Source organism: Sturnira hondurensis, unplaced genomic scaffold (assembly GCF_014824575.4).
Source record: "Sturnira hondurensis isolate 20B ecotype Veracruz unplaced genomic scaffold, ASM1482457v3 Scaffold0002633, whole genome shotgun sequence".
NCBI classification, from domain to species: Eukaryota; Metazoa; Chordata; class Mammalia; order Chiroptera; family Phyllostomidae; genus Sturnira; species Sturnira hondurensis.
This window is the reverse complement of record NW_028075264.1, coordinates 976,913-1,044,257: the sequence shown is the minus strand read 5'-3', so window position 1 is coordinate 1,044,257 and position 67,345 is coordinate 976,913. Positions and strand designations below refer to the sequence as shown.

Here is a 67,345-nt window from a genome sequence, read left to right as displayed (position 1 = left end):
GGAATCTGCATGCCCATAAACTCGCTTCGGGAGCTTTAGGAGTCATATTGGGCATGCTCAGGACTTGGGGCGCCTAGCGTGGAGGAACTCTCCAGTCACCCACATCTGCACGTCTGGGCCAGATGTGCATCTGAAGCCTGAGGCGTTGGCGCCGGATTAGAGTTTGACTCCGGTTCCAGGGAGGGCCGCGGCGACGACCACAGTCGCCTTCTCCTTCCCGGCTTCCCAGCGAGAGCCTGACCGTGGGAGATACCAAGTGCAGAGCCAGGGGAGCTGCACCAACTGGAGAAACCGGAGTGTCGAGTTCTCCCAGACCCCCTCCCTGCAACGCCACCCGGGCGGTACACAGGTAGGGGGCGCGCAGAGCAGCACAGAGTGACTGCTAACCTCTAGGTAAAGAAAAGAAAGCGCGAAGACTCGAACCTTCTTTGGGGCAAAGACATATACTGTTGGTTTTCTTGAGTGAAGAAAGCAGGGTGCGTGTGCTTATCTATGTGTGTGCACTTACGTTTATAATTTTTCTCCGCTAGCGCAGGGACAGGGAAGCGAGAGGCTATGGCCGAGCTGAAAGCCCTCTGGGGGTTACAATAAGGCACATTTAGATCCTTGGCGGGCCCTATTACCGAAAAGAGTTTCTCGAGGCGCGGTGGGCGCGCACCAAAGCTTCATGCTGTTCTCCACCCTGGATGGTGGCAGAAGCTAGAGGACGGCTTCCAGGCTGGATGGTCCCTGTGCTCCAGAGCTGGGGGACCGGATTTAGTTTCCGAAAGAGAGGTAGAATAGGGTGACGCCAGGGGGAGATCTCAGAACCTTGTGTTCCTGTCTTCCTGGCTTTTGGTACCGGTATTTGCAAAGAGGGAGCACTGTAAGCCCAGCACACTACCGAGGGTTGGAAATATACCGAGCTGCGCACTCTCGGCGGGGCGGGGGGGGGGGAGAATCGGGGAATCGAGCACGTTTATTCTCATCGTCCCCTTTCCAACACCGCCTTCAGCTTCGGGCAGGAATCGTTTGGATCCCTGCAGCACACCATCACCCCACCACCCACCCCCACCCCACCGCAACAAAGAAACAAAAGATGACAACCCGACTCTAGGGGCATAACAACTGCTTTCAGAACCATCTCTCTTTTGGGCTGTTGAAAAAGCAATAGGGAAGGCGATGGTTGTAAAAAACCTGTGTCTTGCACCATATGTAAATGAACCTTACTAAAGCCCACTACCCTTACCCAAAACAAAACAAAACCTTGTGTTTAGTTTTTAATCCTAAATAAAAGATTCCTTTTTAAGAACCGCCTAGCACCCTGAACTGTGGATGGAAAAGACTTTCAGGATACCCCCTCAATTCCCACCTAAGAGTTCTAGAAGGAGGAAAAAGAAACATCTGGCCAGTCACTTTTACAGTGATTCCAAAACACTGTGAAGTCTAAGGAATTCTGTACCAGTGATTAAAGAAACAGCTCCTCATTAATAAAAAGGGAATTCAGGCGGAATGGGACACGGACAAGCCACAATAGCAGTGGAAATGCAATATAGGATTTAAAACCATGATCATCTCACTCTCACACTTGCTGTCTCTTTGTTACTCTTTTTGAAGACATGGGGAGGAAGGGACAGTTGATGCCTAGGGATTTCATGAAAGGAAACAGCTTCTTTCTCTCCTGGCAATTCAACAGTCCGTTTAATCGTTTTTAAAAAAAGAAAATACTTTCTCCTCTACCTCCTCTTCTTTATATTTTCTCACATTCTTCCCTCTCATTTTCCTCAGTCGTCTTCCACAGCTCCCTGGAGCCCTTAATTCATTTGCTCTGCACCTGTCTCCCTTTAGTTTTCTCAAAAACATTGTTTCCCTTTTTAATTCCAAAATACAAAGGGCTCTGTCACTTTTCTCCTTCACTGAAGGACTGATTTACAGTTTCTGGAGGCCCACAACCTGATGCGGTAGCTGGGTTTCCTAAAGCATTTATTAAACTTTAGAGATTCCCTAGATCGTTTAAGCAACAGGAAATTGCAGCATTCTCAAGTCATTTTGCTCATAGGACCAAGATTTTTATTTCGAAGGTGGATATCAGGGAGAAGGCACACTAAATTGCCAGCTTCAGAATGGCCAGTGTAAAGGAAAATATAACCAATTATAATGGAGCATGCAATCTATATAAGACAGTTGCCTAGTTGCCTAGATTATTCAAAGAATTTACTAGGAATTTTAAGAGATACACCTTTTCGTTAACAAAGACCGCACACATGAACTTGTACACCCTTGTATGTTTATTCCCAGAACTAATGCAATTACAAAAATTCAACCCAGAAAATTATCTCGAAGTGTCTACTATGTTCCAGGAATGTAACAGCACTGGGACTATGTAAAGAAATGGAGGCTTTAAGAATCTAAGAGATTTTCAAATATATGCGGGCATTTCAATAATCAAAGAAGCTTATACTGAGTGATTGTTACTATGTACCTAGAACAATAAAGTCCTATAAAACAGTGTGTAGATATTGTGGCCTTGGTATTTTAAACATATTTGTTGAATCCATAGGCTGTATTCTCTACAAAGAATGAGTAATGGAAAATATCACCTATTTCAATCTTGTTTCTAAGTACTCTCATAAGTAAGAGTATAAGTACAATAATATTAGAAGGCTAAAGTCAATAACAATCACATAAAGAAAATCAATGTGAACTATCTGAAATGAAGGGGTTTTGTTTGTTGCTTGTCTAATGTAAAGATGTTTTCAAAGGCACATTTTCCAAACGTACTTGTTGTGGTAAACCATTATTTCCCATTTCACCTGATAACCATGTCATCCAGAGATCAGCTACCAGAGATTATGAATGGTGCTGGCACCTTACCCTTTGGCTACAATGATTGGAAGGAGGAAAGGTAGCTTAATGAATTTTTACCCTAACAGTTACCATAAACAGATCTGTTAAATTGCAGTCACCAGCTTACCGCTAGGGAGTACCCATATCTGGTCGACTGCGAGCCCCTCTGGGGAAAGCAGCCACATTGGAGGAAGCTCATTTGAGCCTGTATGTGAACAGCTGGTGGCCGGGATCCTGCATCCATCTGCTCAGAACAGAGTCAGGCACATTATTTTTCACATACCCAAGTAAGGCTCAGGAAAGTGACAAGCCAATTAAAGTCTTCTCTCTACCTATTCCTATTTAGTATCCAAAAAGACAAATGGGTCCTGTGGATGTACTTTTCTGACTAGAGTTCCAAGGAGAAGCAAAATTCTTTCTTTTTTAAAACTTTGGGCTTTAGCAAGTTAGTTTGTATTCAACATAGCAAGCCTTGCTAATGGAAGTGTATGTTCAGACAGAATATCCCTCATTGTAAAGGCCCCATCAATGCTACTGCACCTACTCTCAAAATAAATATCTCTCATACAGATTAATCTTAACCTTCAGAAACAAACGGGTCTCAATAGGGTGCAGTGGCACTTCATTTGTGTTACTGCTATATGGGTTAAAATAATTGCCCAAATTTAAACTATAGAAAGTTAAGAGAATGGCAACTTGGTCTTTTAATTTATATGAAATCCACTTATATTTGATATACATACACCTATAAATATGGCAATAACAATAATTTTACCCTCAAAGATAACAGTGATTTCCCTTTCGGATCTGAAAGCTGGCATTATGAGGCTGTTTGTACTTTTATTGGAAATACTTTTAAAAATACAGTATACTTTTGGGCACTTTTTAGCTATCACAGATGAAAAGAGGAAATGTTGATTTCAAAATGTGCCATGATTTCTGTTTGAGAAATGAAATTACACTCCAGAAAAAGAATTTGAAAAGAGTATAGAACAATTAGGATTGTTCTGTTGGCATTTAAATGCACTTGAACTTCTCTCTAAATTCGTGACCTTAACCTTTTAAAGTGAATTATTATCATGATTGACTTACAGGTAACTATTAATTTGTATTGAAATAACTAAAGCATTTAGTGCTTCTGAAACGCATGCTTAATAACAGCCATAAGCAGACTTTTATAGCTACATGCATTAACAATTGCTATTAGATGCTAACAATTTTAGTATAGTGTATTATAAACAGATTTTAAATGTGTTTTATATGAAAATTAGGGACAAGTATGTTATCATTTTCTATGCAACACAATAAACATGAATAATTTCTTCTTAGACTCAGGAAACAGGTCCCCCATATGTATCTTCATTCTGTCATTCATACTTTTGTGAAGCAAAGATTTATAGAAAGCCCACTATGTGTCTACTCAGTGCTAAGTACTGGAAAGAGAGTGATAAACAAAATATACCTGCTCCTGCTTTTGTGGAGATTACAATCCACTGGCAGGATACCAACATAACCAATCCTACAATGACATATATAGTTTTAAACTGGTGAACACTCTGAAGGAAAAGAACATGGTATTGGCAAAAAAAAAAAAATACAGAAGAGATTCCATTTAGATTGGGGTTGGAGTGATTAGGTAGCTTCCCTGAGGCAGTGGCGACTAATCTGAGTCCAAGAGAATGAGTAGTAGTTAGCATCACAGGCCTGTAGAAAAGAAGCAGCTATGGTACAGTATTTACATGAGAAATAGCTTTACAGTGTCAAGACCATCTGGAATGTATTGAGCATAAGTTGTATATTTGGGGTGGTGGTGGTGGTGACATAAGATGAGGCAAAAGAGGCAGAAAGGAGCCAAATTATATAAATATTTAGGGGACTTGATAAGGATTTTACACTGAGGACAATGGGTGTGATATGATCCAATTTACTGTTCGACGGATCTTAACGTGCATCAATCAAATCCTTATACATGGCCAGCCAACTCTCAAATAATAAACTTTTTCTATCCTTATTCTTCTGACCTCTCTGTGGTACCAAGGGTTCCTTAGAAACTTTTAGGGTATCTATATAGTCAAAATTATTTTCATAATACTAAGATATTATTTGCCTTTCGCTCACATTCTCTCACAAATATAACTCAATTATGTAAATGCAAAAGCAGCCATGGCCACTGTGGCTCAGCTAATTTGGGCACTGGCCCACAAACCAAAAGGTCATGGGTTCAATTCCTGGACAAGGCACATGCCTGGGTTGCAGGCTCGATCCCTGGTCTGGGTGTGTACAAAAGACAGCCAATGGATGTTTCTCTTTCACGTCCATATTTTTCTCCCTCTTTCTCCCACCCTTCCCCTCTCTTTAAAAAAAAAGTTTAAAAAATAACTGAAAAATGAGAATTTAATTATGTTTTATTAAGCCAGGCACAAAAAGATAACACTACAATTCTTCTCAATTTTTGTTTGGGAAAATACAGCAGTTTTTCATGTAAATCTTATTTATGTTAACATGTAATGAATGAGTTTACTACCATTACCTTAAGGACATAAATACATAAATTTTTTATTCCTGCCTGTTTTAACATCTGATAAATAAACACCAATGGATTCAATTGCTGTCTTAACCCAGTAACCCACATTTGAAAAAGTATGGATGATCCCCCCCCATTTCCAGGTTTAAATAATTACTTCTAGTTTATATCTTCAAGACCATATCTCCTGTCCCAACATTCCTCCTGGGCTCCATCTTTAACAGCTGCCTGGACATTTCCTCCTTAATATTTTAAAATTACCTCAAACTAAACTTGTTTAAAATGGAACTCATTCCCAACATGCTTTTTCAGTTTTTAATTTTTAATGAACTTGTAAACAGAAAAGCTCCCATTTCAAAATAAAAACAAAATCACAGATCATTTACATGTTTACAAGTATTACACTTATCTAAGCAATATGCATACATGTTTAATTTTAAGATGTTAAGTAAATTTCTGTGACAAATATACTTTTTTCCTAAATACAAAGAACATTAAAGAGTTAATGCAGAGTCCTAAGTATAACCTAGTAGTCACTAAGTTTTTCTTAAGTCTTCACTTTAGATGTTATTTCTAGCACAGGTAAGCAGTCAGAATCTTTCTTTTGTAGCTACTGTACAAGCTGGCTTGCAAACAAGAAGCCAACCATTTTAAGAATGTTTTAAGTGAAGAACTTACAAACCCCAGGGATGTATAAACCCTAAGAATGCACAATTGTGAGCATTTGCAACCATCACAACTGTGGCTGAAGACTGTTCATGCAGTCCTTCTGAAATGACATCTCAAAGCAGTATAGTTCAAAGTAAAAGATTTTAACAACAATAACAAAAAAAAACCAAAGTAATTGCCACAAAGTCTGGTCTACATTTGCAAGGTGAAACAGATTATTTAGAGACTAATTTTAAACATTTAGGTAAAAACAATTTATGAATTCAGAAAATAATTCAATCACATAAAACAGAGTAAAAGACTTTAGCCTCCAAAATAACATATGAACAGTTTATCCACCAATTTGTGCATGTCAACCATTTTGTTAACTTTTCTACTTGAAAAAAAATACAATAGTAAACTGAACACCATGTTTTGCTTTCTCAGTTAATACTCACAATTAGAGGCTACAACTCAGAAACGACATCACCAATGTTGACCAGAGGTAGTTTATTTTGAAGTTAAATTCTTTACACCAAGTAAACAGTTGTCTACATACAATCACTGGCTAGTGTGCATATGAATTCAAAGTTCTAAGTTTCAGGAGAAACAAATGCTGTTCCCAATACTTTTACTGCTTAGGTGCTTGAACACCACTGGTGCCTTGGACACCACCGGCAGCTTGGGCAGGCTGACCCTGCCTACTTAAAAGGGCTGCCTGCTGTGTTGCTCTCTGCTTTAAAACCGTCCAGTCAAATCTGCTGTCACCTTGTTCTTTTTGGGTACGTAAAAGATTAAGAAATAGCTGCCTCAGATATCTGTAATCTGGATTTTCCTCAAAGCCAAGCCCACGACAATATTTTAAGTACATAGCAAATTCTTCAGGAAACCCGCTACATAACTGTTCAACAGGAATGGACATCTTTTTTTCACTAACCTTTTCATATTTTTGTTTCTTTGTGGCAGCCTTGACTCCTTGCCACGGCAGGGTATTTCTATTAAAGTACATCAAAACATACCCTAATGACTCAAGGTCATCTCTGCGACTCTGTTCAATACCAAGATGTGCATTGAGGCTAGCATAATGGATAGTGCCAGTGAGACTTTTTTCTTCTTTGTATGGTATGTGTTGCTTTGTCTTTTTGTCTCTGTATCTTTTGGCCAAACCAAAATCAATAAGAAATACTGTATTACAATAACGCCCAGTACCCATTACAAAGTTATTTGGTTTAATGTCTCTGTGAATAAAATTCTTTGAGTGGACATATTCAAGTCTACTGATCATCTGGTCAGCTAACATAAGTATAGTTTTCATGGTGAAACTTCTTGAACAAAAATTGAAGAGGTCTTCGAGGCTAGGTCCAAGAAGATCCATGACTAGCACATTATAATCTTTTTCCTGACCGTACCACCATATGCGAGGGATGCCAACACCACCACGAAGGATCTTATACAGTTTACTCTCATACAGCAGCTGGGCATGCGTGGCTCTCTGAGATTCTACCTTTACCGCCACTCCCTCGCCATTGGATAAGTTAAGCGCCAGATACACATCCCCAAAGGACCCTGCCCCGATCTTTCGTACCAGTTTATATTTCCCCCCAACGACGACTTCTGGCTTGGGGCTGCTGCTACCACCGGTCGCCATCTTGAGAGATGCGCTAACTCCGGACACCTCTGATAAGACGTAAGTAGGCCTCTGGGCTCGTCCACCGTCAGTTGTCTGTCCACCGTCAGTTGTCTATCGGAGCGACGTCCTGGGAAGAAAGGGACAAAAAACTGAAAACCCTAGGCTCTTGGGGTTAGAAGGTCCAGATTTCGACAGGAAATTTTATTACCTCTCCTCTCGGACAGGCGGCAGTTGGTGAGGGGCTCTCGCTGATTCCAGGTCGTCTACCAGGTCGTCTACCGGAGCGACGCCCTGGGAAGAAAGGGACAAAAAACTGAAAACCCTAGGCTCTTGGGGTTAGACGGTTGAAATTTCAACAGGAAATCTTATTACCTCCGCTCAGACAGACGGCAGTTGGTGAGGGGCTCTCGCTGATACCAGGTGGTCGGTCGGAGCGACGCCCTGAGGAGAAAGGGACAGAAAGCTGAAAATCTAGCCTCTTGGTGTTAGAGGGTCCAGATTCCGACAGAAAACCTTATTACCTCCGCTCAGACAGGCGGCAGTTGGTGAGGGGTTCTCGCCGATACCAGTCTCTGGGCAGGCGCAGCAGCCTCGCTTCCGTTCAGAACTGGGCAAGGGGAACAGTTCGTTATAACGTTGGCACTGTTGCCATGGCTACCGCTGCCCCTGCCCGGAAGTACCCCGTAGCCCCACCCACATGGCCATCTAGTCATAATGGCTCCAGCCAACGGAAAGTCCTCAGTATACATTTCAAATAGGAAAAATGGAAGATTACAAAAACTTAGTATGTTCATAAGCATTGGCTGAAATTAAAGTATTTACAAATAGATTTGTGGAGAAAAGACTAGGAAAAATCACAATATTAATAGTGATTAAGGGGATTTTTTGTGATTTAATTTTGAAAATGTTTGTCTATGCCCTGACTGGTGCGGCTCAATTGATTGAGGGCCGGCCTGCAAACCAAAGGATCCCCAGTTCAATTCTAGTCACCTCACGGCACATGCCTGGGTTGTAGGCCAGGTCCTGAGTTGGGGACACTGGAGAGGCAATTGCACATTGATGTTTCTGTCCCCCTTTCTCCCTCCCTTCTCCTCGCTCTAGAAATAAATAAAATCTTTTAAAATAGAAACACGAGGAGAAAATTATAAAAAATAAATGTTATATATTTTCCATAATAAGTATGTATTAATACATAATCAGAAAGCTATTATTTAAAAAGTAAAACAACTAATTGTTGTTATAAGTCCTATGCCTCTTCTTGCCTTTCATTTTAAAGGTATGATTTTATTCATACCATCATTTGCTTTTAACACATTTTTTTCAGTAATAATTATTTTAATAATGCAGACTGCCCCAGAACCACTTTGTTTTATCACCAAGGGAATTCCAATCACAGAATGGGAATAGGCAGGAGTCACCTCCTGCCACAAAATAGGTTCATCCGTTTGCTAGGACACCTGATGCCGTGTTCAAAGTTCTAAATGCTACCTGCTACTCCATCTCTGTTTGTCTGTCTTGAAATTGTATGCAGTACAGGTTATCCCAATGGCCACCAAATGGACCTGGTTACAATAGTGGCAGTCTACCCTTTTCTTCCAATATTATTACAGATAAAGCCTAGAATATCTTTAATTTATATCACTTCCGCATCTGCCTGGGAGGCCCTTCCTTCTCCATTCTAGCTGTCTTTCCATACTCAGCAGACTCATTTCCATTCCCACCTTTTCTAAGAAGCCCTCCCTGAACTTCCATTCTGAAATGTTGTCTCTCCTCTGAACTGCCAAAGTATTTTTCCTCTCTTGGCCCTTATCCCAGTCCTTTGTATTATAATTATTTATTTAGATGCTGATTTCTCCTATTATACTTTCATTTCTTGAAGGTAGGGATGTCTTTCTGTATATCTTGGTTACACATAATAGACCATGCAAAGATAACTGGGGACAAATTATTAATTTAACAACTGTTTCTAAAACAAAGGATTAAAATGGAAAGAACTGAGAGAAATATATATGTTCTGTTTCATCAAATTTAACTCAAATTATTGTTTTCTGACTGATATAGGAAACTTTCTTTAAAATCTACTGCCTTGATTTAACATGATCCTTAGGCCATGGCTAAGAGGTAATATTGTATTTAAGAGATTTTATGTATTTAGTAAGTTAAGCTTCTTGGATATGATATTAACAATCTATGGCTACATAACAAATTACCTCAAAACATCATAGCTTAAAACAACATTTTGCCATTTCTCACATTTTTGTGGGTGAGATGGGAATTGTTTCTCCTGGTCTTGTCTGAGTTTACTCAAGTAGCTACATCTATGGCAGGTCACCTGGGGCTGGGTTCATCCCACATGGCTTGACATGTCTGGTATCTACACTGGAGTGGCTGAAAAACTGTGTGTCTGGGCCCAGACACTACAGTGGAGTGTCTGGACCTCTCTCCATGTGTTCTCTCTCCAAGAGATTTCATATTTTCTGTGTCAGTTAACTATTGTTGCATGACAGATGACCCTAAAACTTAGTGACTTAACCAACAGCAATTATCTCTCACAATTCTGTGGGTTAACTACAGGCTTGTTCTGCTGGATTTTGACACATGTGTGCAGATACTTTCAGCTGGAGGGCTGGCTGGCCTGAAAGGTACAAGGTAACCTCACTCATATGTTTGGCAATAGGTGCTGAGTGTTGTCCGGATGCCTCAGTTGCCCTTCTACACATGGTCTCTCATTTTCTAATAGACAGCACCAGCTGCCTTGATTGCTGGTATCAGAGCAGCACCTCATGATGGTCAAGGTAGGAGCTACAATGCCTGGAAAGGCCTAGGCTCCAAAACACACATAGTGTTATTTTTGCTTGTTTATTATTCCAAGAAAATCACAGGACCAGAGAAATCACCTCTTGATAAGAGAAACTGCAAAATATTGTGGCCATGCTTTTTTTGTTATTTTTGTTCCATATGCACAAGTTAAGATATGAATTATTATAAATTCAATGTTCTACTGCATTGTGGTATAGTTAAAACTCCAAAGTAGGTGATATAATTTTTCTTTCCTTTTCTTTTTTATTCAGAAGCACTGTCCCATTCTCATTTTAGTTTCCTTTTCTTTTTTGTTACATAGGATATTCATGAATGCATTATTGTAGAATATTTAAGGAATATGATTAATAGCAAACTCTTACACTGTAAGCTTATACCATGTTCCAGACTTCACTTTAAGTGCTTTACATATATTGCTCCATATAACCCTCACAGCAAGTCTTTGAGGTAAGCAATTATATCACCAGCATTTTGTAGATAAAGAAACTGAGACACAGAGAGGTTAAGAAGCTTTCCAAGGTCAAATGGTAAATAGCAGAGCCACTGTGTTCTGTGACCCCACTATGTTCTGTGACCTCAGAGCCTGTGCTTTTAACCACTTGCTGGAGCTGTTTTTAGTCTTGTCCCTACTTTTAGTCTCTCAACAATGTGGTACGTGTTTCTTTAGTTCTACTTCTACACATTTATTATTATTATTATTATTATTATTATTATTATTATATACATTATCATTATTATTTCTGTACACATAGTGTACAGAATATGTTCATATGCATTCTCTTACCTAAATTGGGTCACATTATATGCAAGATTCTGAAACTTGCTTTTTCATTAAAAAATACAGTAGGGTGATATGTCAGTATGTATAGCTCTACCTCATTTTTTAAACAGAGGCATAGCATTCCATTCTGTGGAGATGCTCTAATTTATGTAACTATTTTCTATTCATGGACACTCAGGTAGTTTCCAATTATTTCCTTTTAAAAAGAATGTTGCAATAAACACTCTTGAGTTCATTTTTCAGTATAAATTTTTGTACGTTTGTACAAGAATTTCTTCAGCAAAGACTAGAGTACATTTGGTGAATGAAAGACTGAGTTGTATACTCTCAAATATTCCTTCAAAAAGGCAGGAGTGTGTGAAAGTGTCCATTTTCCCTGAACTCAACAACAGTGTACATCATGAAACAATTTAAATTTAATGGACAAAAATACTTCATTGATGTTTTCATACATATATATCCTAGATTGCTAGTAAGGTAGGATTTTTTTCATATGGTTATTGCTTTAAAAATTTTTGTGAAGTACCTTCTGTCATTTTCTCAATTTTCTAATGGACTGTTTTTTTCCTCATTGATTTGTTAGAATTCTGATATAGTCCAGTCATTACTTTTCTGTGGTATATTTTTGCCGATATCACTTGATGTTGCCAAATTTATCAGTTTTTTTCTTTCATGGAGTCTGGGCTTTGTAGTTTGCTTAGGATGACTTTGCCACCCACGCTTTAAAAAATATCCATTCTTTACCCTGGCCAGGTGGCTCTGTTGGGTCCAGTGTCATCCTGTACACAATAGGGTTGTGAGTTAAATTCCTGGTTAGGTTGCAGGTTCGATCCCCAGTCGGGGCATGTACAGGAGGCAACCAATAGATATTTCTCTCTCTTTCTCTCTTCGTACCCCTCCATCCTTTCTCTTTCTCTAAAATCAATAAACATATCCTCAAATTAGGATAATAAAATAAAATATCTATTCTTCTTTCTATTATTTTCAATGTTTTTAAAACTCATAACTCTGAGGACACCTGGACAACAACTAAGGGGGGTGGAAATGGGAGGGAGGTGGGGAGCACTGGAGGGTGGGCTGGGCTGGGAGTAAAAGACAGAAAACTGTACTTGAACAACAATTAAATAAATTCTAAAAAATCATAACTCTAAAGTTTATTTTTTTATTTTTTAAAACATTTTATTTATTTATTTTTATATAGAGGGGAAGGGAAGGAGAGAGAGTGGGAGAGAAACATCAGTGTGTGGTTGCCTCTCATGTGTCCCCCCACTGGGGACCTGGCCTGCAACCCAGGCATGTGCCTGACTGGGAATTGAACCAGTGACCCTTTGCTTCACAGGCCAGTGCTCAATCCACTGAGCTACACCAGCCAGGGCTAAAGTTTATTTTCATTAATGACATATACTAAGGGAATAGCCTATTTTTTCTCTCCATTTAGTTGACCACTTGTCCCAAACCCTTTTATTGCAAGAGCAGTCTTTCCTCAGTAATCTGAAGTTTATTATAATTCAAATTAACCTACCTTTATACATCTTTTAAAAAATTCTCAATTCTGTTCAACAGATTTGACTGACTTTCTGGAAGTAATGTCATACTATACTCTATATTAACATTATTTTAGCCCTGGCTGTTGTAGCTCAGTGGATTGAGCGCAGGCCTGCAAACCACACAATCGCGGTTCAATTCCCAGTCAGGGCACATGCCTGGGTTGCAGGCCAGGTCCTGGTTCCCGGCAGGGGACTCACGAGAGGCAACCGTACATTGATATTTCTCTCCTTCTCTCCTTCCCTTCCTCTCTAAAGATAAATAAATAAAATCTTTAAAAAATATATTTTAAAAAACATTATTTTATAGTGTTTTGAAATCTCTCCAGTAAGGCTCTCCCTTCCTCTCTCACTCTTCTTTTGTTTTTAACTTTTCTGTGGCTAAAAGTACATATTTGTCATGTTTTTCATGGATAGGAACTTTCAAGAAGATCTTTCTACTATCCACAATTTTTTTATATTCACCACCACCCCTGTCTATCAGGAATTCTGTAGAAAATTGATTGTGAATTTGGGTTATTGTTATATGACAATTAATATTTAGAAACGCATTTTCCACAGGAAAGTTATTTGTAACAAAAAGGAGTAACCTTCTATCAGAGAAGATAATGCATATGAAAAATTCACAGACAAATTAGGTGGTAAGACCCCATGAGGCAGCTGAGGGGGATCAAATCCTTGTCTTGAATGAAAGGCCCAAGAGCTAGGACACATAAACTAAGCTTCTTATTCTCATTGTCCTACTCAACCTTACCTAAATGAATAAATACATATTTTGTTCTTCTTAAAATACATTTTATTGATTATGCCATTACAGTTGTCCCATTACCCCCCTTCATTCCCCTCCACCTTGCACACCACTCCCCCACCATCCCTCCCCTTCCGTTTATGTCCATGTGTCACGAGTTCTTTAGAGTCTATATTTCCCATACTATTTTTGCCCTCCCCCCTGTCTATTTCTACCCACCATCTATACTACTTATTCTCTGTACCTTCTCCCCCCTTCTCCTCCTCCCACTCCCCTGTTGCTAACCCTCCATGTGATCTCCATTTCAATGGCTCCACTCCTGATCTAGCTGTCCTCTTAGTTTGCTTTTGTTTTAGGTATGGTTGTTAATAACTGTGAGTTTGCTGTCCTTTATCTTCTTTTTAACATTTCATATAATAAGGGCTTGGTGATGATGAACTCCTTGAATTTGACCTTATCTGAGAAGCACTTTATCTGTCCTTCCATTCTAAATGAAAACTTTGCTGGATAGAGCAATTTTGGTTGTAGGTCTTTGGATTTCATGACTTGGAATACTTCTTTCCAGCCCCTTCTTGCCTGTAAGGGCTCTTTTGAGAAATCGGCTGACAGTCTGATGGGTACTCCTTTGTAGGTGACTGTCCCCTTATCTCTTGCTGCTTCTAGAAATCTCTCCTTCATTTTCATCTTGGCTAATGTAATTATGATGTGCCTTGGTGTGTTCCTCCTTGGGTCCAACTTCTTTGGGACTTTCTGAGCTTCCTGGATTTCCTGGAAGTCTATTTCCTTTGCCAGATTAGGGAAGTTCTCCATCATTATTTGTTCAAATAAGTTTTCCACTCGTGGCTGTTTCTTTTCCCCTCTGGTACCCCTATAATTCGGATGTTGGAACATTTAAAGATGTCCTGGAGGTTCCTAAGCCTCTCCTCATTTTTTTGAATTCTTGTTTCTTTCTTCTTTTCCGTTTGGTTGTTTCTTTCTTCCTTCTGGTCCATTCCATTGATTTGAGTCCCAGTTTCCTTTCCATCACTGTTGGTTTCCTGTGCATTTTCCTTCAATTAGTTTAGCCTTCATTTGTTCCTCTAATTTGTGGCTAAAATCAACCAATTCTGTGAGCATCCTGGTCACCAGTATTTTGAACTGTGCATCTGAAAGGTTGGCTGTCTCTTGGTCGCTTAGAATGATAGGCTCTGGGGCTTTGAACTGTTCTTCAGCCATAATGTTTTGGCCTGGTCGCACCTGTTATGTATGAGGGGTGGAGCCTTAGGTGTTCACCAGGGCAGAGAGACACACCATTGGGTTGTGACGCTGTACATGGGGGCGGGGTCAGAGAGGGAGAAAAAATGGCGCTTTGCTCCGCTCTGCTCTCTCTCAGATTTCTGTCCCCTCTGCGGCTTCCCACAAATAAACTGGGCCCCTCTGGTGTTGGTTCCCAGGTGTGTGGGCCCGTGTACTCTCCAGGACCCTGTGGGTCTCTCCAACGAACTCTCTGTGGGCCTGGGAGCCTCTCCCGGCCCCTCAACCCTGAGAAAGTCTTTCCAGTTGGTGCTTTCAGGCTCTAATTCCCGTCGCTGAGGCCCTACCCTGAGTGGTCTCACTGTTGGCTCCTTCGCTTGGTTTATCAGTCTGGCTGAAGGATTCGTTGTTGTCGGACTTCTGTACAGTTCAATTTTCTGTTTTGGCTGCATTTTTGTTACTAAACCTTCATTGTCTTTTAACTTAGTTGTGGGAGGGGGCACAGTGTTTCCACCTATGCCTACATCTTGGCCAGAAGTGAATAAATACATATTTTGAATAAACAACCTTGAAGTGAAATTATTCACTGGATAACTTTCACTTTGCCCTCAGTAGGAACTGACTTTGGTATTCACCCTTCTGCCCAGAAGCCCCAAACTACTTGGAACTGTCCTTCCACCTATAAGAGTCTCCTTCCTTTAACAAATGTCAAGTAAACCAACAATAAACAGCTCAATTTATATACATCCCTCCGGTCACAGCAGAAACTTCTAGAAACATGGTGTATAGGAGAAGCTACTAGTTATAACATTATGCAAAGTTGTTCTTTTAAGCATTTACTTTATGCCTCCATTTGTTACACTTGATAGTACCCTATACCATTAACAGGCCATTGGTTAGTGTTTTCAAGTCATACTTTTAAAACCTCAGAATCTCCTTAAACTCAGGAGTAGCTTATTTACGTATAGTCTCTAAAATTGTCCTACAAGCAAAACAAGCATCATCCATCAACTGTTAGTTTTCAATATGCTTGTTTTCTAAGTAATGTAAAGATGTTTCACATTGTTCCTTCACAGGAAGACTGCCAAAATTATTAATATAATTTCTTTAGAGGAAAGGAGAAATTGTTTCCCTGATGTCTTCGTAAAATTTAAATGGAAATGAATGTGATTCGAGTGTTAGTATTCATGGCTGCTAGTTCTTCTCTGTTAATTTACATTTATATTCTTATAGGTTGAGCCTAGGGAAATTTAAAACTCAATTTCATTAATGGTATAACTTCCATAGGAATCTCAATATGCACAGAGTTCCTAGACTGTGGAGTTATTGGATGAGAATATAGCAGCTAAGCATAATTGCTGAGTGGTTATGATACTTAAATATGTATTGTCAATTTTGATTTTTGAAATTCCTCAGGGTCCAAATCCAGTGTCCAAAAAGTGTTAAAAACATGAAACTAATATACTAATGAATTTTAACATCTTTAAAATGGAAACATTACATTTCTGAACTATTGCCCATTGCTGATTAATTATGGTTTAAACTAGATCATGTTTCACATTTGCAACTATTACAATGACATACATGATGTTTGCAATTACTGCAAAACTTGAGGTTTGCAAGTTAATCTCACTAGTTATGGTTTTTTTCATTTAGCTGCTTTTATTGCAAATATGATCACTACTCCCAGTTGGCAAAAGTACTGTGAAATAGGAATTCATGTCCAAACAATAATGGTTTCTCCTGATTTTCACATAGATATCCCCTTTTCTCTTCTTTACAAACTATATGTGGATACACTTTTTAAAATATTATTTAAGGATTATGCTTATAAAGTAAGCTCTTTAGGAAAAAATTCCTGGACATTCCAGAAAGCCTTAATAGAAATAACACTTTCATCTAATTTTTTCTAATCCTCACTTCATTTATTTTGATTAGACCACTCACTAGGTCATGCTGAATTATGTTTTAGAATTACATCCATCCCAAGGAAGTTCCATAGCTCTGAGACTTCAGACTTCTAAGACTCTTGTAACTCTAGACCATGAGAACTTTGAAAGGCTCATTTATCTTACTGCCTTCTCTCATCACATGCAAATTTATTTGTATAAGTTTCAATTAACTTGCAAAATTAGTATAGTAGAAAGAGGGGAAAGAAAAATTAAGAGAGAAGCCCTGGCTGGTGTGGCTCAGTGGGTTGAGCGCTAGCCTACAAACCAAAGGGTTGCTAGTTCGATTCCCAGTGAGGGCACATGCCTGAGTTGCGGGCCAGGTTCCCAGTGTGGGCCATGTGAGAAGCAACCATGCATTGTTGTTTCTCTCCCCCTCTTGCTCCCTCCCTTCCCCTCTGCCTAAAAAAAAATTAAGAGAGAAGAGGAAAGGCAAAACCTCACCTGATTGTGCCAGACTCACTATCTTTTGATTAACTTAAAGCCAACTTATTAGTAACCTAATCACGAGAGCGATATCTCATCATATTTAGATGTTTGATTATATTTAAGAGGAGAGGCTTATACAAAGCCTGTACACCAGAGTGGGGTAACGTTAGGGGCATTATAGAATACTGCCTATGACAAATGTGACTCATAACTAGAATACAAGAGAAACAAAAAATAAGGATTGTAGAATGACACTTCATCAAAATGGACACCCATATGGAAATCAAGAGTCTTAGTATATAAATGTGCTGAGAATATTGTATAAAGTTAAAGGAGAAGAGAGAAATTATGTGATTTTTAAAACATGCATCCACTACCAAAATAGACAGACTATGGTAGGTATCTGTTTTAAAATATCCCAGTTTCTATCGCTTCTCGGCCTTTTGGCTAAGATCAAATGTAGTATCTGTTCTTATCAGTTTAAAATATCCCAGTTTCTACATAGGCAAGATATCATAGGGGCAAGAACTTAACCTATATACATATTTCAGACCTATTTCTGCTAATGGTAGGAACACTTGTGCATTCTTGTCTTAATGTTGCTAACAATTTAATTCCTAACAAGGAAAGAAAGAGAAAGCACCAATGGGACATCCTGCCTTGGACTTTGTATTTACTGACAATGCAGAACTGGCTGAGGAAATGATAGCAAAAGAAGCATTCAGAGAAAATGACCCCTTTTAAAACCCATAACAAAGAAAAAAAACTGTAAACAGTTACGTAATATACCAAGGGCCTCGGGAAAGTAACATTTAAAAACTTGAGACAAAATAAAGGTGAGGGCTAATGAATACCTATTTTTAAAGTCAAGAAGTATGAGAGGTTCTAAGAAGTAGGAGGGAAATGAGTCAAAAATTCTCCTCAGAGAGAATTCCTGGGCCAAACCTTAACAAACCAGACAGAATTAGACAGGTCCAGAATCTGGGTAATGGTAGGTGGTGAATGGAGTGAGATGAGAAGAAAGGGATTCTCTTTCCAAAAGAGAGGGTATGAAGTAAAAACAGAAGAGATCCTAAGAGAGAATTTGGAGGAACATTAATGTGTAAGGGATGGTTAGAGGGCAACAGGAGATAGGAGGAGAACCTAGAGAAAAATGGTGTCATGGGAGCCAAAGTAAATGCTCTTTTTTAAGAATGGCCTGCAGTCTTTGACTGGTAGGTCAAATCAGTGTGACTACTGGATATGCCAAGCAGGAGACATTAAGGACCTTGGTGACAACACTTTACTGGCAGTGGTAGGGCAAGAGCCTGACTGTAGTGTAGGATAGTTTACCAAAAGGAAGCAAGGAGGCAGACATTGAAGCAATGGGTGAATAAACCCTAGATATCATGAGATGCAGTAACAGATGACAAAATACTCTGACCTCAGTCTAATATGTTTTTGTTCGTTTCATTCTAGCTTCTGGATATCCCAGGAAAAGAATATATAAGCTGCTTGGGCTTCTACAAACTAAAGAGTAGATAACTGATCAAGAAATCTGTACATTATAGTCATTGAGTAGGTTAGATAATGGTAAAGCCATCTTTGATGACAAGATATTATATTTTAATAAGAGAATGTTAGAAGTAAAATTTCAGAAGCAGTATGGGAAAGTAGCTAATACTTCCAGGAACACCCTCAACTGTCTTCTCATCCAAAGCAAAGTAACGATTAGCTTTCCTTCCTGGGGAACTTTTTGTAGGGAGCCTCCTTGTCCTTGGAAGAGAGCAAAGGTTTTACTTCATGAAAGGAAAGGTAGATTGTTTGTTGTGAAATACATTGGCGTAGTGAAAAATATTATAAAGGGGGAAGATATTGGAAGATGGAGAGGGGAACCCTATCCCCATTGGAAGAATGGGAGAAAGGGGGAAGTTCAAGGCAATAGAGGCTTGAGAGTTTGAGAAAACATGCAACGAAGAGTGGAGACAAGTTAAGATTGAATGGCTTGCGATTTCTGAATAGAATGTTGGTTTTAGGTTATTTCACTGTGCCTATGTATATGAAAGAGAGGAAAGGGGATAACTAGACTGTCCTTGACATTTGAATACTTGACTTTGAGGTTTTCTCCCCACCGTATTTTGACTGAGAAAGACACAATGAAAACAAAGTCTCACTTTTATTTCACCCTAAGGACTGTGCCTCATGCCAGTACATGGATAAAACTGACAGGGTAGGCTCAAGGCCAACGTAACAGTCAAAAGAAAGTGTGCTGGTCTGACACATGAGATAGAAAAAGGTTTTGGGTGCATGGATGCATCATCAGATACAACACATTCAAATGCCTCTGAATCATGCAATAGTTTTGGTAAAAGACATTCTCTTTTCAAGTTTTTTAAAAACAGGCATAGTGAAATATAAGAGGAAGATGTTTTCCTCACGAGATTTACTTCAGGAAAACAATAGATAATAACTATAGAATTGAGGGAAAGGCTGAAGATATGAAACAGGTGACATCTTTCTCACTTATATAACTAAAAAATTCACCTTGTGATCTCTGTCCAGTAAGAAGTTAGGTACCCACAGTCATGGACAACAGGGTGGGGATTGACTGTGGGAGCGGCAGGGGGAGGGGGCTGGGTGGAAGAAGGCAAAGGGGGGAAATTGGAACCAGTGTAATAGAACAACAATAAAATATTTTTGAAAAAGAAATTACATAGTAAATTAAAAGTTGCATGTTCTTTTTTTTTTTAAGATTTGATTTCTTTTTAGAGAGGCAAGGGAAGGAGAAAGCGAAAGAGAGAAAACACGGGACCAACTGACTGGGCACCAGCCAACTGGGGACCAAACACACAACCCAGGCATGTGCCCTGACTGGGAACCCACTGGTGACCCTTTGCTTTGCAGAACACCACCCAATTAACTGAGCCACACCAGCCAGGGCAAGAGTCACATGTTCTGTGAAAACATTCAATATGAAGCACAGTTAACAGAATCTGTGGTGATTAGCCAAAGGAAGAGAAAGGACACAACTGCTACCTTAAAATATTGTCAGGTGGAGGATAGATCAAGTCTAATTCTGTCCTTTTCAAAAAGTCAACAAGGCCTCTAATAAATGGAAGTATAGACAGTCGACAACAAAAAAAGCTGAAAATTATTACTGTACAATATTGGAAGGGACTACTTTCCAAGCTGCTCATCATGGCACGGTTAAGCAGAGATTCAATGTCTGCCTACCAGATGTAGCAGAGAGGGGAATTCTGCACTGCTCATAAAAGCTCTGGTCAGCAACTCTTAAGAACCCTTCCAACTCCTAGATTCAAAATGATTTGTGAATTTGGGCAGTGCGAGGGGGTGAATCACATAGGCCTTTGTCATTTTGCAAACACTTATACATGTATTGTTATTACTGTTAGCATTATTATTATTTTACTTCTTCTGATATGATATGGTTAGTAACAGAGATACCTCCACCTTCAAAACAGCAATTATGCACATCAGGCAGTGCTGTCAGCTAAAGCCTATATCCCTTTTATGTTTTAGCTGTTCTTTTTTAAGATTTTATTTATTTATTTTTAGAGAAACTAGAAGGGAAGGAGAAAGAGAGGGAGAGAGGGAAACATCAGTGTGTGGTTGCCTCTTATGCACCCCACACTGGGGACCTGGCCTGCAACCCCGGGCACGTGCCCTGACTGGGAATCAAACTGGCAACCTTTTGGTTCGCAAGCCTATGCTCAATCCACTGATTGAGCTACACCAGCCGGGGCCCACCTTTATGTTTTAAGGTTCTTTGATAATAATGTGACACTATAGTCCCCTCCTAACTGGCACCTAGTCTCTTTGACTGATTTCTTTTTAAATAGAAATGACAGATTTGTTCTGATTCCTCAGCCCAAATCCTCCTGTGCCTTCCATATATGTATAAAACTGACTGGGGTTGTTCATCGAGTCTGTTACTTTGTAATAAAGGAAAACTATCAGTTTTATCCACAGGGGTATCAAAAGTTTGACATTTTTAATCCCATTCTCCAGTGCACTAAGCTGGATGCACGCTACCCAATGCAAACTCTAGTTAAACTTTCTGAGTGTATTGTGCATTTGATTAATGGCATGCATGTGTCTTATTAATTGAATTTGGTTGCTACTCTGCAGTCATAAATTTTTTATGATCTTTGACATTTCCCACAAAAAAAGAATATTAAAGTGTTAGACAAACACACAAAGATAGTCTATGTAGAGACAGTATAATGTGGTGGTTAATTGTGTAGGTTCTACAGCTGGACAGACCTAACTTAGGTTTAAATCTCAACTTCATTACTCACTAGCTCTGTGATCTTGGACTAATTATTTAACTGCTCTGAGCCTCAGTGGTCTTACCTATAAAATAGAATAATAAAAGAACTTGTCTCAATATTTTATTATGAGCAATGAATAAGATGGTACATGTAAAGCCAAAACTTTAACTATCATTTTTACTGTGATTTCACAACTGTGAGACTGAGAATGTTGTATACTATACAATGGCATGAAATAATTAATTTAATTTGCAAATAAACATAGGAATAGTCTTTAATAAATATATTTTAAAATACGCCTGGTGGGTGTGTCTCAGTGGATTCACTGCCAGCCTGCAAACCAAAGGGTCACCAGTTTGATTCCCAGTCAGGGTACATGCCTGGGTTGCAGGCCAAGTCCCAAATGGGGGGCGCAGTTGGGGACACATGAGAGGCAGCCACACACTGATGTTTCTCTCCTTTTTTCTCCCTCCCTTTCTCTAAAAATAAATTAAAAAATTAAAATATGTATATTCTAAAATATATTAATCTATTTTTTCCTATGTAATTACTCATGCTGTACTCCCAAAGAAAGCAATGAATAGATGTAGCAGTAACACGTTTAATTTAGGTGTAGCTAAAACTGTCCTGGAGCAGTTTTGGCCAAGTATGAACCAGTTTGAACCAGTATGACTCAGTAGGCTGGGCATCCTCCCACAACCAACCCAAGGGGTCGCTGGTTCAATTTCCATCACATATGTGGGTTGCAGTTTCCGTCCCAGGTCAGGGTGTGTGTGAGGGGCAGCCCATCAATGCTCCTCTTTCACATTGATGATTCTCTCCCTCTCTTTCTCTCTCCCTTCCCTTCTCTCCATAAACAAGTAAATAATAATTATAAAAATATTTATTTATTTTTAAAGAGAGGGGAAGGGAGGGAGAAAGAAAGAGAGAGAAACATTGATGTAAAAGAGATACATCGATCAGTTGCCTCTTGCACGCTCATGACCTGGTTCCCAAGACAGGAATGTGCCCTGACTGGGAATCGATCTGAGACCTTTTGGTTTGCAGGCTGGTGCTCAATCCATTGAGCCACACCAGCAGGACTAAATCTTTTTAAAAATAAAAAAAATTTAAAGCTGTGCTGATGGAAATAAAATGTAATATAAAACATTATCTGTTGTATCATGTAAATCAGAAAAGTTTATTAAAACTAATGAACTGAGTTTGTGAAACAAAGTTTACGTGTTAGAAAACGTATCATTGTTGTTTCTTTAGTTGAAAAGCAGTGCCCAATAATAATAGCATTTTCCTACTAAAGAAGAAAAAATAAACTTTGATTTGCTGTTAGATACCCCAACTGTGATTTCTTTGATTAAGATAATCTTTCATAACACACTTAAAAATCGTATAATTTCTCACTCTCCTTGTACAGCCAAAGAAAATTCAGTTCTCTAAACCACAAATGAACTGTGTTAACCAATTATGAACCATTTGACAGTCAGATAATATTATTGTTAAGAAACCTAGTTTGGACAAGGCATAAATTGGGCGACATCCAACCAGGTCACACTGAAGCTGTGTGATTTAGTTCAATGTTATTGGTGTTTCTTTTCTCTTACACCTAAACTTTAAAAATTAAAAACAAAATGTACATAATGGGCTGTGTATTGTTACACACAGAATCTGCCATGAGATGACATGGAAGAAAACCAGTTTTAGTACATTTTAAAAGATCTTGCCCCTTATTTTTCTATCAGCGAGGTATGGAAGAAATAGGCCTCCTTAAAAAACCATTTTGTCTTTCCCTTTTAAAACATTACATGATAAAAAATGATAGAGCTTCAAAAATGGAACACTTATCTAAACTGGAGCAGAAATCCTGTGAATTTTGAAAACCCAGTGCAATTAAGAAACCTATGCATATATTACAATTCTTTCCTAAGCTTGTGTACTTTTAAAATTTTATCAGCTGCTGAGATCCAGAGACCTTATGTATTTTCTACATGTAGGGCTGACTTTTCCATTAGGCATAGTGCCTAGGGCCCACACACTTTTAAGGGTCCACAAAAATGTTTTTATTTAAATTCCTTTTAACATGAGAAAATAAAATGAATATAATAATATCATATATCAATGATAACAATGAATATATAAATATTTATGCTTATTTTACTGCAGTCAAAATATAATTTTAAATTTCTTTTTGGGGGAAAGGACCACCAAAAACAAAAGTGCCCATAAAAGTCATAACATGGCTCCGTCTGTACTGTAGGAGGGAGTGGTAGGCTGAATTATGGCCCACAAAAGATATCTATGTCTTAATCCCTGGAACCTGTGAATGTTACCTTATATGGCAGAAAAGGAATTTTGCAGATGCAATTAAGAATCTTGAGGTTAGAAGACTGTCCTGGATTACCTCAGTAAAACCCTAAATGTTATCACACCTGCCCTTATAAGAAGAGGCAAAGGAAAAATTAATAAACAGAAGAGAAGGCAGTGTGATCATAGAGGGATAGACTGGTGTGAGGAAGCCGCACACCAAGGAATATGGGCAGCCACTAAAAGCTGGAAGAAGCAAGGAATGGATTTTTCCCTAGAGCCTGTAGATTGGAGTGAGGATCTGCCAACACCTTAGCTTAGGCCCAATGAAACTGTGCACAGTTCCAGGCTCCCCAAGTGTAAGAGAACAAATGTTTGTTGTTTTAAATTACCAAGTATGTAGTAATTTTTTAGAGTAGCCAGAGAAAACTAATAGAGTGTTGAACTTTAATTTAAATTTGTTTCTTAAATAGATTTTTCCATTTGTACTGAAAAACAAAAATAAATGGTCTGAAAGATAATGAACATTGATGAATTATCCATTTATAATATTTAAATAAAGCAAAAATGTCATAATGCTTGAAATTAATATGAATTATGGTTAAATGAGTAAGCAGCACTTGTATTTTGTTTGTGCTAATTAAACCATGATAAAATTTAACCTGAAATTAATAGAAACTCAGCTCTGGCCAGGTACCTCAGCTGGTTAGAGCATTGTCCTGATACCCCAAAGTTGTGGGTTCAGTCCCCAGTAAGAATGCATAAAAAAAAATCAATGGATACATAAATGAGTGGAACAGCAAATCAATGTTTTTTTCTTTCTCTCTCCTCCTCCCTCTCTCTCTCTAGTCAATAAACAAAATTTTTAAAAAATAAAATTAAATTAACAAAAACTCAAAATATGCTTTATATCAATATCAATTATACCTGCAACAGAGCCAAAAACACTTTTAAAAAAAGACTTAACTCGATTAACTCTAGAAGCCACTCATAATTACAAACACTCAATCTTTACCTCATTACCCTTTTCCATGCTTAACAAAAATATATTCTTTTTATCACAAGAGGAATAGAGGGGTACAAATTTTCTGAGCTGCTGAAGCTTGTGATTGAAATTAAGCTTTATGACACTGCTTACAGAGATAAGAAGGGCAAATGTCAATGCACTTTCAAAAGCAAACGGCAAGGCATGGATTGTTAAATGGGTATATTTAAGTGGTCTCCTGGAAAGGCATCTACTAAAAGTGATATGTCAAAGAAGTGGTCTTAATGTGTCTCTACATATCTTGTTACTGTAGGCTCTGCTTCCAACAATATCCTTGCTTTAACATTTAATCTTTGAATTTCAATGGCTTTCAGTGAGAATGATCTGTTTAAATGGTGAATGCCTTAGAAAATACCTGTCCCTTTGCTCATCTTTAGAGTTCATCAAGAAGGGGGGGCAGCAGTGTCCTTATTTTTCTGACATATTTCTAGTCAAATTTCCCTTCCAAATTCACAGAACTCAATAACCATAGTGATGTGAATATTCTCCAAAGCTGTTCATTCAAAAAGTGATTCATTACAGAAGGGTGCTTTCTAATTCACCATGCTTCCTTGTAGGTTTTTATCATTAATTTCTTCCTCTTCAATGAAAACTAAGCATGTCTCCAGTGTGGCTTAAATTATTTTACAACTAGGCTGTAAGTATACCTTTGCTTATGATATATATGCGGACAGAAATAGGCATTGCTGTATGTTCTAAGTAATATTTTAGACTTCAAAATTCATCATGTCTAATTATTCTATGACCCTGAGGGCAAAGATTATCATTGTTATGCACCATTGCATTTGCAGAGCCCAGCACTGTGTGTGGCCTTCCTGACTGAGACTAAGTGAATGAATGAAAGAAAGGAAAGAAGGATGAATTGAGGGAGGGAGGAAAGAAGGAAGGGAGGGAGGGATGGAGGATAAACTAAATAACCATTACATCATTCTAGTAGCAACGCATGTTGTGAAAAGATGTGACAGGTTAAGGTTAGCCCTTACCAGTGTGTCTCAGATGGTTAAAACTTCGTCCAGTGCATCAGAGGGTTGGCAGTTCAATTCCTGGTCTGGGCAATTACCTGGGTTGTGATTTCAGTCTTCAGTCGGGGCGCGTATGGGAAGCAGCCAGCCAATCACTGTTTTTTCTCTCTCTCCCTTCTTCTTTCTCTAATATCAATAAACATATCAGAAAAACAATCTTTTTAAAAAGATGTAACAGGTTAAAGACCTGGACATCAGCCTCTACACAGGTAGAGAAATTGCCACGCTAGCCAGTGTGATTTTAAAAGTACAGGGAAAAAGCCCTATAGTACCTACCTGGTTCAGTTTACTGCTAGCAATCTCACCATTGGAGAATCATTTCCTTGGGATGAATAGTTAAATCCGGAAACCCTGGGGGAAGGTACCAATTTCCTTTACTCCTAAAACAATGACAAGAATTTGTTTAAAGACTCAGCGTCACTTAGGGTTAAGGGTAGGACTTTGAATTTAGATCTGGGTTGGAATCCTGTTCTTCCACCTAGCTGTGGAATATAAACTGAATTAACTCCACTGAGCCTCAATTACCTGACCTGAAAAATGAGGAAGAAGATATTTTCCCAGGACTCTGAAAATTAAATGGCATATTCTATGCAAATGTCATGCATAGAACTTGATGCTTAGTAAACAAATGCTCAAGAGACCATATCCCTAATTGTTATTATAATAGTCTCCATCAAGTGATCCCTTTGAAAATGGAGCAAAACAAGGAGTTAAAGTCTGCTCTCAGGGAGAGATCCTGCATCCTGAGAGGAGGGAGAATGGTGGGTTCTAAAAAGAAGAGCAGGGAGGAACCACAGAAAACTTCTCTGACCTGGCAATGTTACTTGAAGTTAGTTTTGTCCCTTGAAGACCATTAGTCAGTGATAAGATTATTTTAGTTGCCCCATCTGAGGCACCGGTTGTTTGGGAGAGACGTGTTTTGTTTAGTTTTGTTTGTGTCCTAACCTTCCCGTGATATCCTTACCCTGTAAAGATTACAATACGGGGGTGGGAAAGAGAGAGTTATATGGCCAAGAGGCCGAGGGGTTTGGAAATTGTTAATGGTATAAGGAGACACTTTCTGACACAGATGAGGGCCAAGATTCATAGTTCTGTCACTGGTATTAAACAAAACTTTTAAAAAGCTACACAAAGCAGCTTAAGATAGCTCTATTTTGATGTCTCTTGATTTTGGAAGGTAGAGGGTGGATGTTATATCTGAGAATATGAAAAGAGCCCCCATCTTCATTAGCTTGGGCTTCTGTAACAAACATCACAGACTGGGGTGGCTTAAACCACAAACATTTGTTTCCTCACAGTTTTTTGAGGCTGGGAAGCCCACTATCAAAGTGCCAGAGTACAGGTGCTTGGTGAGAGCTCACTTCCAGCTTGCCCATAGCACCTCCTTGCTGTATCCTCACACAGCAGAGAGAGAGATCTGGTCTTTTAATCCCATTATGAGGACTCCACTTTCATGATCTCGTCTAAACCCAGTGACCTCCAAAGGCCACAACTCCAAATACCATCTCATGGCAGATTACAACTTCAACATATAAGTTGGGTGGGGGGTACGTTTCAGTCCATAGCAACCCCATTGTGAGACCATTTCATTTACAGTATGGATCCATGCATGAACACCAAAGACAACATCATAATAAGGTGCTGGTCTCTGTGTAGCCATGTGTGCATGTTTGAATGTGCTCACTCACTGCCTGCATTTTCAAGCAGAACACAACACTCAGTAGAGAGCTTCCTTACTGTGCTTGTTTATGAAGCAAGCACTTTGTTCACTTAGTACAATTTAATATTCTTAATGTGCACTTTGATTCTTTATGCCTTTATCTTTGTTCTGAATTTCAGGGGAGTTTTCTTCTTTGGGGAACATTAGCTTTCCAGTGGATACCATTTCTGTTCTGCCTGGGGTATTCTGTTTCATCTTGTTCAAGTGCTGCTTTTGTTCAAATAGCCTTTTTGACTTGGAGATTTTTTTTTTTAATCAAGCGTTCTGCTCACTTTTTCTTTTCTAATCCCATGCAGGGAGTATGGATTAATTTATTTCTTTCCTGGCTCTCTTCTAGTAATTTTGAGTTAATCTTGGTCATACATGCTAAGCTTGTGTCTCACTGGTATTTTTCCAAATTGTCCCTCTCATTAGTTTATGGAGTAAAAGTCTTTGATGACGAGAAGGAGGAGGAACATTCACGTAGCCTTGTATTTTTGAGGCAGCCCCTCTTTTACTCCGGAGCAAACTGAATGGCATGGGAACAGGAAGACCAAATATTTCAGGTAATTCAGGTGAGTCCAAATAATTCATGCATAGTATCATCAGACTGGTGTTTGTCTCTACTGTTTTTCCATGCAAACATGTCCACTTCTCCCTGTAGAGCACTGGGACCTGCCACTCCTTCCACAGCAACTCACAATAACCTCTATTACTGTTACCTGAAAATCTGAACTCTTTGCACTCAGATATTGGGGAAAAACACTTTTTATTTTTATTAGTTATATTAGCCCTATATCACCTTGTTTCTATGGTGAATAGCACACATTATATAAAGACAGGTCACAGTGGGAAATAAAAACCTGAATGAATTTGTTTCATGGGCCCAATGTTATTTAAAAATGTATTCAGTGGAATGAAAAGTTCAGCAACATATTTTCTAGGAAACTCCAAGGTGCGCACAGAGTCATAGAATATCAAAGCTGCTTTTACATGTGTGGAGATTAAGGCTCAGAGTAGTAAGGTGATTGGATTTACATCAAGCAGTGAATAAGTTGCTAATACAGCATATTTTTTACAGGCCACCAGACTTCAAGTCCACGGTTCCTTTAATCTGGCAGAACGTGTGACCTGTGCACTAACACAGGGCCCAGTGCCCAGAAGGGACCCACACTCGGTGTAATGCTCTGCGATCACTGTCTTGAAATTCTTAATATTTTTTGATAAAAGAATCCCCACATTTTTATCAGTATTACATCAGAACTCTACTGCTTAATAAAGTGAGACATGGTGTTTATTGTTATCTTTTAATTGTCATTATTACTAACTACATGTTTTCTATGTAAGAATATCCAATTTGTTGCACCTAAAAATCAGAGTGGGCGTGCCCTTTGAAAATCAGTTAGAGCCCTCTGAAATGAATTGGGATCTTCCTTAAGGAGGGAAACAGGAAAGAGAAAGAAATTCATGGACATTCTATTCTGTGCCAGGCTCTAGGCTAAACACTTTCTGCACATAATTTCTTTTATTCCCACAGGAACAGAGATTATAGTAGCTCTTCAGCGTGTCCTATTGAGGGGATTTGTCCTTGCACCAGAGAACTTTTATTTTACTTTACTTTATTTTATTATGTTTTCCTCACCTGAGAATTTGTTTATTGACTTGAGAGGGAGAGAGAGAGGAAGGGAGGGAGCGGGGGAGAGGAGAGAGAAACATTGATGTGAGAAAGAAACATCAATTGGTTTTCTCCAACCCGGTACTGTACACACAACCTAGGTATATAGCCTGACTGGGAATCAAAGGTCCCACATTTTTGAAATACAGCAGGATGCTCCAACCAATTGAGCCACCCAGCCAGGGCACTCCAGAGGCACTTTTAATATCTGTTGCCTGCTGCATGTTGCCTTCCAGGTTCCCACTCTCTACTTTTTTCTGAGGCCATCTTGCAGGTGTCCTCTTGATGCCTGGCAGCATCCAGGGAGGACAAGGGAGAACTCTACCCCATACTAATAATGGGGTCCAGCTTCCTGTCACTGCACAAGAAGGATCGGAGAGTGAGACAGAAAGATTTAGCAAAGCACTGTAGATTGATTAAAACAAAAGTATACACTCAAGAAGTGAGAGCAGGCAACCTCGGAAAATGAGAAACCCTGGTGGGGTCTGGGTGGAAGGTTTTTATTAAATGTAGGCATCACTCCTCACCACCTGAGGGGTGGAAGTTTAGGGTGGTCTTTGCTTCTGACGCTGGTGGGGTAACTGCCAAATGGGCTTGTCCTTGTCCCTCCTCTCCAGATAGAGATTTTTATTTTGGTCCTTCCAGAATTGTCATGGAGATTGAGGGGTAGGAGGGCATTGTGCAGAGTGATCCCAAAACTGCAGTGCAAATTTATTATAAAGATATTACAGTCCCAGCTGGCGTGGTTCAGTTGGTCCAGTGTCATCCCTTGAACCAAAAAGGTTGCCAGTTCCATTCCCAGTCAGGGCACATGCATGGGTTATGGCTCCACCCCCAGTTGGGGACATATGGAAGGCAACAGATTGATGTTTCTTTCTTGCATTGATGCTTCTCTCCCTCTCTTTCTCCCTCCCTTTCCCTGTCCCTAAAATCAAAAAATTAATAAAAAAGATATTACAATGGCCTTGTGGGTCACTTTTAGGTCAATATGACTGCTGAATCTGCTTGAGATCAGTTTTTGTTTCAACTACAGGAAATTGGGCAGGAGGAAGAGGGAAACAGGTGGTCAATAAAGTCAAGTCCGAGATGTTCCAGCCATGGTAGAAAAGGGGAGGCATAGAAATGCAGACTCTCAGACCTTGCTCCAAACTTACAGAATCAGAATCTATACTTTGAAAAGATTCCTGGGTGATTCTGATGTAAGCTGAAGATTGAGAAGCACTGCCCTAATACATTAAGGAGGTTGAATCTTTTCATATGATGTACATATTATCGGAGTGTAACAATTCTGACTTTCCTGCCTCACCTCTCCCGGTGATGCCTGCTCACATCTCTGCAGATCTCCAAAGACAACTGGCCCTAATTTTGATGGACAGACATAATGAGTCTACATGTGTCTGAGGCTGGTCAGAGATTTTGTAATAGCTCCCTCTATTAATTCTAATATGTCTTCCTGGTTAAGAACCATAGGTAGACCTTAACCATTCTCTTGTAAATGAGGGAAAGGACTAACATGAATTCAATGATTTGTATAAGGTCAATCAGCTTGTGAGTAGAAGACTTAGAATGTAAATGTTGATTTACTGACTCCTAATCTGATGCCCTTTCCAAAACACTGTGTTATCTTCTTTGATGTCCTGTTTGTCACCACTCTGATAATATGTACATCACATGAAAACATTCAACCTCCTCAATATATTAGGGCAGTGCTTCCCAATCTTCAGTTTATATAAAAATCACCCAGGAATCTTTTCAAAGTATAGATTCTGATTCTGTAAGTTTGGAGCAAGGTCTGAGAGTCTGGATTTCTAAAAAGCTCCTAAATTATGCCATTTCTGCTGGCCCATAGATTATGTTTTAAATAATTAAAAATGCATTTTGCAAAGTTTGGCTTGAGCAGGCCAAAGTTGAGATGTGAAACCGCAAACATGTTGCATCATCAATAATGATGATGATAATAATAATTGCTTACATTCGTTGAGAAATCTGTTCAATATTCTTTGAATGTTATATAAGTTAATCCTCCTATAATCTTATGAGATAGGTACGATATCGACCCAGGGATGATTGCTTTTTGTGTACAACGAACCTAGTTTAAGTTAGAAAACTTCCAAATTAAGAAAGCACAACTTCTAAGCACACATTGATTTCCCTTCATTGCTGAACATGATAGAATACAAAAACTATGACACTTCTATAGTGACACAGTTCTAACCAATGAAAACTGAAGGATACATCTGTACATTTTTAAAAGTATTTTATTTTCTATGGGACTTTTATAAAAAGGATTACTCATCCTCTGAATTTATAGAGTCTACCGAATATACTCTGATTTAGGTAATGAGTTTGGGTCCCCATGATGAATACCCATATTCTGTCATCTCAATTCTATAGTCATGCTCATAGGAGCTATTAAGCTGTATAGCAGTTATCATTAACTGTTAACAGGGTAAAAGTGTGTGTGTGTACACATATGTATATACATACATATGCATATATAAACATGTATAAAATGTCTATATGTATATAACTTCAATGTTTTTCCCATTACTTTAGAAATTATGTGAAAAATTGTACTCAAGGCATCTTTTAAAAAATTTTTAAAGATTCTATTTATTTATCTTTTTAGAGGGGGAAGGGAGGGAGAGGGGGAGAGAAATATCAATGCATGGTTGCCTCTTGTGCATTCCATGCTGGGAACTGGCCTGCAACCCAAGCATGTGCCCTGACTGGGAATCGAACCGCAATCCTTTAGTTTGCAGGCACGCGCTCAATCCACTGAGCTACACCAGCCAGAGTTTCAAGTAATCTTAATAGGTGTGATCAGGCATGAAATACACATAGATGTATCTATAGGAGTGAATACTTAGGCATGTATGTGTGTAAATTTTGCCCTTCATTTTGAAAAATGTATTGAAATATTTTATCTAAATTATATTAGTAACCATGGGGTGGAATGAAATTTCATTATCAGGTAATATTGCAGTGTGACTTTTCATATAATTTTATGTTGGTTCAAATCAAAGAAAACTTAGTCCATAAAAAAGGACATATTGTAGTTATCTACCCAAGCCTAAGTTGGAAAACGCAAAACAATGTAATGTATTAAAATACTTAGGATATACTTTCATTACTGACTGACTTTCATTACTGATGTGACACAAAGCCATAATGCTTCCTATGTGTTGAAGATTTTGTCAACAAAAACTTGAAGCCAGCAATGTAGATTTTTTAAAAGATAAGTCAATTTGAAAAGACAAGGAAATAACCAACACTTGAATTTGCCTCAACACAAAAGCTTTCTAGTGTTTTCCAATAAGATTGCTTATCACATTGCCAGCCAAAAAATGCCACATATACATTGAGAGATCTGATGGTATGGAAAAGGCTGAACTGGATTGCGACTTAGAGAAAACAAAGAAAATACAGGCAGTGTTTCTGTAAAATCCATTAACTCCATAATTGATTATTTTTTTAATATTTTGAAATGGGGCATGAAGAAATAGCAGCTGAAATATTTGCCTTCAGCAAGAGCTGGAACTGGATAGCACCAATCATCTCTCTCCATGTAGAATGTGTCTAGTATTTATGTTCAATGCATATTAATGCCATAAAAGAATTCCTGTTTTGTGAGCCCCTTTTAAAAACTCAGATATTGTTGGAGTCTTAAAAAGGAAAGTTACTTGCCAAGCAAAACTTCCATAGGGAAAAAACAATCTTAGTATAGCGGACCCTTTATCTACAGGGGATACATTCAAGAACCCTAGTGATGCCTGAAACCACAGATAGTACTGAATCCTATATATACTATGTGTTTTCCTATACATACATATCTACGATAAAGTTTCATTTCTAAACTACAGACAGTAAGAGATTAACAACAGTAACTAACAATAAAATAGAATAATTATAACAATATACTGTAATAAAATGTATGTGGATGTGATGTCTCTGATAACTGATCTCACGGCTGAGACAACTACTAAGTGACAAATAGATAAGTAGTACACAAAGCATGGATACACTGGACAAGGAGATAGTTCACATCCCAGGACGGAAGGAGCAGGATTGCATGAAATTTCAACATGTTACTCAGTACAGCTTGCAATTAAAACATGAAAAAATTTTTAAATATTTATTTATTTATTTATACACAGAGTGGAAGAGAGGAAGAAAGAGAGGGAGAGAAACATTAACGTGTGGTGTCCTTTCTCATACCCCCTACTGGGGACCTGGCCTGCAATCCAGGCATGTGCTCTGGCTGGGAATTGAACCAGCGACCCTTTGGTTCACAGGCTGGCACTCCATCCACTGAGACATACCAGCCAAGGGCTAAAACATGAATTTTTTATTTCTGGCATTTTCCATTCAATATTTTAAGGCTGAGGTTGGCTGCAGGTAACTGAAACTACAGAAAGTGAAACCACAGGTAAGAGGGAGTACTGTAGTCTTTTATACAGTTGGAATGTCTGTAGTGCTTGATTATATATCTGGTATTCTATAGTGACATAGACTGGGTGGTTTATAAGCAAAATAATTTTATTTCTCACAATGTTAGAGACTGGGAAGTCCAAGATCAAGGCACTGGCAGATTCTGCTTCTGCTGAGGTTCAGTGTCTGGTGAGAGCTATCATCTTCTTGCTGTGCCTTCACATGACGGAAGGGACAAGGAAGTTTTTGGAGGGGTATTTATAAGAGCACTAATCTTATTCTTGAGGGCTCTGTTCTCATGACCTAATCACTTCCCAATGACACCACCTCCAAATACCATCACATCAGAGATTAGATTTCAACATATGAATTTTGGAGAGGCATAAACATTCACTCTACAGCAAGCCCAATCTATATATATACTGTTACAATAAAGCTAAATTGGTATCTTTGTGGTACCCTTGTAGATTGGCACCAGAAAATAACCCCTTTGGTCTTTTCTTGCTAGACCTATAGTATTATAGAATTCGTCAACTTCCTGAAAGCCTGAGCCTTGAATCACCTTTTTTAAAGAGACTTTTTGAAGAAATGGGAATAGATTTTGAAAATTTTGTCTATACAGAATTTTGCTAGTTTTTAAGTAAACGAGTTCTAAAGTGCTTGATAAAAATACTTCAAGTTAGCCCTGGCTGGTGTGGCTCAGTTGGTAGGAGTGTTGTCCCATAAACCGAAGGGTCACAGGTTTAATTCCCAATCAGGGCACATGCCTATGCTGAGGGTTTGGTCCTAATATGGGTGCCTGTGAGAGTAAATGTTTCTCTTCCCCTCTCTCCTTTCCTCTCCGTCTCTGAAATCAGGTGAGGATTAAAAAATACTTGAAGTTAAAATTATTTATAACTTACAGAATGATGTAACTTACAGTTGGGCTTAACTGATGACTTTCGGCCATGGAGATAAGGGAAATTTTTTCATTTAAAGTCCTACAATCACCATTATGGTTGCCATGGAAAAATTTTCCAGGTTTTATTGTTATTGTTTGTGTTTATGCCAAGCTTTCTATTCTACGGTAGGGGATTGGCAGCACACAACTCCACAAACTTTGTAACCTTGGAGAAATTCCTACCGGGTATAGCCTGAATACCAAAGCTTGATCAATTTCTCTATAGGCAGAAATGTGTGCATACCAAAAGCCATTACCAAATTACTTTGAAGATCTTGTTCAGACAATTTTGAAAGTGAAGCATGGGTTTATAAAAACTTCCTTAGTAAAATGGACAGTATCAACAGTAGAAATTCTAACAAAAGATGGATTTATTTGCTTAAGAACAAAGGACATGTCTGGACATGGTTTCAATTTCCTAGAAGAATCTTGGAGAATTCTGAGGCTTGTTGACACAAATTTACTCGCATCTGGCAAAGCTGCATGACTCAAATTGTTATTCTACATAATTCTGTTAGTCAGAATTGTTTTTATTCATTTTGTATTGTTGTTCAGGTACAGTGATCTCCATTTTCGCCCCACCATTCCCCCCACCCCACTCATCACTGCCTCCCAACCTCAAACCTACCCCCTTAGGCTTTGTCCATGGGTCCTTTATACCTACCTGTTCCTTCATGACCACTCCCCTTTCCCTCCCCATTATCTCCCTCTCCCCTCACCTCTGGTTACTGTCAGTTTATTCTTTATTTCAATATCTCTAGTTATATTTTGCTTGATTGTTTTTTTTGTTGTTGAGTAGGTTCCACTTGTAGGTGAGATCATATGGTATGTGTCTTTCACCATGTGTCTTATTTTACTTCGCATAACGCTCTCAGAATGGCCATCATAATCAAATCAACAAACAACAAGCGCTGGTGATGTTGTGGAGAAAAGGGAACTTTAGTGCACTGTTGGTGGGAATGCAGACTGTTGCAGCGACTGTGGAAAACAGTGAACAATTTCTTCAAAAACCTAAAATTGGAACTGCCTTTTGACCCAACAATTCCACTGCTGGAATTATACCCCAAGAATCCTGAAACACCAATCCAAAAGAACCTATGCACCCCGATGTTCATAGCAGCACAATTTACAATAGCCAAGAGTTGGAAACAACCTAAGTGCTCATCAGTGAATGAGTGGATCAAAAAAGTGTGGTTCATTTACACAATGGAATACTATGCAGGAGAAAAAAGAAGGAGCTCCTACCCTTTGTGACAGCATGTTAGTGTTTTTAACACTTGCGGCCATCAAGAGTCATTTGGTGACTCAAATTGCATATTTTGGCATCTAAATTTTAAACTATTATTTAAAACAAAGATATTCTCATTGAAATGAACTTTTAAGGAAAATTAAAACTAGTTTTGTCTTATTTTTAAAGCTAAATATTTTCATAAGTGAGACAAAAGATAGTTTTGTAAAATATGTTTATGTAAAAAAAACAATATAATTATTTGCATTTTCCGGAAGAGGGCAACATTTCTATCAGTTTCTCAGAGATATCTGCAAACCCAAAGAGGTTAGAAAACCCCAGCATTATATTTTCTTGTTTTAAAAACAATTTTTTATTTATTCAATAGTTTTACATCTAGACATTTACCCTGAGGAAATATTGAGAAAATTGTACAGAAATTAAAGTATCAACATGCCTATTATAGTGTTACTTATAATAATGGAAAATTAAGAGCAACTTAAATTCTCAACATTAGGAGAATGTTTACAAATTTATGGAATGTCCTTATGTTAGAATATTACATAGTCACTTACTATTATATTTTGAAACTTGTAAATAACATAATGAGATACTTATGGTATAATCTTAACTCAAAATGACATAAAAATCATATAGTGTATTTCAACTATATTAAAATTTATAGAAATATTTGGAAAGATGTTTGTTGAAATGTTAACAGTGATTATCTCAAGATGGTATGTTTATGAAAAGACCAATTTTTTTCTTTATACATTTTTACAAAATTTACAAGATGATTACATATGATTTTAAAAATCAATGTGGAGCCCTGGCTGAGGTGGCTCAGTGGATTGAGCACTGGACTAGGAACCAAAGGGTCACCAGTTCATTGCTAGTCAGGGCACACGCCGGGTTTTGGGCCAGGTCCCCAGTAGGGGGCATGTGAGAAGCAACCACACATTCATGTTTCTCTCCCTTTCTTTCTCTCTCCCTTCCCCTCTTTAAAAATAAATGAATAAAACCTTTTTTAAAAAATCAATGTGAAAAACATTAAAAAGAAAAAAGTAATCCACACAAGAAGGGTTTGGCAGTGCAATCTTCTTGTAACATGTTATTTTTAAAATCTTTTCAATTCCAGCAATAATATGCTATAAAGAAACAGTAATTCTGAAGATAAATTTTATTCATCCATTAACATTAGACAGTCATTTAGACACTGAAACATCAAGCTCTGATTTCTTTTTCAGGATTTTGTGACAGACTCATGAAATTCTGGTTTTCAGGTGCTGTATATTAGCAAAGAACACAGAGAAGTCATAGATTTTTGTTTGCTTGTTTTCAATGCAGGTTTAGAATAATTTGGAATTCAAACTCCTCAAATAACCTGCAGTCAGTTGCCACCGAAATATGGAAAGAAAAGTGTGGCAAGTATCTATTTTTAAATCACTGCAATTCTTCCTGGAGCATTTCCACTGAAAGCACAAAGGATATAGAAATCTAAGTTAAGCACATTTGGGAATACAGAAGAATCTCAAGCAACATAGTCTCTCATCAGCTAGATGTGTTCAGATAGGTCGGTAGAATTTTGCCTATGGCTATATGAGCTGTTTTGCCCAAGAGACATCAATTTCGATTCTCTCTTTGGGATTCACTGGTGTACAAAGTTCTTCAGAGGATTATTTTTCTCACTAGAAATACTTTCTCTTCTTTACCCACCTCACCACAACCACTTAAAACTCTAAGCCATTTATGTGGAATTTTCATAAAAGTTGATAGTGAAAGAGTCCAAAAACTGTTATCGAAGAAATGATATCACTAAACCATGAAGACACTTACTTTGTTATATAAGCATTTAGAGTGTGGAGAAGTATCATCTGATAATGTATGCCTCAATCTAAAGAAAGTATAATTCATGGGGGCACAATTATATATTAAAATTTAATAAAAGACATAAAAAATTAATTAACTTAAATCTCATGATAGTGTTGTCAGTGATTAACTTCAGGCCTTCACGTTCAGTTTCAATGTTAAAAATAACTTTATTTTATACTTTAAAAATCCTGAACTTGTGATTACGTTTGTATGGTGACAGAGGATTAGTAGAACTAGTGGGATGATCCCATTGTGAGTTATAATAATGTTGAATCATTATATTATACACCTGCAACTAATATAACCAATATATGATTGTATACCAACTATACTGATATAAAAATAGATTTTTAAGAAACCCTGATTTGATAATCTTTATGGGTCACAACTGCATAACAGTGGTACTTTAGTTATTAAAAACAAATGAACAGATTATCGGCCAAGATGGAGGCGTAGTTATGGAAGTCTGACAACCAAGGAGTTAAAGAAGACACATTCACCCCAACCTGTAGGAGGGGCAGAGTAGGGCAGCCAAGCAGCAAATACTCGCAGCAAGGTGGTGGCTGACGGACTGGGTGGTCCCACATTTGTGCACAGATAGCCCAGGAGGAACAATTGAGGAGCAAGACAGACAGCACAATCCAGGGCCCCAGTACAGGGAAACAAAGCCTCAAAACACCAATTGAAAACACCTGTGGGGGTTGAGGCAGTGGGAGAAACTCCCAGTCTCACGGGAGAGTTTGTTAAAACAACCCACAGGGTCCTGGAATGTACACAAGCCCACCCACCCAGGAATCTAGACCCACCAGGAGGGCCCACTTTTCTTGGGGAAAGCAGGGGGAAGTGACTGAAAGCCTGGAGCAAGCGCCATTGTTCCCTCTCGGACCATCCCCACACACAGTGTCACAAGGCAGCGACCGTGGGTGACCCTGCCCAGGTGAATACCTAAGGTTCTGCCCCTCACTACATAACAGGCATGTCAAGACAAAAAATGGCCCAAATGAAAGAACAGATCACAACTCCAGAAAAAATACAACTAAATGGCAAAGAGATAGCCAACCTATCAAATGTACAGTTCAAAACATTGCTAATCAGGATGCTCACAGAATTGGTTGAATTTGGTCACAAAGTAGAGGAAAAAATGAAGGCTACACTAAGTGAAATAAAGGAAAATGTACAGGGAACCAATAGTGTTGGAAAGAAAACTGGGACTGAAATCAAGGGAGTGGACCAGAAGGAAGGAAGAAACATCCAACCAGGAAAGAATGAAGAAACAAGAATGCAAAAAAATGAGGGGAGGCTTAGGAACCTCCAGGACCTCTTTAAACATTCCAATATCTGAATTATAGGGGTACCAGAAGGGGGAAAGAAACAGCCACAAGTGGAAAACTTATTTGAACAAATAATAAAGGAGAACTTCCCCAATCTGGCAAAGGAAATAGACTTCCAGGAAGTCCAGGAAGCTCAGAGAGTCCCAAAGAAGTTGCACCAAGGAGGAACACACCAAGGCACATCATCATTACATTAGCCAACATGAAAATGAAGGAGAGAATCCTAGAAGCAGCAAGGGATAAGGGGACAGTCACCTACAAAGGAGTTCCCATCAGACTGTCAGCGGATTTCTCAAAAGAGCCCTTACAGGCAAGAAGGGGCTGGAAAGAAGTATTCCAAGTCATGAAAGGCAAGAACCTGCATCCAAGACTGCTCTATCCAGCAAAGCTTTCATTTAGAATGGAAGGGCAGATAAAGTGCTTTTCAAATAAGGTCAAGTTAAAGGAGTTCATTGTCACCAAGCCCTTATGTGAAATGTTAAAGGGACTTATCTAAGAAAAAGAAGATAAAAATATGAACAGTAAAATGACAGCAAATTAACACTTACCGACAACCACATTTAAAACAAAAACAAAAGCAAACTAAGCAAACAACTAGAACAGGAACCGAACCACAGAAATGGAGATCACATGGAGGGTCATCAACAGGGGGTGGGAGGGGGAGAGAGGGGGAAAAGGGAGAGAATAAGTAGCATAGATGGTAGGTAGAAATATACCTTACAGGGGGAGGTAAGAATAGTATAGGAAATGTAGAAGCCAAAGAACTGATATATACCACTCGTGGATATGAACTAAATGGGGGGGATGTGGGTGGGGGAGGGGTGTGCAGGGTGGAGAGGAGTGAAGGGGGGGACTGGAACAACTGTAATAGTATAATCAATAAAATATATTTAAAAATAAAAACACAAACAAAACTATAATTAACATGATTTGTTTGATGTTTACATGGAATTCAAAGGAGTGAAGTGGGACAGATCAGGGCCTGATGACAGAATTTGGTGTTGCAGCAACTGACTGTGGGTAAGGTTTACCAATCTCTAAGGGAATTCAACTAGAACATTACTATCAAATGAAAATCAGTATATATTTCTTAGAATAGGCTCTTTTCTGAGCAAAGAGCTGGGTAGACAACTCACTGAGTCGTCTAAATACACAGGGAGATTTACAGAAGTGGTACCTGAAACATGGAGGGGAAGACCCAATAACCAGGAATGTAGGGGCAACAGGATAAAAAGTTAAGTGCAATTAAGGTCACTCAAAAGTCATGCCAAGGTAAATTATACTGTGGAGCGGGGGTGGGGGGTGGGGAACGAGGATTGAGAACTGAATGTTACAACAGAGATTCAAAGAGAGTAGAATAATACTGTTATGCACTGAATTTTGTCTCCCTCAATTTCATATATTAAAGCCCCAACTCTCATCCTGACTGTATTTGGAGATAAAACTTTAAGAAAGTAATGAAGTTTAAATGAGGACCAAAGGGTGTGGCCCTAATTTGACAGGTCTGGTAGCTTTTTAAGAAGAGAAATTAGACACAGAAGGTCTCTCTCTTTCTCTCTCTCCCCGCACTCCTCTCTGTCTCCATGCAGAGGAAAGGCCATGTGAGGACATAATGAGAAGGTGGCCATCTACAAGCCAGGAAGAGAACTCTCAGCAGGAATCAATGCTGCTGCAGATTGATCATTGGACTTTCAGCCTCCAAACTGTGAGGAAATATATTTCTGTTCTTTGAGCCACGCAGCCGGTGGTATTTTGTTATAGCAGCCTAAGCAGACAGCCCTGTGAACCTGAGCAGCTGGAGAGGAGCCAAAGTGGTCATTTATTCCATGGTGAGTACATCTGAAGTGCTGAGTTGGGGGCTCTGATCCGTGGCTCTTCTGGTTTATAGGGCCTGAGGGGCCTTGAGGCCATATTAGGTGGGTTCTGATAGAGCCAGGTTTTCAGTAACAGCATTCTTCTAACTCTGAAAACTGAGCACTTTAAAAAAGTTTTTATTTCTTGGATTTAAAGTGATTTCACGATAGACCTGAAGGTAACAACAGATAAAGGGATAGGGGTTAAAGCAATGTGGATATATTTTTGTGGTAGAGAGCACAGGCATCAAGGATATGAAAATGGAGAAAAGAAAATGCTGTTTGTGTGTCACACAGACAGAAAGTGGCACTGAGAACTTGCATAATGAGCTCCATAAGGATTAGATACTATAAAGAATGACAGAAATCCTTTGCTAAAGAATAGTTTTAAAATAGTTCTACTAAATGAAATTGGCACTCTGAGGAGAAGGAAATACAATTAGTAAAAGGAAAACTTTCCTTCCTTCCATAGATACAAAGGCACAAAGAACTCTGTTAGAACCACAATTGCAGCAATTCTTCCCAGAACGTCAGTTTTATGATTTACCAGAACCCATTCTGACCCTTAGAGAAAAGACTAACACCTTCTGTAATATCAGGACTTGAGAATCAAGGGCTAAATGAATACATACTCTTTGTAGAAGACCAGTCGGTGGAAGGAATAAAACTGGTGAGGGTTCTGGCAATCTCAGAGTCATGACCATGATACAAAGGCAATACATACTGCCTTTTGTAATGATGCTGGCATTTGTGGCTCATTTATTAGAAGTGTTTCTCTCCTAGACAATGGGATACCCTGTTCTGAGCCCACTACATTCCTCTAAGTACATGCATTTGCTCAGTCACTGATAAGGGGTGTAGCTGTGGCAAAGGATGAGAGATTTTCTCTCTGATTACCAAACAACCTATAAAAGGAACAAACTGGCATTTCTGTACTCTGGTTTACATGAGGCAGACTAAGTAGTCCAGACTAAAAGAAGGCCCACCAGTAAGACTGTGCAGTAATACAATATTAAAATTAAATATTATCATAATATTTCACCATATCAGCTTATCCTTCACAGGCATGAATTTCTTTTAAGAATGCACAAATGACATATCGAATAATATATTTACTGTATTTTACTGTGTATAATGTGGACCTTTGCCCAGACTTCTGAGCAAGAAATAAGGATGCACATTGTACATGGGTAGTACTAATTTGTTACCAGTACATAAAATTTCTTGTACCTTGTATCTGTTCTAGTGTTTTGAAATTATTTCTTATATAAAATTTCTTGTACCATAATATGTTCAAAAATAAATGTTAAGATTCCTTTATAATACAAAAAGCAAGTATCTAAATGTAAATTTAAAATTGAATTTAAAAATTAAAACAAAAGATTTTTTTTCTTGAAAGTTTGGGCCAAAAACTTGGGTGCACGTTATACACAGCAAAATATGGGTAACTAAAATGTCATTCATCTGCATAGTTTAATGTATATCATCATCCAGTTTTCTTGGGCTTGTCAACTAATGCTTTTTTCTTGGTGTTATTCACAACTTAAATAAATGTGTACATCCTGTTTCCTGTGCTCCTAAAAATAAATTGCTACCTTCTGATTGACTAGAGAGAAGAAATGATATTGCTTTGTTTACCACTTGTACTAGGTACAGTGCCAGCAGGGCATAGAACCCAAACAGGAAAAAATAGACCATAATATACTTGGTTTAAGATTGTATCACTATGAAATAATGTTTTATTCTAAGAAAGAGGCAACAAAAATAAATAAATCATCACTTTCACCTCTAGGCTTTTGTCTTGAATAGATAGAAGAATGACAGCTATGGGGAGGAGTTTAGGAGGGGAAGGGATTGAACAAAAAGGAAAAAGGCCTCATGGACATGGACAACAGTGTGGTGATTGCTGGGGGGAGCAGATGTAAGGAGACTTAATAGTAATGGGAAAAATACAATGAAATAACTTTTAAAAAAAGAAATAGACCAAAGCCCTGGCTGGTGTAACTCAGTGGATTGAGCGCGGGCCTACAAACCACATGATCACAGTTCGATTCCCAGTCAGGGCACATGCCTGGGTTGCAGACTCACATTAGGCAACCATACAGTGATATTTCTCTCCTTCTCTCCTTCTCTTCCCCTCTAAAGATAAATAAAGTCTTTTAAAAAAAGGAATAGACCAGATGTTTCTAGAATCAACCTAAATAAGAAGATCCATAATAAAAGTATCTTAATAAGGCTATTCTAGGATTTAGGACCAGGCAAGTTTCAAACTTCATTTCTTAATATTATCTGAAAATTGCAAATGGTATGCCATGCAGGATATTTCTGATACATACTACAGTGCTCTTTTTAAGAGTAGAGCTTTACATGGAAGTTCTTTACTCTGCACACTGTAAGTATTTTGCTAGTCACTTTGTATATATTGTTTTTGAACTTTACTAATGTTTTACATTTGTTAAATGCAGAATGTAAAATGATTTTCTAGGGCAGACATTTTTGTTTTACTGACTGGTGTTTCTCAAGTGCTTTAAACAGAGCCTGGCAAATATTTATTTGAAACAATTCAAGTGCTTTTTTCTTGTCCCAACTGAAATATAAGCCCTTCGAGGATAGAACCTTATATGAATGTTTGTAAGATATGCAATGTATGATACTATGTAAGGCATTAAAATATTATAATCATCATTATTCTATGCCTTTGTACCTCCAAAGTCAAGTACAAGCCACTAGACACATATGGATAATCAATAAATGGTTGTTAAGTTTTGGGGGTAACATATTCCTTCAGGAATCTAATCAAAGCTATACAGTTGCCCACCCCCCTTATCTGTGGTTTCCCTTTCCACAGTTTCAGTTGCCTATGGTCAACCACAGTCTGAAAATATTAAATGGAAAACCCCAGAAATAATTCATAAATTTTAAACTGTGTATTATTCTGAGTAGTGTGATGAAATCTCCTACTGAGCTGCTCAGTCCAGCCAGGACGCAAATTATCCCTTTGTCTAGCTTATCCAATTTGTGTATGCTATTTGCCCATTTGTCACTGAGTAGCCCTCTCAATTATCAGATCGATTGCTGTGGTATCACAGAGTTAGCATTCAAGTCACTCTTATTTTACTAAATAATGGCTCCAAAGCAAAAGAATAGTGATGCTGGCAATTCAGATATGCTAAAGAGAGGCCCTTAAAGTGCTTCCTTTACGGAAAAGGTGTGTATGTATAGGAAAAAAGATAGTATCTATCAGGCTCAGTACTATCCAAGGTTTTAGGTATCCAGTAGGGGGTCTTGATCATCTGGGAAGAAACAAGGCAGAATATTCCCAGAAAGCTAATTATCTGGATCCTGGGAAGGCGACCATAGAGAATCCACATTGCTCCTCCCCTTTCTCCTGAGAAAAAACACTGTGCCGGTGGTACCAGTACACTTTGCCGAGTGTCCTGCTCTTCCAAGGGTTTATTTTACCTGTTTTGTGGCAGTCACCTCACCCTAAACAAGATTCTAGTTTCTACATTCTTTGTCATCTGACATATGCTTGGAAATTGACTAAGTATATGTGTAAAACATGTCAGAGTCTATAAGTACAAATATGACTTGATAAAACTATTGGAAAAGAATACTGTCTTATTGCTGTTGCTCAGTTTTATTCTCAGCAATCTGTCAATCCTGATCTGGCATGTTCTGCCACTTCTGTGTACATTCATCCTTATGGCTCTTTGATAACTACTTTTTCTTGTAAAATTTTATTGTAAAGTCTAGTGCTCTCTCCATCTGCATGGCTGATGCAATATTTCCGATTCTAGAATGTTAAACAATGGAACATACTGTTTTAGTTAGAGGGAATAGAAACTCAAGTATGAAAATGTAGCCCCATATTTTTAAAGATAATAACTTATTTCTAACTTTCATTTATCAATTCCCAGCATTTATGGATCTCAGTGGTTTACAGTATTGAAATAGACTGTGTGCAACGAGAATTCACATATACAATAAAAGCAATGAATTTTCATCCACCAAACACCATAATCAAAACAAAGGCTGACACCCAGTAATATAAATTAATAGCAACCTTTAAAAAAAATTTGTTGCTCTGTTGCTTATTTCTCTCAACCGTGTTTCAAGCTCTTGTTGTCTTTAAAAGGATCTATGTATCCAGATGGGAGATAATGCATGAGATAAGATCAAAAGATCTTTCTTAATTCCGGTTGAAGCCAATCTGTTACTGTCCTTATTTTATCAGGAAACTTTGAGACAGAATGCATGACTAAATGAAGCCACATTGCGATTCCTCTGACCTAAAGGCATTTTGTCTCAATGAATTGTAAGTAGCTGACATTTCTTTAGTGTTGACCCATCTTTCTTTTTTTCTCACTCTACTAATAGACTCTTCTACCTGTACTAGACTGAATTTTCTACTTTTGAAAGTATACAAGGAGAAAAAAATTCTGTGCCTTGAAAAAGAAAGGAATCTAGCTATGGAAGGAACCTAAGTTTACCAAGAAAACAGAATTCAAACTTCAGTTAACCCTGCCAGTTTTGAAAGAATCACAGGTAATACTGGTGAGCTCCCTATGTACCAAGAATTCAGTGCTTATATTAAAGGAAGAAAATGGACTCTTTAGAATGGTGATGAAGAGTATGTCAAAATAAGGAAGTTAGGCCTTCTCTTAAAAAATAAGTGCTTCATCTTTTAAAGAAGTTTCCAGAAGGATTTGGAAGGAACCAACAAATCTGGAAACATGCGTTCTATTCCTGCCTGTGTGTGGTATTATTCTAGATACGTCATTCTGCCTTTGCCTGCCCTCTTCTGTAGAGGCATTGAGTCAAACTACATGACGTTTAAGTTCAGTAAGCCCTAAAACTCCTTGATTTTAAGAACTATAATTCTAAATAATTCAAGTATTAGACAGAAAGCTTGTGAGGATTTCTAACTTAGATCATTGTTACATTGATTTGGGCAAATTGTCATCCAAATTATATTCATCAAAATATAGCACTGATGGTATAATTAGCATAGTTAGACTTGTGTCTATTAGATGGATTTGGGTGGGGACATTATTATTGTATAATATATTATAAACTCCCTCAGAACATCTCATCTGATCCAAGTCTCAAGTAAAATTGAACTTCTGAACAAATCGTCCATTGTTATAAAGTGAACATTATGATAGAATAAATTATGGAACCGATAAGATTTCCCTCTTTGCCTTGGCTCCTAGAAAACCAGAGCTTACCTGTAATATATGTATTTATGGTATGCATATTTGTATTAACCTCATTCTTAGTTTTCATTTTATGTTACTATCTTTGATTTGCTCTTTTCCTCTTTTCTTCCTACATTTAAAATTTTTTAAATTGATTTTAAAGAGAGAGAAAAGGACGGAGAGAAACGTTGATTTGTTGTTCCACTTATTTATGCATTCTTTGGTTGATTCTTGTGTGTAACCTGACCCCAGGGATCAAACCGGCAACCAGGTAACCTTTGCTTATCTGGATGATGCTCTAAGTAACTGAGCTACCCTGCAAGGAACTGCCTACATTTAATTCATGCTGTCTTGTTTTATGGTTTGCATCCTTCTACACTACTTCAGCCTTTTAGGAACAAAGCAGGTTATAAATAAACAGCCTGTAAATGTAACCTGGATTAGTTCTTCACTGCTGTTGCTATAACAAATGGCATGACAGTTTGTTTAATGAGTTAAACAATGTAAATTGGTTATCTTACAGTTCCGTGGATCAGAAATCCAAAACAGGTCTCACTGGGATAAACACAAGATATCAGAACGGGTTGCATTCCTTTCTGGATACTTGAGGCAAGAATTCATTTCCTTGCTTTTTCCAATTTCTAGAGGCTACCTGCATTATTTGACTCCTGGCTCTTTTTCCTGTTTTACTTACTATTTTTAAAAATATTTTATTTATTTATTTTTAGACAGAGGGGAAGGGAGAGAGAAAGAGGGGGAAAGAAACATCAATGTGTGGTTGCCTCTTATGTGTCCCCTACTGGGGACCTGGCCCACAGCCCAGGCATGTGCTCTGGCTAGGAATCAAACTGATTCCTCTGGTTTGCAGGTCAGCACTCAATCCACTGAGCCACACCAGCCAGGGCGCTTTTCCCACTTTAAAAGTAAGCAACATCACTAAAGACCCTTGTGGTTATACTGTGCCCACCCAGATAATCTAGGATTATCTCCTACTTTAAGGTTCTTACCCTGAATCAAATCTGCAGAGTATGTTGTGCCATGTAAGGTAGCATATATGCAGATTCCAAGTATTAGGACATGGACATGTCTGGGGGGCCATTTATTACACTTACTACATCAACCCTGGCTAGTTATTAATAAAAGAAGGGGAAAATTAAAAGGAAACAATTAAATTTTTTTGAAACAACTGAATTTTCGTTCAGTAGTTAAATACTGAAATCTCACATGACATTTCCTATGAATCAAGAATGTTGCTGTTGGCCCTGACCAGTGGGGCTGTGTTGGTGGGGCATCATCCCACAATGCTAAAGGTCACTGGTTCTATTCTGATCAAGGCACATACATGCCCTGGTTGCAGGTTCAGTACCAGGTCAGGGCACATAGGAGAGGCAACCGATTGATAGTTCTCACATCAATGTTTCTCTTCCTCTCCTCCCTCTCTCCCCCCCTCCCTCCCTTTCTCCAAAAATAAATAAAATCTGTAGAAAAAAAAGAATGGTGCCATTGGTCGCAGTGTAAATGGGTACAGCCACTGTGGAAAACAGTATGGAGGTTCCTCAAAAAATTAAAAATAGGTCTGCCATGTGATCTGAAATTCCAGTTCTGGGTATTTGTCTGAAGAAAATAAAATCACTATGTTGAAGAGATAGCATTTTTCCTCTTTTCTGCCTACATTTAAAAATTTTTAAATTGATTTTAAAGAGAGAGCAGAGGACAGAGAGAGAAAAACGTTGATTTGTTGTTCCATGAAGAGATAGCATGTTTATTGCAACATTTTTCTTAATTACTAAGGGGTGGAGACAACATAAGTGTTCATGAAAAGATGAGTAGATAAATACAATATATGATATATAAAATATACATATATTTTTTTCAGAGAGCAAGGGTGGCTGAGCCGGCTCCAGGTGCACCTCGGGTGCAGGTGTGGGCATAACCAGTGAGGAAGCTGTTGGGTGACCTCACAGAGCCTCGGCCTCAGCCTCTTCATCAGAGAGATGGGCAAACGAGGGGATGTGCTCCCATGCCTGCCAGCATCTCAGCTGAGGGCTGGGGGGCCATGAAGCCTGAGGGAGGAGCATCAAGCGATCTTGTCGGAAGTCCAGAAGAAGGTGTTCCTTCAAGCCAACCCAACAGATGACACTGAATATTTTTGGACCAACTGGAGAACCTCAGAACATTCCTAAAAGAACCAACCCCCCCAGGGGGAAAATGAAGTGGTCTCTTTGAGGAATCAACACCTGTGCACACTCCACAGCATCTGAATGCACCTGGTGGGAAGACTAGTAACGTTTGGATCACCAGTAACCACCACTTTACCCTTGGCACACCCAAACAAACCCAAGGACCACATACTATTGTGTGAGGAAGACCAAAAATTAGACCTTAAAGCCACAACAAGCACCTTGCCCAGAGAAGAGCTGGGTGAGAAAAGTGGCCAGAGAGAGGCAGACTATGCTCAGGAGCCCCAGGCCACACCCACAGTTGACAGCCATTAGCTCAGATTGGGCCCACGGCCTTGATCTCACAACAAAGTCCTGAATCTCCCTGGAGGCCAATCCAGCATCTCCTTCTACTAGAGCAGCTATTGCTTTTCCTGTAGCCAGATAACAAACGCAAAAGATAGGACTTCAAATATAGTTTCTTTAGTCCGAAGGAACCGGGTCGGGGAGTGTCAGTATTGTTGAGAATCTGGAGCCACTGCTCAGGTTCCACTGACACCATGAGAGCCACAGAGGAGCTCGCCTTTCAGATTGCCGAGAAACATATCTTTGTTGGGGGGGGGATGTGACACCTTGGTGAACACTCATTTTTAATTTTGGATGTGAGAGGAAGTCTCAGATGGGCTGGGTGGGGAGCTGATGCAAGTCCATGGGAACGTGATGAAGTGGGGTCTTCCATGTCCTTGTTGCATCAGCAACATGACAACCAATTGGGTATCTAGAAATCACTTAACATAGTAGCAGAGTGTAAAACCTTAGAAAGAAATCCAGAAACGATGTTAAGCGTAAATCAAATAGTTGTTCTAAGTCTTACCCTTTACAGAGAGATTGTTACCCTAATCCTCTGTGGTGATCTGACAGGAATCTGCCTTTCACTCACAAGGGACTGGTTTTGCTATGAATTGTTTTTTTTTTTTCTCTCACTCCTAAATCTTGGCCTTTGCTCTTTACCAGAGATGTGGACAGTTCCTTTATCTGCTAGGCCCACTGATTTCTTCCAGACTAAAACTGTCCAGATACATCCAGGTAATTGGGTTATTTAAATCCTTCATGTGTCTTACTTTATTCCTGTTGACATTGGGTAGAAGAGATGCTGGAGAACCTTGGGTTCTTGGGTTTGAATTCTTTAATAATACCTACAGAGCTATTCTTAAACAGCAGCTTTACATAAGTGACTATTGACTGGTCTATTTCTGATGCGTTTCTAGGAAAAAGTTACTCAGGTTTACCAAAGAAGAAAAGTTTGCTTAGGCCACCCTCCATAAAGCTCTGCAGAACCTCTGGACTATATTCCTTTTCTAGAAGGGACTTGGAAACCTCAGGCTAGATTTACTAGTTTGGCAGCAAAGCCTCAGCTGGCCAGTGGAGTTGCTTTTCTCAGTCAGGCAGAAGTTTCTTGCATTCAGCCTCCTAAGGGTATAGTCTCCATTCACTCATGCTGGACCAACAGTTAACAGGAGAATGGGTTTGTGCGGAAGCAGCTTTTGTTATGGGTGCCTACAGAGAAAATGCCAGGTGGTAGAAATGTCTTCATCATTATTAAAATTGAGGAGAGAAACAGCTGTGTTTGGTTATAATCACAGTGGCTGAGACACTGAATGCCTGCAAGAGCTGACTGCCAAACCACACTTCTTACACCCAGAACATTAAGGGGATCTGTAGGTGGCTTTGTCAAACAAAGAGTTTCCCTCCTTTCAGTTGTCCTGCTGACTTCAGAGCCCAGAAATACTCATTCCGTGTGACTTTATCAAGTACTTCCTGTCTCCATGCTCCAAGTAGTCATTTTTAAAGAAATTTGTTTGGAATTCAGAGTATTTTTTTTTCAGATTAAAAACAGACAGTAACCAGAGGGGAGAGGGGAAGGGATAATGGGGAGAGGGGGGAAGGGTTTGCAGGAACAACTATAAAGGACTCAGGGACAATAACAAGTGGGGGTGGAAACAAGGGAGGGAGGTGGGGATGGGTGGGATTGGGGGGAGAGTTGGGGGAAAGGCAGAAAACTGTACTTGAACAATAAAATTCAAAAGTATTAAAAATGTTGTAAGTGGTGGTTAGCTTTTAAGCCCAAATACACTAATTTGTTTAACTTACAGTGAAATGTGCTAATGGTGGAAATGAGCTGCCACTTATAACTACATTTTGTTTTTTCATATACAAGAAAACGATTTGTGAATTCCAAATTGGGTTGCTAGGAAGAACCCTGACATTGTACTGCTGGCCCTTGTGGATTCACCCTCACTGTCAGCCGAATGACAGGAAGAAAGAACTCTAGCCCTGGCTGGTGTAGCTCAGTGGATGGAGTGCGGGCCTGCAAATCAAAGTATCACGGTTCGATTCCCAGTCAGGGCACATGCCTGGGTTGCAGGCCAGTTCTCAGCAGGGGACGCACCAGAGGCAACCATACATTGATATTTCTCTCCCTCTTTCCTTCCCTTCCCCTCTAAAGATAAATACATTTTAAAAATTTTTAAAAAGAACTCTAGCTCTGTCCACTGGCAGGGATTTCTGGGGTGGAGATAGGGAAACCAAAGATGGGAAGAGAGGCCTGGAGGGGTGAGGAAAACAAACTGCAGCAAGAACCTCTGGTCAGCAGTGACAACTCCAGTTTTTGCTCCTCATCTTTACCCCCTTTTCCTCCCTGGGGCTATAGGGATGGTTTAAAGTGCCTGCATAGTCTGGTCCCTGGGAGAAGCAGAAGAGGAGTTTCTGTTCCTGTGAGCCCAATGGGGATGGTCATCTGTATTTGGAAAATGCTCTAGACGCTAGGGCTGTCTGTATTTCGAAGATTCATTAACTATTAGCATCCTGTTCTCAACCTCTAGGCTGCACTGAGAAATTACCAGTCTGTATTTTTATCGAGCCTTAAAACTTTATGTGCATTTGGTGCTAACTTTTTTCTAGAGCTGTATCAAAAGCAACAAAACTAGTTACATGACAATGTAATTCTGATAAGAACATTTTGTTTTTTTTCACAAGGCAGAATTGGGTAAAACAGTTGAATTAAACTTAGTAATCATGTAAAAATAAATAAAATATACATACATATATAGAGTGGGGCAAAAGTAACTTTACAGTAAATCATATGGAAAATAATACAATAATTGAATAATACAAGAATAAACTTTGTTTTGCGTACTCACAACTGTAAACCTACTTTTGCACCACCCTGTCTATGGTGGTGCAAAATACAAGATTGAATATTATTCAGTCATAAAAAGAAGGGAATCCTGCTATTTGTGACACCACTGATGGGCCTTGAGGGCATTATGCTAAGTGAGATAAGTCAGACAGAGAAGACAAATACTATATGGTCTTATTTGTATGTACAAACTAAAAACACGCAAGTCATAGAAAGAGTAAAAAATGTTTTTTGTTTTTTTTCCCCCTAGGGCTGAGGGGTGGGAGAAATTGGGAGATGTTGATCAAAGTTTACGGGGAAGTTCTAGGATTAAGGTCAGTAAGTTCTAGGGATGTAGTGTATGTTAGGGTGGGTGGGGATAGGAGGAAACTCCGGCTGGACTTTGCCAAGACGGACATCCTCACAGTAACCTGAGTCCGAGGAAGCGACCTCCAACGCTGTATTTCCGCTTTGTTCAGAGGGGACCAATCCCCGGCTCCCATGAGGAGCCAAGGAAAATAAAACCCCACGACATTCCCTGCTTGGGTGCGACTTCTCCGGCCTCACTCTGCAGACAGGGGGAACCTCGCCCGGGCACGCAAACCCCAATAAAAGCTCTTTGTTGCCTACTTTATGGCTGATTGGCATTTCTTTCTTGGCGGATCCTAAGAAAACCTCTCATTTGGTGCCGAAACCCGGGAGGGGTTGTTGTCTGCTGAAGACCACTCCTCTCCCTACTCCACGAGAAAGCCTCATGGCCACCCCACCAGTCCGGACAAAGAACCAGGGTAAGTGCCGCCGCCCTTAAGTTTCTGATCCCCGAACACTGATTCCGGGGCCCCCGTCTGCTGGAGAGACTGCTCTCCACCAAATTGCAGCGCTGCGTTGGGGTGACCCTTCTGGGAGGGACTGCCCTCCCCGCGCTGAGAGGCTCTAGGCACTAGAGGAGACGTCCCTGGGCCTAGATCCTCATTTTTACCGACCGGATCAGCAGATTGGGTTGAGGGACACCGATTCCCTTCTGCTGCTCCTCGTGGGACCAGGAATGGGGGGGCAGGAGTCCAAGCCAGATCCTAAATCACCTCTAGGGTGCCTTCTGAAAAATTTGAAAGTAATTGATCTTGGCCTCAAGCGAAAATGGCTGATTTTTCTATACACTACAGCCTGGCCGTTAGATCAGCTCAATAATCGTGAAACCTGGCCTCCTAAAGGCACTTTTAATTTCGTTACCCTTACTGACCTAAATAATTTTTGCAGACGGACTGGCAAATGGTCCGAGGTTCCCTACGTTTAGAGCTTTTGGGCCTTGCGCTCCCGCCGGGCTCTCTGGCAAGTTCTCCTTGCCCCAGGGAAACCTAACTCCGTCTAGCCTCCTAAGCCTACTGCCCCAGAGCCTTCCCCCCACCCCCAGCTTTTCTGATCCCCCTGAAGACCCTGCTATCCCTCCTCCTCATCATCATCAGCTCTCTGCCAGCAGTCACTGCAGCCCCCTGCCCTCCTTTCTCAACCAAATTCTCCCCCTCCGCCTAAAGACCCTGCTACCCCTTCTCCTCCTCCTTATCAGCTCCCGCCAATGGGCTATTCCAGCCCCACCCTCCCCTCTCTGCCAGATTCTCCCCCTCCCTCTGAAGACCTTTCTTCCCTGGTCAGCTCACACACTCGCTTCCACCTAAATCTAGAGCCCCTAGACTCCCTCATTTGCCCCCTCCGGGAAGTGGCAGGAGCAGAAGGTGTAGTTCAGGTCCATGTTCCTTTTTCAGTAGCTGACCTCTCTTCAATTGAAAAACGCCTAGGCTCATTCTCCACTAACCCTACCAATTTTATCAAGGGATTCCAGTACCTAGCCCAGGCCTATGACCTCACATGGCATGACCTGCACATCATTTTTACTTCCACTATGACCCTGGAAGAGCGCAACTGCGTCCGGACTGCAGATAGGGCTCATGCAGACCAAACCCACACCACCAATCCTCTCATGCCAGTACAGGCTGTAGCCGTGCCAGAGGCAGAACCAGGCTGGGGCTACCAGTTAGGGCAGGCGGGTCGGAGACGCCGCAACCAAATGGTCGAGTGCCTGATAGCAGGTATGCACCAGTCTGCCCAGAAAGCAGTCAATTACGATAAACTCAGAGAGGTCACCCAAGGCCCCGGAGATAATCCAGCGCTGTTTCTCAACAGACTAAAGGAGGCAATGCTGCTCCATACCTGCCTCGACCTGGCTTCTAACGCTGGGGCCACTGTCTTAGCTACTCACTTTATCTCCCAGTCCGCCCCAGACATTAGACGGAAACTAAAAAAAGGCAGAGGATGGCCCCCAAACCTCCATCCTAGATCTGGTAAATATGGCATTTAAGGTTTTCAATAACCAGGAAGCAGAGGCTGAGGCTGCCCTCCAGGCTTGCCTACAGCAAAAAAAAAAAAAGTAGCCCTGCAAACCCAGGCCATACTAGCAGCCCTGCGACCGGCGACAAACACCGCGCACAGGGATGAAGCCTAAGTCTGGGCCAAAGAACACCCCACTGTGGGGCCTGTTTCAAGTGTGGCAAAAAAGGGCACTGGGCCTGCCAGGGTCCTCAACCTCGGCCACCAATGAAGCCTTGCCCTGAGTGCCTAGTGCCAACAGCTTGGCCACTAGAGGGATGCCTGTCCCCTTACAGGCTCATCTCCGGCGCCTCCACGTTGGGGACCAGCTGAACAAGGTGCGGACTCTTCCCTGGTCGAGCCAGCCTAGGCGATTGAAGTGGGCCTGGACTCGAAGACCCCTATCACCCTCGCGGAGCCCAGGGTAACGCTGCAGGTAGCGGGTGAGTCCATCTCTTTCCTAGTGGACACGGGGGTTACCTTCTCTGTTTTACCATCTTTTTCAGGACCTCTTACTCCTTTCCAGATCTCGGTCATGGGGGTTGATGGGACCCCGTCTTGCCCATGGTGAACCCCCGACTTAGCTGCAGTCTGGATGGCTTTCTCTTTTCCCATTCATTCCTTGTCATACCCTCCTGCCCTATTCCGCTCCGAAGACCGGATGTTCTCAAGTTACTAGGCGCCACTCTTCAGATTGCGCAAAATCCAACCCCTTCCCCCTCCCTTATCCTCCCGCTGTAGGAAAACCCAACTCCTCCTCCAGCTCCGCCCATTTTCCCCCTCCCTGACTCTTCCCAATCCCTCTTGTCCTTTCCATTTGTTCACAAACGAGAGACAGAGAATTGCAGTTAGAGTCTTAGCTCAACCGGCAGGCCCAACATACCGCCCAGTTGCCTGCTTATCAAAACAGCTTGACCCTACCCTACGTGGACGGCAGCCGTGCCTCCGGGCATTAGGGAGCGCGGCTGAACTCGGGAAGGAAGCCCTCAAACTCACTCTATGCCAACCTGTTACCGTATTTTCCTCTCACCGCCTTACAGACCTGCTATCCCACCCAGCTCTCTCTCCACCTCCTGTTCATCGAGAGGACGGCCCTGTCTCTCCAGCTCTCACCGCGCCTCAACCCAGCCACCCTCCTTCCAACACCCACTACAGACATAGAGCCTGCCCTCTCTTGCCCAGAAGTACTAGACCTCCTGGGTCAGCCTCTAGACCGTCTACTAGCTACACAGACTCCAAATATGCTTTCTTGATTGTTCAGGGCCACTTGGCTTTGTGGAAGGAAAGGGCTTCCTCACTACTAAAGGTTCACCTGTTGTTAATGCCTCCCTCATTGCCAAACTCCTCCAGGCCACAGACCTGCCCACTGCCATAGCAGTGGTCCACTGTAAGGGTCGCCAGGCCTCACAGGACACTATCCCGTGGCAATGCCCAGGCGGATGCTGCGGCTAGAGAACTCACCGCACAAGCCCCTCCACACCCCATCCTCTTTCTGACCACTGATATTCACCCCACCTATACCCCCCGAGAGTACTCCACTCTCTTTCAGCTGGGTGGGCACCCAGGAAATGAGGGGTGGGGTGGGTCTTCCTCAATGGAAAAATAGCCCTACCCCAAGAACAGGCCACGGCTCTTCTCTCTGAAATTCACCAATCTTTACACATTGGTCCAAAAGCTCTGATGAGGTTTCTAGACCTCTTGTTTATTCATCCCACTCTTTTCCAAGTCATCAAGGAAGTCCACTCTAAATGTGCCATTTGCTCCAAGACATTTATTTGCCCAGGGAGGAACGAACCCTCAGGTCCCGGGCCATCAACTACTTGGACACTTCCTGGGACAGGATTGGCAGGTCGACTTTATGCACATGCCTCCCCACAAGATATTCTGCTACCTTTTAGCCTTTGTTGACACATTTTCAGGTTGGATTGAGGCCTATCCCATGACAAGAGAAACAGCGGATACGGTAGCCGACTCTCTCCTCAACCACATCGTCCCATGATTTGGGCTGCCCTCCTCTATCCAGTCGGGAAGACAGTCCCAGTCACTCTCCTACAGCCTGGAGACCAGGGATTACTTAAAGAACTCCAACCTGGACCACTCCGGCCCAAGTGGACGGGGCCTCATACTGTTATTCTAACCACCCCCACAGCAGCAAAATTGGTGGGTCAGCCAGTGTGCATCCACCTCTCCCACCTTAAGCCAGCCCCTGCCTCAGGAAAGTGGTCAGCGCAGCCCATAGGAGATACCCGAGTCCGCTTTACTAAAACACCAAGTTCTCCCAATAAAGTCTCTACAAATCCTCCTTCTCCTCCTTCTTGCTTACCCATCCCTGCCAAAAAAAACCCCTCCTAACCTACAAACCAAATACATCTAGAGATTCTTTGTACGTGAAATATATTGCAGAAATGGACAGGTAAATTCTCACCCTGTCACTTTTGTGGACTGCCCTCCCACTGGTTACTCTACAGCCATCCGTCTCTCTGCTCCCAAAAGTAGCTTTAGAGGGTTAGACTGCTGGTCTGCCCGATATGGATTGCACATTCTCTGCTTCCTCTATGACCAGACAAAAAGTAAGTGCAAACTCTGGCCAGACACATATAGAGGCTGCCCCTTCCACTATTGCAGATGCCATACATGGAATACTCTCCAGTCGTGGTGCATTACCATTTATGATCCATGGGACTCTAGATGGGAACAGGGAGTGAAGGGAAAACTATACCAAAGCCTCTCATATTTGTATCCCCAGAGTTCCATTGAAATATACCGAACTCTTGTTCCAGAACCATGGAATACAACCCTATTAACTGATACCATATTAACACAGGAACAAGGTTTGCAAACACAGATCCAACAAAGAAAACAGAGTGCCCCCTTTTCTTGGCTAAGCCTCATACACCAAGGAATTCAGTTCTTCAATATCACTGACATAGGAAACATCACCGACTGTTTCCTGTGTGCTTTTCTTGACCGCTCCCCTGTTGCGGCAGTTCCCATACCCACTCCCCTCAAGGTCACGAACTCCCCGACACCTTTTTTCCTAAAGGATGTACCTCCCTTTCAAAACAATGAACAGTCCCAAAGTATGTTACACTACTGCAGGCACTTCCTCATGCGACCAGACCGTGTAGACGTTGGGAACCACTACCAGCCCCCCAGGGTACATTTTTCTGGTGCAATGGAACACTACTGTGGACCATTAACTCCTCCTCAGCCTTCCCCTGCTTCCCAACTGTGCTGACCCCACAGCTTACGCCAAGACCCCACCACTCTTGAAATAACCCTGTGGTGGCGTTCCCTATTTTTTACCACCCTGGCTCCGGTCCTAGGGCCAATCATAATAATCTACATACTATTAATGCTTGGCCCCTGTTTCCTGAGATTCCTCCAGGAAAGAATTCACGAAACTTCCAGGGTTACTTTTCACCAGATGTTGCTTCAGACACAAACTTCCTCACCCCTCCCTGGCGAACTAGAAACAGCTGACCTCTAGGCCCTCCCCTCTACGCCCATGTGACAGCGGGAAGTAGCCAGATGAACAGGACACCCCTTATCCTATCAAAGAGGTCGGAATGTTAGGGTGGGCGGGGATAGGAGGAAGCTCCGGCTGGACTTTGCCAAGACGGACATCCTCACAGTAACCTGAGTCCAAGGAAGGGACCTCCAATTCTGTATTTCCGCTTTCTTCAGAGGGGACCAATCCCTAGCTCCCACGAGGAGCCAACGAAAATAAAACCCCACAACATTCCCTGCTTGGGTGTGACTTCTCCCGGCCTTATCCTGCAGACTTGAGGGAACCTCGCCCGGGTGCACAAACCCCAATAAAGCTCTTTATTGCCTACTTTATGGCTGATTGGCATTTCTTTCTCCGCAGAGCCTAAGAAAACCTCTCACTAACCTCTTTACATCTTTCCCACGCCCTCATTCTGTGGCACTGATTTTTATCTTTATCAGGAATTCCTAAGGATCTCTTATTTTGTGCTACTGACACACACTGAAAAGTGTAAGAATTTTTGACTATTTATGAATCCAGTGTTACCAGTTTCCATTTGCTCTGCTCTGCAAAAGATCTATTAGAATCCTGAGATTTCACCTGACATTTTGACTTTATTAATGTTTTTATTAGCATTCCCACATCCCTGGAATGCACTGTAACTTGGAACAGTGTTTTATATGCAAACAATTAATTTCTTCTGTACCATTCACACATTTAATTTTTAAAAGATTCGAGCCCTGGCTGGTGTAGCTCAGTGGATTGAGCGCGGGCCTGCGAACCAGATGGTCGAGGTTCGATTCCCAGTCAGGGCACATGCCTGGGTTGCAGGCCAGTTCCCAGCAGGGGATGCACAAGAAGCAACCATACATTGATGTTTCTCTTTCTCTCTCCTTCCCTTCCCCTCTAAAGATAAATAAATAAATATTAAAAAAATAAAAAAAAATTCGGACAAATGTGTACTACTCTTCCCCAGAACTTTCCAAAAGTATATGAATTTCTTGTAAACCAACATCTGAAATATGAAAGTAATGAGAAATTCTTTGCCAGTAAAATGCCCTGCAAAATACTACACAGAGGAGTGTAGCGTAGTAACTGAAGAAAGTAGAGTGCAGTGCAAGTACTGGGGTAAAATAACATTTTCAATGTGGGTATCTCCAACAGGATACTTTATAAGCATAATGCATTTTAGATATTGCAAAATCTCAAAGACTAGCATACATAGATATACAAAGTGCTAGTACACAGCACTTTCCTGAAAAGTGCATGTTACTGTAGGTTGCAATTTTGTAGATTCTGGTTCTGAGGTTTGGGGAATATTCACATGGGAAATGGCATGAAAGAATAAAGAGAATTGTAAAATGCTAAATGGCTTACTCTTTCATTGATCTATTTAATAAGAGTTACTTACCTATATAATTTCTTCATGCCTCAGTGGAGGAGTAGGTTCCATAGGATACTTTTATGTAGTAAATAAAAAATATTAATGCATGTCAGTGCATGCTCAAAATTCCCTTTATAGAACACAAAGATTTTAACTGTATTTTTTGATTGAGCACAATGCCTTAGTTATTTTTCTATTTTTAATTTAAAATATTGTTATTTCCACTAAAGAGTATGTTTTCTAAATTCTAGGCAGATACCTTACTACTTTGATGTGTCGTGCCTAGTTCTCAAAATCTTTTTTTGTTATTCTCACTAGAGTACATGGTTGTTGATTTTAGAAAGAGGGGAAGGGAGGGAGAGAGGGAGAGAAACATCAATGTGTGAAAGAAACATCCATCTGTTGCCTCCAGCACGTGACCCCTCCCGGGATCAAATAAGCAACCCAGGCATGTGCCTTGACCAGGATTCAAACCCACAATGTTTCAATTTAGAGAAGGACACTCCAACCAACTGAGCCACACCAGCCAGGGCAGTTCTCACAATCCTTTTTACATAGTAAATCATTCAGGTAATATTTTTCCATGGATATATTACTAAAAATTCCAAATAATGATTTCTTCATGTTAGAGGTTAAAAAAGATGATTTTTTCCGTCTTCCCTCTTTCCTTTCCTCCCTCCCTTCTTTCCTTCCTCCCTTCCTTTGTTTCTTCTTTCCTTTATTTCTTCTTTTTTAATCAAAAGGCTCAATTATTTAAACATATATGATGAAACTCTAGTTCAAAGGTAATCCGGGGTTCACACTGAATTCTGACTCTTGGGACAGACAGTATCATGAGTACCATTATATTTCAGGTAGGATGAGTTTGTCTGAGAAATCACCCATCTATTACTTTAAAAAATCTTTCTTTGAATACCAGATTAAACACACATTCTAGATTTTAAATAATAGGATGATAAATATCCTTTAATATTCACTTAAACACATATAAACAGGTCTCCATATATATATAAAAGAATATATATTCTATATATTCTATATATATAAAAGAATAGATATTTTTGTACATGAGAAGGATAACGTGCAAAATCATCTGATTTTACTGAAGTAAAAGTAAATGATTGAATCAATCCTGCAGTATCAAAACTTGCACTTTTAAAAAATATATTTTATTTATTTATCTTTAGAGGGGAAGGAAAGGAGAGAGGAAGACAAACATCAATGTATGGTTGCTTCTCGTGCATCCCCTGCTGGGAACTGGCCCCTGATGGGAACTGGCCTGCAACCCAGGCATGTGCCCTGACTGGGAATTGAACCGTGATTGTCTGGTTCACAGGCTCGTGCTCAATCCACTGAGCTACACCAGCCAGGGAAAAAATTGCACTTTTAAAATAAAATATTTCACCCTGACTGGTGTAGCTAAGTGGATTGAGCACGGGCCTGCAAACTAAGGGATCATGTTTCGATTCCCAGTCAGGGCACATGCCTGGGTTGCAGGCCAGTTCCCACCAGGGGACTTACGAGAGGCAACCATACATTGACATTTCTCTCCCTCTCTCCTTCCTTTCCCCTCTAAAGATAAATAAATAAAATATTTTTTTAAAAGAAATGATTTGAAAATAAAACAAAATAAAATAAAATACTTCTAGCTATACTGCTAAGTGAGTGGAAAGACAACTAAATGTTAGTGCTGGTTGTTTCTAGGTGGCAGGATTTGGAAAGTTATTTTTCTTTTTCCTTGTCCTTTTTCTAAATAGGAAAAATGTTGCTATTTCAATAAAAAGCTAACAAGAGAACAACAACAAAATTCACCTGAAAAGCATAATACTTCCATTTTGAAAACAATTAGATGACAATGATTTAAATATAAAAGAATATAAAAAACAAATATAACAGGAATATCAAATACTGATCTGGGATGATGAATCCCAGGTGTATGATTATAATATATATCCTCCCAGGGGTTTTTGTCCCTTAATCTATCTATCTATCTATCTATCTATCTATCTATCTATATACATATACACACATATGTGTGTGTGTGTGTGTGTATTTATAATCATATATATACTGATCTTCCCAGATCAGTATTTGGTATCCTTGTTATATTTGATCTTTTTCTTATAGAATCATATGTCAGGGCAATAGAGAACCATCCTTACTGGGCTATTAAATAATAGCCCAGTAAGGATGGGCTTACTGTGTAAGAACATAAGAACACTCACTTATTCCAGGTAGCTGAGCTCCTATTTCTTCCTTGGGAAACATGGCCCGCTGCAGTTTCTGGAGCATTATGTTTTCCAGATAGGCTAAAAGTTATGTCATGCTGACTGTCTCCCTTCTATATCTATAATAATGCTTGCCTTGTACCTTTAGCACTTGATCAAGCTTTTTTATGTAATTTGGAGGTTAATATTCCCAGTAAGTCCCTCCTTAGGAGTAAGTTAGAGGCTTAGGGAGCCCACTAAGGTACTAACCCCTTCTTGCAGTTATACAATAAGTAGCCTAAAAACATTAATGCACTTCCTTAACCACCACACTCATTTCCCAGGGAGAGACTAAGGCACAGGAGAGAATATGGCCAAATATATTTTATTTTATTCATTGGGTTTATAGTGCTCATTACCCTCTAGGCACACATAAATACTGTATAAAAATTTGGTTTGGATAAAGTCAGCTTTGATCAAGAAAATGATTGCTGATGAGGTTCAAAATCCACTTACACTTTTTTGTTAAGGTCTGGCTCCTCTATTTTGAAACCTCTACTGCACAGTCATGAGCTCAGAGATGACAGTTACAGAATGAGATAAAGTGTTTGTTCTTCAGCAACTGCAATGATTTTAAGGTCCACTATAAGTCCTTGATTTGAATGAATTTCTCTTATTCTTACCAGTGTGCTGTCTCATTTGCTACCAAGAGATTTCCTGCTGGGCTGGAAGGGCTGATCCTATTTGAGTATTTGGTGTCACTGAAAGCTGTCACAAAGCAGGCAGAGTCTAAAGGGTTCTCTTCCAGAATAAAAATAATTACCTTCATTTCTACGACACTGTTCTGACATAGGTTCTTTTTCAAAACGCCCCCATTTCTTTGCTGTTTTATTTTTGTCAGTAAGCTAATAATATCTTGATGAGGCCAGTGTGACCTAACTTTTCGATTTCTTATTTAATAACATTTTCACAATCTTCTTTTATCCTTACAATTTCCAGTCTGACTGCTGATGTTTTTTCTCCTTGTAATTGTCTGCTCAATACAATGATGGCAGTTTGGTTTCTTTTTTGTTAGCTGCACATTAATGGGAATATCTGGAGCAGTTTTACACAGCGTTCTCTGCTTTTATGTTTTATGTTTTTATGAAGTAATATATTAGGATCTAAAACCCTGTTTATCAATAAAGATTATTGTCTTTTTTTCATAGTATGAATGCACCAGTGTGGAACTGCTGTGCACTTTGATTTGTAGCTTTGGTGACTGATTTATCTGCAAAGGGGTTGGACTAACAAACTCTTCTGAAAATGAGTTTCTCTAAAAAGGCAGTATCCAGTGAGGGTGGAATTCAGAAAATAACTTCACCAAAGACTTTTTTTCCTTTACTTTTTCTTATCCATAAAAGAGAAAAAAATCTACCTATTTCACTTTCTGCCACCTTGAATGGGTTTTATTTATTTATTTATTTATTTATTTATTTATTTTAAAAAATTTGATTCTTGTTCAAATACAGTTTTCTGTGTTATATTCCCAGCCCTGCCCCCCCCAGTGCTCCCCACCTCCCTCCCATTTCCGCCCCCTGCCTTAGTTATTGTCCATGCATCCTTTATACTTCTTCATGTCAGTCAATCCCCTTTTCCCCTGTGAATGGGTTTTAATAAAGGAAGTAAGCCCCGAATGGTGTGGCTTGGTGGAGTGAGTGCTGTGGCTTGGTGGAGTGAGTGCTGGCCTGGGAACTAAAGGGTTGCCAGTTCTATTCCCAGTCAGGGCACATGCCTAAGTTGTGGGCCCATGAAAAGCAAGCACACATCGATGTTTTACTCACTTTCTCTCTCCCTTCCCCTCTGTCTAAAAACAGATAAATAAAATCTTTTAAAAAATAAATAAAATAGACTTCCACCAAGATGGAGGCATAGGTGGAAACACTGTGCCTTCTCCCACAACCAAGTTTGAATACAACAAAGGTTTGGAGAAACAAAGACACAACCAAAGGACAGAAAATTGAATTATATGGAAGTCCGACTACCTCTAACCGTTCACCGGGGACGGTAAGAGGGGCGGAGCCAGCAGCGAGCAGGGTCGGGCAGGACACGGCCCCCGACCCAGGCGCGCAGGCAGACGGGAACCAGTTGGGGTGCGGGGCAGACCGCGAGCGCATATTCGCGCACAGTGAGACAGACCACGCAGGCCCACGGGGGCGAGGGCTGACAGTGGTGGCACACTCGCGTGCAGTGGGACGAAAGGCGTGGGCCTGGTGACGGCAGCAACTGCGGCACCGGTGAGGGCCGTGGCGGCAGTCGGCGGACAGGACGCCATAGTCCCTCTTTGACCCCGCACCCACATACAGCGTCACAAACCAGCGACTTAGTTGCCCTGTGGCACCGGTGAGGGCCGGGGCGGCAGGCGGCAGACGGGGCGCCAGAGTCCCTCTTTGACCCCGCCCCCACACACAGCGTCACAACCCATCGACTTAGTTGCCCTGCAATACCAGTGAGAGCCATTGTCCCTCTTTGACCCCGCCCCCAAATAAACGTCACAACCCAGCGACTTAGTTGCCCGTTTCTAGTGAACACTTTAGGGCTCTGATCCTGCTATGGAACAGGCACAAACAGCCCAGAAGATGGCGCAAGAAGAACTCAAAGTCCCAGAGCCAATAACTAAGCGACCGAGAAATTGCCAGCCTCTCAGAAGCACAATTCAAGACACTATTTATCAGGATGCTCACAGAACTGGTAGATTATAGTCACAAATTAGAGGAACAAAGTCACAAATTAGAGGAACATATGAAGGCTAAACTAATTGAAATGAAGGGAGATGCACAGGAAACCAATAGTGATGGAAAGGAAACGGGGACTCAAATCAAGGGAATGGACCAGAAGGAAGAACAAAACATCCCATCAGAAAGGAATGAAGAAATGAGAATTCAAAAAAATGAGGAGAGGCTTAGGAACCTCCAGGACATCTTTAAACGTTCCAACATCCGAATTATAGGGGTACCAGAAGGAGGAAAGAAACAGCCACGAGTGGAAAACTTATTTGAACAAATAATAAAGGAGAACTTCCCCAGTCTGGCAAAGGAAATAGACTTCCAGGAAATCCAGGAAGCTCAGAGAGTCCCAAAGAAGTTGGACCCAAGAAGGAACACACCAAGGCACATCATAATTACATTAGCCAAGACCAAAATGAAGGAGAGAATCCTAGAAGCATCAAGGGATAAGGGGACAGTCACCTACAAAGGAGTGCCCATCAGACTGTCAGCGGATTTCTCAAAAGAGACCTTACAGGCAAGAAGGGGGTGGAAAGAAGTATTCCAAGTCATGAAATCCAAAGACCTACAGCCAAGATTGCTTTATCCAGCAAAACTTTCCTTTAGAATGGAAGGACAGATAAAGTGCTTCTCAGATAAGGTCAAGTTCAAGGAGTTCATCATCACCAAGCCCTTATTATATGAAATGTTAAAGGGACTTATATAAGAAAAAGAAGATGAAAAATATTAACAGTGAAAGAACAGCAAACACACAGTTATTAACAACCACACCTAAAACAAAAGCAAACCAAGAGGACAGCTAGATCAGGAGTGGAACCATAGAAATGAAGAACACATGGAGGGTTAGAAACAGGGGGTTGGGAGGGGGAGAAGTGGGGAGAAGGCACAGAAAATAGCATAGACAGTAGGTAGAAAATAGATAGGGGGGAGGGCAAGAATAGTGGGGGAAATATAGAATCCAAAGAACTTGAGACACGTGGTTATAAACTAAGGGGGGGAGAATGGTGGGGGAGGGAGTGTGCGGGTGGAGGGGAATGAAGAGGAGGAATAGAACAACTGTAATGGTATAATCAATAAAATATATTTAAAAAAATAAAAATAAAAATAATAAATAAACAAATAAATAAATAAATAAATAAATAAAGGAAGTCTCACCATGCAGTGGAGGGAAGGACACTAAGAGATAGAAGACTTAGTTTCTGGGCTAGGTTTTATCTATCTATCTATCTATCTATTTACATTTATTTTTTTTAGAGAGAGAGGAAGGGAAGGAGAAAGGGAGGGAGAGAAACATCAGTGTGTGGTTGCCTCTCACATGCCCCCCACCAGGGACCTGTCCTGCCACCCAGACATGTGTCATGAATGGAATAAAACCAGTGACCTTTTGATTTGCAGGCCAGCACTCAATCCACTGAGTCACACCAGCCAGGGCTGGGCTAGGTTTTATGTTTGTCCTAGCTCTATTTAACCTTACACACAAATTATTTAATATGTAGACTTTAACTTGCACATTCAAAAATAGGACAGCTGATATTATACATTCCTATCTCACACAATTCTGAGGGTCAAATAAAATTTAAACGTGCACGTGAAAAAAATTGAAAAGCCTAAGGAGCTCAACAGAGGTTAGTCATATTTATTGAATGTAATTGTTTCTGTAATTCCATAATTTAAAGGAATTGCCAGTTTTCATATCATTTCATTTATCAATAAAAAGTATCACAGAACTCTTCATTATAATTAAGGTTCAGGAGTCTCAATCTCACCTTTCAATTAGGTAGGAAGTAAATGTAATCAAAATAATGTTAAGTGTTTAATCCTTTGGTCTTGTGCACATATAAGCTACTCACAGCAGCTCATTCATAATGGCTGCTAAAGTTTAATCACACCAATGCACCACAGTTTATTTGTTCAATGCAGTTAGCAGAAACCAGTGTCATTGGAGTTAATGATACACTGCTGCACCCATGATCAAGTTTCTACAAGATGTCATAGTGACCAGCCTTTTAATCAATTTCCTAAAAAACAAAATAAAAAAAAAAGTGTTTTTCTATGGGTGTAGATTCAGGGCATACAAAGAGCCATACATAGAGCTTCTAAGTAGAGAGGAAAACTAGTTCAGAATGAAACCCTTGGCCTACCCTGTACTCTAGACCAGTGGTTTACAAACAGAGCTGACCATCAATATTTCCTAGAAAGTGTGAAAACATTAGATTCCCAGACCCTTTCCCCAGAGAATCTGATTCATTGTGTATGGTACAGAGCCTGATAATTTTTGCTTTTAAAATCTCCCCAGGAAATTGTGAGAATCAACCAGATTTGAGATGCACTAATCTAGGTTACCATGAGAGGCATAACGGGAGGTATTTGTCCTCAACACTGTGCTCTTCAGAGGCAATTGAGTCCTTAATTGCAGTTTTACAGTATAATTGCATACTCCATTATGCTTCTTTACTGTGACTATAAACAGTATCTCATTGTCAGAGACGAAATCTTACCTCTAGGACAGTGATGATCCAACTTTATTGTGCTTTAACATCATTCGGGAAGCATGTTGAATATTCACATAACATGATCCCCACTCCCCAAGATTTTGATTCACTTAATTTGTGAGAGGAATGCAAAATTCTGCATTTTAAACAAGTATTACAGATGGTTCTTATACACATGATCTAGGGGATTGCACTTTGAGAAACACTGGCTTAGGCAGCTTTCTATATCAACTTAAATACATTAAATATGTTGCCTTTACTATATATGGTTATATTTTTAAATTAATATTTTATGAATATACACATTCTCTTAAAGATATACTAATTTTTTCACATTTCTTACACATCGTTCTTGTTTTTCTCTTCAATATGGATCAGAATTAAATGGGTCTTTTTGGATTGACATAGGACAAAGTTGAAAAGCCCTGCTGGATTCTATTTTTGGATCCTTAGCATTGGATACTTACTCTAATTTAAGAAGAGTGCAGACCTGGCTGGTGTAGCTCAGTGGATTGAGCAGGGGCCTGAGAACCAGACGATCGCGGTTCGATTCCCCGTCAGGGCACATGCCTGGGTTGCAGGCCAATTCCCAGCAAGGGCCAGTTCCCAGCAGGGGACGCGCGGAAAGCAACCATACATTGACATTTCTGTCCTTCTCTCCTTCCCTTCCCTTCTAAAGAAAATAAATAAAAAATTTTAAAAAATGTTTAAAAAATTAAAAAAAAAAGAAGAAGAATGCAAATGGATCAATAAGGATTACACGTATGATCATTTGGCTCATTGGGACAAAGGAAAATGCTTGAGTTGTCTCCTATATATTTTATCCTGAACTAAATAAGCAGAGACATTGAAATTGAGAACAGCCCTGGCTGGTATAGCTCAGTGGATTGAGCATGGGCCTGTGAACCACACGATTGTGGTTCAATTCCCAGTCAGGGCACATGCCTGGGTTACAGGCCAGTTCCCAGCAGGGGACTCACAAAAGGCAACCATACATTGATATTTCTCTCCTTCTCTCCTTCTCTTCCCCTCTAAAGATAAAACAAATACATTTAAAAAAAAGAAATTGAGAACAAACTGACAGTAACCAGAGGGGAGGTGGGAAGGGATAATGCAGGTGGTGGGGAATAGGGGGAAGAGTTTTCAGGAACAACTATAACGGACACATGGACAAAACCAAGGGCAGGTTGGGATCAGGGATGGGAGGTAGAGATGGACAGAGTGAGGGAAGTTGGAGGAGGAAATGGAGACAACTGTACTTGAACAACAATAAAAAAAGAAAGAAGAAAAAAAGGAAAAAAAATAAATATA

General features: G+C 40.0%; 1 protein-coding gene and 2 pseudogenes across 1 annotated transcript; 2 read left to right on the top strand and 1 right to left on the bottom strand.

Moving 5' to 3' along the window:
• Positions 1–6,629: 6,629 nt before the first annotated feature.
• Positions 6,630–8,333, bottom strand: LOC118983065 (casein kinase I-like). Its single transcript, XM_037040335.1, has 5 exons — positions 8,326–8,333; positions 8,150–8,235; positions 8,001–8,069; positions 7,837–7,919; positions 6,630–7,739 (listed from the first exon to the last, which is right to left on the bottom strand). Exons 1-5 carry the CDS (start codon positions 8,331–8,333, stop codon positions 6,630–6,632), a joined length of 1,356 nt encoding a protein of 451 aa, XP_036896230.1.
• A 9,226-nt stretch (positions 8,334–17,559) lies between these two features.
• On the top strand, positions 17,560–17,775 carry LOC118983076 (uncharacterized; annotated as a pseudogene).
• Positions 17,776–27,911: 10,136 nt separating this feature from the next.
• Positions 27,912–49,415, top strand: LOC118983068 (jupiter microtubule associated homolog 2-like; annotated as a pseudogene).
• The last annotated feature ends 17,930 nt before the right edge of the window (positions 49,416–67,345 follow it).

Excerpts from the sequence above, each read along its gene's own strand:
- LOC118983065 (XM_037040335.1), bottom strand. Across the intron at positions 7,920-8,000 it reads TGCCGTCTGTCTGAGCGGAG|GGCGTCGCTCCGGTAGACGA; the intron begins GTAATAAGATTT and ends CTTTCTTCCCAG. Across the intron at positions 7,740-7,836 it reads CCGCCTGTCCGAGAGGAGAG|ACAACTGACGGTGGACAGAC; the intron begins GTAATAAAATTT and ends TCGCTCCGATAG.